Consider the following 61,884-nt stretch of genomic DNA (forward strand, 5'->3'; position numbering starts at 1 on the left):
ACTTAATACTCCCCCATATTTTTCCCAAACTTTACAATGATTAACAAAACGAAAATCAATCCTGAGCCATTTCATGTGAATCACATCTCCGTGTAAAGCAGATATCATCAATAATGGCCTTAGTGTATGTGGAAGGGGCGCAGTGGCGCTCTATGAAGTGTTTTGGGCAAGGAAAAAAGTTAAAAAGGCAGAAAATATCTTCAAATCAATCTTCCTAGCTAATGTCCATGTGTTCTTGATGATTAACGTCTACTTTTATTCATATTACTATTTCCAAGTTCTGCGCAAATCACTTTTTACTATCTTTAAAGCATGTGGCGGTCACTCAAGAGGAAAGATTTTTCGACAGTTATAAAGAGAGAGAATATAGAAAGAGATCTGTACCAGCTTAAATTTGAAAAAAGCCTCATGATATTACAAATATAATTTTATTTGATACGCACTGTATGCATATATAATCCATATATACATATATATATATATATATATATATATATATATATATATATATATATATATATATATATATATATATATTCTTATTTCTGGAATCTATTCCGAGTTGCGATCTCAGTATAACCTTCCGCATGGTGGCAGCATTTACCAGTTTTGAGGGGGTTTCTTTACATTTTTCTTGAGTAGCAGCGGTGGGATTGTCTGCATTTCCTGCACAAAGAAATATTTTTGGGGATAAAATACATTAACATTATGTATACATACAACATTATGTATACATACATAATGTATGTATACATACATACATTATGTATGTATATATACATTATATATATATATATATATATATACACTGTAAAAAATGATGTGCTAATTTAGAACTTACAGTGCTTGTATAGTGACTGCACTACGAGTGCTGGTTTTCTAGTTTGAATTTGAATTAGAAAATCAGCACTCGTATAGTGCAGTCACTATACACGCACTTTAAGTGCTAAATTAACACTTCATTTTTTACAGTGTATATATATATATATATATATGTGTGTGTGTGTGTGTATATGTATATATGTATATATATATATATTACTCCTTTAAACTTTCTGAGAGTAACATTAGTTGATCGTGATTCCTCATCAAATATTATAAATAGATTAATTCAGCAGATACCTGAATGAATAACTGAAGAAACGGATAATATAACAAAGATACATACATACACACATACAGTACATTAATGAATTAGTAAAACAGTCACGGAAATACGTATACTGCGGAAAAAAATCTTACTCCTCCAGCACTCAACGAATAGACCAATGAACAAATGAAATGATAAGTAGACATCTAATTAGAGAAAACAGAAAATAGGGGTATAAATCTACCCCCCCCCCCATGAATCTGTTGACAGACTTGAGTAACTAATCAATTCTTATCACCGTCCATTGAATACATTGATTGTAGCTATCACAACAAATAGCTCATGTCCTTGAACATTGTTAATCCATTCCAATGGGTTACGATTGTTCTTGAAAGTGGCATTGATTTTTTTATAACACCAAGGTAACAGTTTATCTGTCGGGTCCCTTTTGTGTTTCAGAAATGCTAACTTAATAAGATAGGTCTTTCAGTTACAATGTTCGATAAAATGGACATCATATCTCTTTGTGAGCATTTCTTTAATTTCCAACCTCTTCAAACAAGATTAGGAGCAAAACTATCAACTATCTACATCTATATTTCACAGTCGTGAAAAACACGTATGTTCATGGGCATACGGATAGTGCAACTCACCTTTCAAAGAAATCAATACATATATATATACATAAAATCATATATGTATATATCTTTTTCTTCTTCATTTGGTAGAATACTGAAATAAAGCAAGGTATTTTTTAAATCGATTCTTTAATATGACTTCAAAACAAATTCTTCCATATTTTATGGAAATGCTTTCACTGTGTGTTTGATTCATTTTCATTCAATGCATGTCTTTAATTTCCTTTAGCAATTGTCTAGACCGCTGACGAAGCCAATATGGGCAACAGATCAAATCGAATAATAAAAAAGAATAGGTGAATACATGTTCAAAATAAGTATTTCAAAGTGGTAGAAGTTTCTCAGCTCGTAATCTTATAAAACGCCGAGCCGCGCTGGTTTAAGGAGCTGCCAATAAAACTGTATATTTGCAAACAAACCGCAGTCTGTCGAAACATGTGCTTTAGGTCATTTACTCACTTGACAATCTGGTTATGACTGGTTCGGTGTAGGTAAAGTATTCATAATCTTCCTTGTTGGCTTCAAATGTTGCATACAACTGCCGTATCAAGTTATCAAATGTGTCAATATTATTTTGATATGATTGTCTCTATACGACTTCTACTAAAGCGTGTATGGTGTTGTTTTATGCCCAATAAAAGGTCTGTATACTAGCCCTCTGTAATATTTTTAAATGGTTCGAGGTTCTTGAACAATGAATAATGACACCAGACGGGAACTTCAGTTTTTAAAATGTTTTCATAATTGACAGATCAACATATTCTGATTTCGAATCATTTTTCTACCTGTAAAATCAATCAATATTTTGACCCTTTTATGCAATACTTCTGATGCTCAAGTATTATGATTGTTGCATTAAGTATTTTACATGTTTTGTGATATGACTTATAATTCCATGTGTTGTATTTCTATCTATTCAGGAGTACCGAATATAGATCTTGTATATCATTGCTAGATTCCTGTTACCCTCATTGAATATTTCACATGATTAAAATGAATGATAATTATATTTAAAAAAAATAGATTTAGATTTATTTATTTATTTCCGTTCAAACAAAAGATATAATCCAAGTACAGTGTAAATACATGTTCAAACTAATACATACAGTTTTATAACATTTCATAACAAATATTGAAGATAAAATTATCTGAACGGAGGGACTTGCCAAGAAAAGCAGAGCTTGTAAAAAAGTGGGAAAAGAGAAAATATTTATGGCAAAAGTATTTGTCCGAAATCGAAACCATATTATTACACGTATTATTTTTGAAATTAAATTCACTCTCGATTTGTATGAAAAATATCATTCGAATAGAATAAATGATTATTTGAAAATATACCCATGCAGGTGGAAAGAGTCGAAAGATTTCTGACCAAAATATTTGTTTGTTATTAAAACAATAAGAGTTATATTGCATTTTTTTTAACAATTTAATTAGATCTAAATTCATTTTCGATTTGTATTCAATACCCACAAAATAAACAGCTAATTTTAACCATTCCTGGTCTCAAATGCTGCAATCATCTGCATTCAACTAAACAACATAATGTTTTTACCTCTTTCATAATGTTTGTACCTTCTTTTCTTCTGACTTTCTGCTCCACTCCTTCCCTTCACTCTCCCTCTCTCTCTCTCTATCTGCATCCCCTCCTTCCCATCTCTCTCTCACAACACAAGTAGTTTTCAATACCTTACTTTATCCGTATTATTCATTTTGTAATTATCTGCGTTATTGTTTGAATATTTTTGTGTCTTTATTACCTTGTGAATTCATCGCAATTCGGCCTAAGCCGCGATTATGTATTGATTTTTATCAATAAACCATTTTATCTAAAACCTGTATTGTTTCTCTATTAAAGACATGTCAACTACGACTGATTAACCTAGACGTAAAATGCATCCTAAGTAATTAGTTATACGTGTTATATGCCAGCTTGGCGTTTACCAGCAAAATGCTGTCCTGCCGAGTTCCTAACGGGAGTTACCATAAACAGAAATAGAAACAGAAACCGGTTCGCATGTTAAACAAACATCAGGACATCGATTGGGGGTCACGTTGCAATGTCAATATTATTTACAATCCCTCGACGCTGATTGGTCCATCAGGACACACCCCTCCTTATCCAAAACTGCTGACGAAACAAAGGTTGGTTAATTTCGGGTTGGAGCAAATAATGAGATGGATAAACAATAAAAAAATGTCCTTTGTGAGCTAACTTAAAGCCAAGACCACGCCAGCCAAAAATAAGCCATTTCATTTTTTTTCCTTTTAGTAGTGGTCTTTATAAGTGGGGGTGTCGTGGGGCAGTGGTTATGACTTTCGTCTTTCAATCTGAGGGACGTGGGTTTGATTCCAATCCATGGCGTGTTTTCTTTCAGCAAGAAATTTACCCACATTGTGCTGCACTCAGCCCAGGTGAGGTGAATGAGAACCCTGTAGAAAGTAATTCCTCGAACGCTTGAGCGCGGCGTATAGTGGCAGCACAGCTAAAGCTAATATCTATCAAAATACCGGTAGACTCGCAGCTTAAAGTGGCCAATCGACCATATCTCAGCACTTCTTATATTTTACTGTTTGATTGTACTAAATCCTTTGGAATCTTTCCATCTTAAACATTTACAAGCAATAAATGAATTTGCAGTCCTATTTTGTTTTTCTTCAATATCAGTAAAAACAATCGTGTCAAATATGTAAAATGTAAAAGACATACCAGAGCCCTATTGTTTAGACTGTACCGACACCTTTCAAGTATTAGCATCTTATTTACTATCAATCCAGACATCCAGTTCAAATTACACAATCATGAGATTCCAAAATTCCGGAGTCTGTCTCTTTAAGCAAAAATAGAATTTCAGCCATCACGGCACGGGTGTTACCATGGTTTTGGCACATTTTGGTAAATTGCACATTTTAATAGCACACAGTTCTCCTTCTTCAACTTCTTTTGCTGAGCAAAATACAAACGTTCTCTTTAAGTAGGTCAACTGCGTTCACCGTGGCAAGGCGCCCTCGTCGATGAGATCGAGTGCATCTCCTTAAGAAAACTGCTGACGCCATAAACATGATTATCCACCTTAATGAGATGGTGTAAAATGTGTTTTGCTTTTCAAATATTGCGACATATTCTATAAAGGGCCCTGCAAAAATTATTCCGCTGGTTTTAGCAATTCGAGCGCCGAGCCGGAAAGACAAAAGTCTTTAGACGATTTTTCCAAATTTAAGCAAACTTGTCCGGTTTCACGAAAAGTTTAATCAGGTAATGTTTTATCTGATTTTCTTTTTTCATCTTGTTTTCCATTGGGTATTCTTTCATTATCATTATTCAAGTGTTATCTAATGAATAACTGTATTCTGTGCTTCACTTTGTGGTAAAACCACTCTCAAAATTTTCAGATCAGAGTGTTCTGGTTCATTCTTTTGTCATATTCTGTTATTATTGGGCTCATAGTTTGATTTCTTGTAATTAATACCTCAAAATTTATATAGGACTATATATCCAGATCATCTATACGAACTATAAATGGCATTTCCATACGTTCGTAGTTACCGTACGGATTGTTGTTGCTGCTTATACGTTTGGTTATTTCTGTTTGAAATTCCTGATCTATAACTATGTTCTGTATTAATGTCCGATACTTTTACCTCGTCATGTTGTGTTTTTTATATCTTTTTACACTGATACGAGAATGAATCAAATCTAAACGTGAAACTAAATCTTACCCTCACGGAAAATAATCACTTAATGATAGGTTTTGAGTATGATTGATATAATTTCATATGTTTTATTTATGTCATCCCTACTCTCCAGGCTCTACACTCCATTCAAAGTAATTTGCAGTGACGCCACCCGAGACCCGACTATCTTCAAGGACTTTTTTCGCAGCAACCAGCTTTTCGCTTCCCGCCGTTTCTTTTCCCGCGTGAAAGTTTCTCGAAGACCCGCTTAAAATTTCAATGGCACTTTCAACACTCCGTTCCGCCGCATCTCGCTTAACCCTCTCATCCTCGCTCCGAAGTGTATTACCGCGTGCACAGGTGACCGCATCGGCGGCAGTTGTCACGAGCACGCCGTTACAGCAACCTCGGTGGAAATGGTGAGTAAATCAGAAGACAGTAATACGAATCATTCGAAGATAGAGAGAGAAATTGATTCATTTCCAATCAATTCTCTGACAAATAATTACAATACACGTCAACGTAATCTTATCCTACGTCCTAATAATGTAATAAGTAATGTTTCCTTGAGTTCTTTTATAACAACTTGTATCAAGAAACTCAACCAGTAACCTGCTGATATTAGGAACTGTAATAATAATGATAATACTAGTAATAATAATAAAATAATGATAATAACGGCATATTTACCCAGGGTAGCGACTTCAGTTCCGAAAACTGCTCTCCCAGCGGGCCCTGCTATTATTATTACCCGGCTAAGCTAGGTTACCGATTCAAACTGCCAAACTCTTTACCAGTTTCAGTGACAATTTTTAAAACTATATCTCTTTGACAATGTGAGTTAATTCCAGTTCAAATTATGAGTTATTTCATAGTTGGCCAGCCTAGACAGGTGTATGTGTTTGTGGGTGTGTGAGAGGGTGGTTGGGGAGGGTGTGTGTGTTGTGTGCATGTTCGCTTTTCTTTGTTTGATGTACATATGGGTAGTTTGCCATCTTTGGTTATTATGCATAAGTCATTAAGTGTAGGGCGCCAGTCACAACCTTTACTTCTTGGGGGGTCTTAAAAAAAATTATAATGTGTTTTGATCTGATCATTGATCTTCGATTGTTCTCATCTATCTGTTTTTTTTTCTAAATTAAACTTGAAACTTGAACTTGAGGAAGATAGAGAGATACGGGCAGCGGCGTACCAAGGATTTCACAAAAGGGTGGCAACATTTTTGGAGGATATTTTGTCCGCGAAAAAAATTGACATGCCAAAAGGAAAAAAGTTCTTCAAGTTCAAAAGAGGGGGCACACGTCTGTTTTCATGCATTTTTACAATTCAAATGATTGATTTTGTTTCTCAGAAAGTGGGGGCACGTCCCCTGGATCAGTTGTGACTCGTCAGGGGGGGGGCAGTCTGTCCCCTGCCCCCCCCCCTTAGGTACGCAAGTAGATACGGGATGGTATGAGGGAGGGAATGTGGTAAGATGCAAAATAAAGAGGGGTAGATATGGAGAGTAAAATAGAGAGCGTCTGAGATAAAACAGTGATGACTGTCGTGAACGTTTTTAATGATATTCGAACTGCTGTACTTTTCCCACTTGAATGTAGAGTTATTGTTAAAGATAAAATGCATTATGTTGACAATGCTGCTCTCTTGTTTGTACTATTGAATGAATAAAAAAAATTCCTGCCTTCTTATATCATATCATTTTAACTTACCTCGCCTTATCTTACCCGATGTTATCTTAGCTTAGCTTATCTTATCTCATCTAAGGTACATTTTCAAGTCACAAACAAAATATTGCGACAACAATGGCGACACAGCTTGCTGAATAATGCTGTCGTATTGTCTAATTGCCAATTTTCAAATGTTTGAACATATTTTTGTTTCATGTCATTTCTTGCTACCTCCATTCCATTAATCCGATGTGATTTTATAAATAAATCCATCTGGTATTGCAGCACGGACTGTGGGAAGAACTGCGGCCTTTGCAATAAAGTATCCACCTTCAAGCCGGTCGTCAGACACGCCCACGCACAGCCGAAGACCGCCACCACGACCGCTGATGAGATATCCACCATAGCGCGCAACCCCGACAAGGATTGGTTCGAGATCACGTGGAAAGATGGCTTCAAAGGGAAGTACCCTTACGTGTGGCTACGGGACAACTGCCGCTGCCCGGATTGCTACTACCCGAGTTGCCACCAGAGGTCGATGCTGATGTACAACATGGATCCCAATGTCAAGCCGGTGACGGAAGAACTTAAGGATGGCGGAAGACTCTTCGAGGTAATAAGACTTTAACTCTTGTGATCAAGTTTGTGGAAGGTATTAGGGCGTGGTGTATGCACTGTTAAAAAAACCCTGATTTTACAGAAAAAAAAGAAGATTTTGCAGAAAGCAATACCAGAATCATTCTTTAAATTCATGAAACAGGAATTTTTCTGCATTTTAACAGAAAAGGGGAAAAGAGTGTTTTATTTAAGCAAATTTGTAAGATTACACACACCAAATACCAATTTCCTGTAAGATTACGCAATCTGGTAAGATTACAGGTGTTCTCGAGACTCTGCTGCAGGAACTTCTTTTAGTTTAGGGATAAATGTGGGTAACGATTCCGAACTATCAGAGAAGAGTTGGTATCATTGGGCGTGTAGATTGGGAAAAGGGCACGAAATAATGGTAAATGCTTGCTCGCTTCGCTCACACACAGCTTTCTTTTTAAGGCAATTTTATCTAACCGCCAGATTTCGCCCGTCAAAAATTTTAGCTCAATGCGCCACCGATTAGTATGTTTCAGAAAACATCGGTACACCAATAGAGAATGATCATTTACAACTCACCTTATTCTACTGATCACAACTGATTATTATTTTGAAAGACGTAGGTACCCCACCTTGGTCCTGTATTAAATTAGTTTTGCCAACCTTCTTTAATCTACAAATAGCTCTTGACATTTAACAATCAAATATATGTAAAGTGGCGCCTTTCTTAATTAAACGAAACACAGAGTAATTGACAAATCGAAGGCTTGGTGTCTTGTTTCAAGTTTGACAAAATAATAATTTAGGATCGAGAGCTGTAGACGGAATGAATAGTCAATATTCCACCATGAGAGCTCCACAATAAATGGATCATCATTTTTCTTACGAAGGAACATGCATGAATAAACAATAGATATACAGATTCTATTTCATAAGTGTAAAACATACTAAAACAAGACAAAACTCGGCCAAGCTAATAAAATTCTTTACATACTGGCGCAAAATTAGAAATAATTGAAATGAGTGGAGAGGTCTATTGAAATGCATAGCTTGTTGAAATGATATGACTCTGAATATCGTGTGTATCCATACATTCGTGATAATGCCTACACTGTTAGAAATTTTATAACCTTGCCTGTCACGTATTTGAAACCTTTTAAGGTTTTAAAGAAGTAGAAAAAGCTTCTTCACCGTTCTTTTTTTCTACGCCATTATCAAGACAATACTAATGATGGACTACCAGTCACAATGAAATAATGTTTAAGAGTTTTTTAAAATCATACTCATTTAGCGCGAGCTGCTGGCCATCAGGGCCGAATATCCCAATTCACAACAACAGCAAAAACAAACCTGTATATGCTACAAGTGGGCGGCATACAATATAACGCCATGGTGCTACCAGGATTCTTCAAAGGTTCTTTATACAACTAATGAGGTTCTTGACATCATCAAGAGCCCCATAGGTTGCATAAAGAACCTTTAAGCTTCTTGTTGTAGAACAAGGAAGGACATTTCAGAATCCTTTTCTGTTTTAAAGAACATTTCAAGGTTCAGTATCGGAAAATTTAATCTAAGAGTAATTTAGATATACCTTATTATGAAACTTCATTGAGCAGGTCAAGTGGACGGACGATCACGTGAGCCCCTACCCCGCAGAATGGCTAAAGATGCATAGATTCGACAAGACCGACTTTGACGTCGTCCGCAAGATCAAGAAAGTCTCGTGGGGGTCAGAGTTCACCGAGAAGATTCCTTCCTTTGACTACAAGGACGTCATCAACGAAGACCAGGCCCTGTATGGCTGGATGGAAAGCTTGGTCAAGTGGGGCCTGGTCCTGGTTAGGAACGCTCCACACGATGACATGAATGTCCAGAACATCTGCGACAGGGTTGGCTACGAGCGTTTCACCTGTTACGGGTGAGTACTGTCCTTTCATTTTCTTCCGCCGTTCCTTTGAATAAAATCCCAAATATCTTCGATAACATATGTAACCCCCGCTGTAAACATTGTTAATGAATTTAACAGTTTGGTGACAATACATTATTTTGTGAGTTTTAGGGTTTTGAACAGATACCACATCTATCCAGGATTAAAGATTATTCAACATTACACTATAAATGGATATCAGAAGTTTAGCCTACGTGGGAGGGGCGAGGATTAATTCATAGGTTGGCCGAGGGCAGGAAGACCTTTTAAGGTATCGTCATCCCCCTCCCTCACCCCGATTTTTATTCTTAAAAAAAAACTGTCAGTTGGATACCAAATGTCTCCCCCTTTCCGTCCATGTCTGTATATTATACTATAACTGTCCGTTTGGGATGACAGTTAACTCACATAGGGCATATTTTGTCCATTTCGAAAAGATTGGTGATTACAGGTCAAGTCTAACACAGTAGCAAGTTAAACTGGACAATATTACTGATATAAACCATAACTATTCAAAAAACCATCGTCTTATATTGTTCTCTGTTGTGTGAATATTATGATAGATCGGACTTCAGAGTGGAGAACATCTTTGAATCGAGTAGTCTGGGATTCACCACTGCTGCTCTTGGGCTCCATCTGGACTTGCCCTACTATGATTACCGCCCCGGAGTAAGTTAGCACTCCATACTCGTCTGTCCGTTGTAATCAGTTTATTTGAAATAGTCGCTGGTCGATATCAGTCCCTCTACATAAAAATCAGTTATGAATAAATTACCAAGAATGATAAAAAAAACATTCCCTTGTTCATATTTTAATTTTTTTACAATAGTTCCTTCAAAAGGAGGCAAACAATGAGGGAACATTTTCATAAAAAACGTAATCGATGTATAGTAATATTTGCTTTTGTAAAAAAAAAATCATGAATATTAACATTCATCCTTATAATAATCCCCATCTTTCATGTAATAAGCATTGAATATTCAGGCTATTGAATTAATAGATAAAGAAAAGATTGACTGAATGCTGAAATTGTTAGAGAAAGAAAGTGGATATTTGGATATAAATGAAGCTTCATCAATACAAGTTAGATTGCAGATTTATTAATGGCATATTATAGTAATTTATTCCTGACTATTTTGGATACGACCTAGGAACACTCAGTATCGATACCAATTTGACCATCTTAGTGTTTGGAACATTCCTTTAGCCTTAGCATATATATCAATCGTATATTATTTTTAACTTGTAATTGCTTTCTTTGTTTTTTTTATCAACCTTCAAATCACATCAGCGCAGAAGTTTTTTAACAGATACAGCCTTTTGACTAATAAAAGAAATCTCATTTCGAAAAAAAATGTTACCAGATTAGCCAAAATTCTTTCCAAACAGATGACGAATAAATCTCTTGATGCCAGGCTTCTTCTCTACTGGAATCATTGTGCTCTAAATGAAACCATGCTGAAACATGTTGTTGTAGCTCTAGATGTCACTTCAATTCCGTGCTTGGACATGCTGCAGAAAAAGTGAGGGCGCTGTTCATCCTCTAGGGATCCACGACCAGTCAGTCGGTTTACAGATCTACCAAGAGGATAAATATTCGATCGTAATTGAAAGTAGTAACCTTATTCCTCGGAGCCTACGGTTTTATCCCAATCACAGGTTCAATTCCTGCACTGCTTGCGCCAGTGCGAGGTAAAAGGCGGCGAAAGTCAGTTCGTTGATGCCAAACGAGTTGCAGAGACGCTCAAGGCGGAGGAACCGGAGTGGTACGAGTACATGACCAAGGTCAAACTTGACTTCCGTCTCCTCGGGATCGACTATATCGACTCGCATCTTCAACATGCAAGGAACTTGATAGAGTGAGAAAAACCTTTTCATATTGCCATTTCTTTCGATTTCTCCAAAAAAGGTCACAAAAGGGGAACACAGCAGCGACGGGCGAACGGTGCCTCGAAAAGCTGCCCTCCCTGGTTGTGACGCTGGCATGACATAAAACTGTGTAACCATATCGCTTATTCTCTTGAAATTCATGACGCATAAATGCTTTTCAGGTACAGATTCCGGAGAAACACTTAACTTGATCAATTTGTGAAATGGTTAGGAGGTGGGTATGTCTGGACTTAAAAAAAAACCCTCCACTTACCATAACGCTTGCTTGCATTCTTTCAAAAATAATGAAAATTAGGCATGGATCTTCTCAAGGACTACCTTGACCATCTTGCAATCAACAAGTTTTCGATGGGTCCATTTCATATGCAACAAACTAGCGTTTACTTACGTATTCCAGTATGAGCATCACGCATTTACTTTCAGGATCCTCCTCTGGAATACCGGCCAAGCCAGGTGGAAGTATGCCATGATTCATCGGACGGGTCTTGTTCTTCTGTTAGATGTGTCGTCAGGTTGGATGCTGATTAGCTACCGACATTTTTTTAAAGCTAGGCCATGCTTGGAATACGTTTGTAAAAACTGGTCACATTCTACCTTACGTCAATCAATCCCAAATGAAACTTTGACCAATCTGTTACCAGTCTTCCATTGAACATTCTTTTAATTATCTCAATAACCTTGAACAGTCAGTCCTTTTGTTCACAATCCAAAGATGAACCAGTTATGTTGTATATGAAATGGACCTACGAACACGGTCAACAAAGACATCGGAATCTGTCGGTTTGGGAAATTTGTTAAACATTATTTTCTTCATTTTACCATAGACTTGATGAAAACGGCGACTTCAGTACCCTGGCCTACAATGACCAAACTCGATCACCTTACATGAATGTCCCCGTGGAAGAAGTAAGCAAGATCTACAAAGCTTTGAAGAAGTTCAACGACTTCCTCTACAGAAAGGAGAATTTCATCGACTACAAACTCCAGCCAGGTAAGAAGATGATGTTATAGATTATTATTTTTCCCTAGAATAAATGGGCGTATAAAGGGGAGGCTCCACGGGGGAATAGGAGGCAACCACCATCTGTATTAAGTTTCGAGCAGTGAAAAGAAAAACAAGAGAAATGACGGAAAGGGGAGACAGAAGAGAATCAAATAGAGAGCTCTCGACTGAGTCATGCCACACTATCACACAAAGAGGACAAATTAATGATGTCGCATTTTGTCTGATCCAGCCCTCCCCCTCTCCCCCACCAGCCTCCAATCGAAATACCCTCCAGCTGGGACTCCATTGCGCCGCCACTGCATGTAGAGCGTTTAGTGTGTCGACCTGTACTTGACAGTCATCAGATGAATTTACACGGGATCTAGTGACTTTATGCAGTTGGTGGGTGGGGGTATGAGGTTGAGTTGTAACATGGGACTGGGTAGGAGTGCATGGTGTGTTTGTGAGTGGGTATGGTGTGAGTTTGGGTGTGTGTGTGTGTCTTAGAAGGATGAGTGGGTGCATACGTGGACATAGGGCGAACCGGTTTCATGTGAGAAGATTCTGTGAATCATGAGTGTGTTTATTGAGAAAGGTGGGTGAGTGTGTGTGGGAATGACTGAGAAATTGTTGAGGATGTGTGTATGTCGATGATGGGTAAGAATTAAAATGTGAGGTTTTGTACATGGATGTGTGCAAATGTGAAGAATGTGTAGTAGAAGCCTATTTGCGGTGGGATGATGCCGTCGTTGTGTGGTTGAGGGTGTGTTTGTGTATTTGGGTGTGTGTGTGTATAGTGGGTGGGTTGTAATGTATGTGAAGGATGGTCGAGTTGAGCGTTTTTTAGTTCCAGGACAAATACTAAATGAAAAAAAAATGCAGGTTGTTGACCGGAATGGGTTGACATTCGCGAAACGGTTTTAAAAGTTATTATATCTATTTTTCCTTTAATTAGGTGAAATCGTCGCCTTCGACAACAACCGCGTGATGCACGGACGCAGCGCGTACACTGTCAAGTTCGTCGACGGCGAGGACCATTCCAGACTTCTGATTGGTGGATTCCTAGACTGGGATGAAATCCATTCACGCATGCGCCTTGTCGATGAGCGCATGCACGGCACACCGAGGCTGTGAAGCTGTTGGTCATAACGATTTAGAAGTGTGAGAAGAAGTAATAACTACTGTCGACAAAATATTAATATATTTCTCCGTTCTTTCCTTTCATGGAAATCTTAATCCTGAAATCAACTTATCTATTTTTCGAATACTGACACGCACTTTGTACAACCCTTGCTGACTCGTACAATTAGACTTACTGCCGAAAGCATGTAACTAATGTATACATTGAATTAATTCAATCCAAATTTTGTTAGCCACCTTCTGAGTCTTTTCAAATCCTGGAATACATTGTGCATCCCTTGCTGACTCGTACAATATTAGGTTTGCTACCGAAAGCATAAATTTGAATTCAATCAAAATCATCCCAGATTCCGTAGCCACAATCTAGAAGCATTTATTGTTGATATTGTGTAAATTTAAGCTGATATCGTTTCAAATTCAAAAAAGTTGCATAAATGAACTGTATATATTTTGTTTTCTTTTTAATGTAAATATGCTTAATCGTGCTCAGTATATAAAAGTTGTTTGCATCCAATTACTCTCAATAATATTAATCATAAGAATAAAAGTAGCTATGTCAAATATCATTGTGTTTATAATAAATTTTGGTCAATATTGAATTAACATCAATGTTGTATGATATGTACATAGGTATGAATAAGCAGTATCGGGATAGTACGTTGTGTTATCATGTATATCGTGCCTTATCGTTCATTGATTTGAAATTGGTGGGGGATGGTCCCGGGGGGGCACTCGACCAAAAAAGTGGTAGGGGTGTGCCGCGGGCGAGACAAAAAACGGGGGCCTTGGAGCGGGCTTATTGTAAAAAGGAAGGTCCTCGGAACGGGCTTCGGAACTACAATTTTGTGAAAACGGGGGTCCTTGGAACGGATCGCCAGCGTGTGAGTACATGCGTATGCACCCCTATGGAACGGGCATGCGTGCATGATGCAGCTAGCGCGGCCTCCCCCGGGTGAGCTCGCGCAGAGACGATGGTCGGACAGCGCTCGGCGGTCGTTTTTCACCAAAATTGTAGCAGATCAATGCGACCGGAACGGTAGGAACAAAATGCTATGCCTTGGAGCGGCTTTCTTTGTTTTTTTCTTCTCAATAAGACAAAAATGCTATGCCTTGGAATGGAAATTTTGGTGTAAAAATGGGGTCCCCTCCGCGGCATATACCCACTATGCATTATATACTGTGTGCCCCCCCCCCCCGGGAGGGATGGTTCAGTTGGAATTTATAATCCCATCATGGAGGTGGCACATATGAGTATAGGCCTATATTATGCACTTCATATTTTTTTTTATTCGTTCGCCCTACAGCTATCAAAAAAAAAATATCCTGAATTAACCAAACAATAAGATCTAGACTAAGTCTGTGCCATGGGGGAATATGGTCACGGGGAAGGCATCCACCGTCACCTATGGGTTTGTTTTGTGTGTGGGGTGATTAAAAATGACGTAAATTGAAAGATAGGAGTAACCCCAAACCCCAAACCCCCCCCCAAAAAAAATAATAATAATAATAATAAAAAAAATAAATAAATAAATAAACTCCGAGAAAATAAAACAAAAAGAAACAATTTTTACACCTGGCACCCCTTCTCTACCAAAATACTTTGATCCCGTCCAGATAAAATCTCACCCGGGCTGATTTGCCCCACATTTTGACAGGAAGATCATGAATGAAAGGAAGAAATTATCCAATGTGCTTCGAAACATTTGACCTTAACAGGAAGTGACGGAAACCATATATTTCTTTAAAGGAGAATGAAACCTTTGGAACAAGATAGCTTGTGTGAAAACAGAAAAATCAAAGAAACAGGTCAACGAAAGTTTGAGAAAAATCGGACAAATAAGGAGAAAGTTACGAGCATTTGAATATTGCGATTACTACTGCTTTAGAGACCCTCAAATTGGCAATGCGACAAAGATGCGTGATGTCACTTTTGAACAACTCTCCCCATTACATATTTGACTTAAATCGCCTCTTTCATCACATCTATCAGTAGATCATGCGTTCTTTTTATAGGAGGGCATGTAATACAGATTTGTAAATAATACATCATGGATAAAGAGTTTGTATCACCATAAGAAATAGCAAAAAGAGGCATTTTGAGGGTATTTGATAGTCAATAAAAGGGAAAGCTGTTCACATGTGACATCACACACCCTTGTCGCATTGCAAATAGAAGAATCTCCATTGCAGTAATTGCAATAATCAAATGCTCATAACTTTCTCATTATTTGTCCGATTTTTCTCAAACTTTCTTTGTTCTGATGATTTTTTTTCTATTTCGACACAAGCCTACTGGTTCCAAAGGTTTCATTCCCCTTTAATCTAAAAAAAGTAATTTTATAACCTCGAATAGAGTTCATCTGCGGGGAATCCCAGGCATTGTTTAAGTTTTAAACTCAAAGCATGGGTTATTGTTATCATTCAATCAGTAACTGTCAAATCATCATTCAGTCAACTGTCAAATAATAGGTGAAAGTTAAATTATTCACATATTCCACATCGGAGAGAAGGTAAATATTTTTTTTCTTATGCCTTAATCATGTAAACACACTGCAGATCTGTAGAAAGTGATTTTTCAGAATGTGATTATTATTCGAAAAGTATTGTGTTTATGCCTCAATACAAACAATTATTTGTCAAGCTATTTTTTTTGCATGAATGTATTCAGAAATATTTGGTGTATGGTCTTTCTAAATGTTGTAAAACCTAAAACAAAAAATACGATTGTGTTCAATGAAAACTTAGCCACATTCTTGCAATGAATAGAAGTTTCATTTTCGTGATAGATAGACCTATTCCATTGCGCATTGCCTTAATAATAACATACTAGCAAATTTTATATTTATTTGTGTGTGTATTGGGATGTGAAAACTCCTTAATTTCTACTTCAATTTATTTTACTATGAAAATATTACGTCATCATGTTCAAAACTACATGTTAACAATGTGCTACTGTTATTATTTATGAATTGCATGCTTGTAAATAAAATAAAATGCAAAATGATTTCGTTCTCTTTCTATTTTCTCTTTTTTGTGATTTTAGTTAATAATTTGGTAAAAGGTTTCATTTAGGTCCTGCAATTGCGCTTTCTAATTAGGGATAAATTGAAATTTACAATGCGTCATAATGATCGAAATCGAATATATTTAGTCAGAATATCCGATTACCAATAATCCTCTGGTTATAAAACTGGAAATAAAACTTGATCATTTGAGTTGAATTAAATATTTCAACAGCCAAAAAAATACTTGGTTGTCGCCCAAAGAAAATTAACATGCAAAGAAAAAGAAAAGGTAATTACCAATGAGGATGATCAGATCTGATCTCTCTCCCTCTCTCTTTCTCTCCCTTACAAGTTAAAAACCTAAATCTCAAATCACTGATTAAAATGACCAAGGCGTGATCCTTTTTTTTATGCTAGATAAACATTTTCATTGTGGTAGAATCATCTGTTCGCGCGCGAAATCCAATTATTCAGTTAAATTAAACATGTTTGATAGTATAATCTAACTTTTTGAAAATATGGTCACTCCTCGGTGCTTTTTAACGTTTCGGCATGTGTGTGTGTTTGAGATTTCACCCTAGAGATGTAGTATATATTTCTATGGATTTCACAGACTTTTGTCAATCATATATTACGTCTGGGACCGACCTTTAACGTCACCAAACCGGAAGACGTGACCAGTGCTTGAACCTCTGAATCAATAGGCCTATGTGACTTCCCCCTCGGAGCTTGGATTACAGGCGCACGCCACATGCGCTCAGTGTTTAGAGTGCAGTCATAATGATTATAACAAATCCTGGAGGGGGGGGGGGTCCCCATCCCTGGATCCACCGCTGTTACTTCCCATTCCCCCCCCCCTACCCTTTGATACAGTCATGTGAAACCTTTTTATGAGCAAGTGGATAATGATTCTATAGGGTATTTTTCGTGCATATATCATGTAAGTTTGAGAACTCTTTTTTTTTCAATGCACCCACTCTGTCAAAGCTTGAAAAACTAAATTTTTATGGGGTAGTCTATTCCTAGATTAAATAAGGCAAAAAAAAGGGGGGGGGGGTGATTATCAACTTGATTTTGTGATTACCAGATCGGAAAAGATTAAATTTTGTAAAATCCATATTGTTCGGAAGTAACTCCGGGTAAGTTTGACTCTCAAATTAGTCCTAGAGCTACGGTCCTAGTCGAAATTACCCGGCATGAGGTCGATCCGTCGGTTTATTTCCAATTCGTCCAACTGCCAATTCGTCTACTATCATTTGGTCTACCATCAGTTTGTCCACTGACTCCATGGTCTACTTTCATTTAGTTTAATGCCATTCCGTCTTATAACCAGTTGGTCCAATAGCCATTCACTCCATATACCATTTGGTCTACTTAAACTGAAGTGTTAACTTTGCAAAATGAATTAAAAGAAAATGGGTATAGACCAACTGGTTATTATGCGAAATGGTAACAGACGAAGTGATGTTTGGACCATATGGTTGTTAGACGAAATGTTGATGGACGGAATGACATTAGATCAAATGAAGGTAGACCATGAGTTGAGTGGACGAGTTGTCAACTTACCGATCCGTCGTCACAGAAATTAAATCAGATCATATTTCGGTTCGATTTTTTACCCGGAACGTGGTGTGGTACTAACCGACTCGGGGTTTTATTCGTCGATCTGACCCAAAAATATATTCTACAGTGGCTGGGGGCGTGGAGGCGTGGGGTTGTATAATACATAATTATGATGTAAAAATGATATTCATTTATACAGTTAAATTCAAGAAATGTCTCGACAGCTTCTAAAGATCTACTTCGGACGCAGTATCAGGGGTGGGCAGAAGGAGGAGGATGCCAAGGTCTTCAGTTTGCTCGTTCGGGAACTCAAGAAATACGGTGAAGTCCTGACAGAGAAATTTGGAGACGATAAGGCAATCCAGAAGGAAGACGAAGGTAGGTCACAAAAAATGTTTTAATATTTGAAAATAGGAAGCTGTTATAAGAACAAACTTAAAATGTTGGGAAACATACTGTCCACTGTGTTGGGTAATGCATGTTGGTAAAAACATATATATTCTGGGCAATTATTATCCAATTGAGCAAATTCATTTCCCCATTATTAGTTTTTATTACCCAATTTGGGCAGATTTTAACCAATAGTTGTGTGGACAGTACTTCAAATTCAACTTGTTTTATTCTCTCAGTAAAACCTTTACATAAAAAAAAATAATAATACAAAGTTAAAATGCATGTTTTACAAATCGGTGTACAAGACAGTCTAAAAATTGCATTAATGTTCAGAATCATATATGATGCCCAAGGTTGGGCATTTTTGCCCAACTATTTTAAGAGTGAATAACAATGGGTTACGTTACAACAATGAGTCCACATGTTCAGGGGGAATCAATCACATTCTGAAGACACATAAATCATTTCATATTTCATTTCGTAAAAGCCCCCCCCCCCGCATTCGCATATCGACCATATTTTGTAAAACTAAATGAAACTTTTAAATATGGCATAACTTCATTTCACTTCAGATATTGTGTGCTTGTTTAATTTTTTTTCTTTATAATAATTATATTCCAATCAACTTTTCTATCGGATGTTACTGGGCCTTAAAGCCGCGAATAAGTTTAGTTTATTTTTTTATCATGAACTCATGCAATAAAAAATGGAACTTATTTTATCTGTGACGCGTTTATTTGACAGATTGGTATGCATGTAGGTGTGCGAAGAACAGTTATGAATTGTTTTGCGCATGCACCTCGCCGGGTTGATAGGAATTTTTTCTCTTATTTCTCTTTTTTTTCCAGTTACATCAGACGAAGCCATTTACCAAGCGGACATCAAACTTATCGACCAGGCAGATGGTAAATTAGGAATCGTCTTTATTTCCACAAATTAATTGTTTCGACAACATTGACAAAACGTGAAGGTTTTGTTGATACAGGCCAAAGTTAAGAATTTCCTTATCCCAGCTCATTAGACCACTAATAGTGTTGAAACGGGTGAAGACATGGTTTGCGATTATATATAATAATAGGGATATACAGGAGGGGGATCCGGGATTTACCAAAAGGGACCCACTAAAAAGTCGACAATTAAAACAATTTTTCATCACTTACAGGGTACATTTCGAGTTCAAATTTGATGGGTTTTTTTGGGGGGGGGGCTTTTGTAAAGGGTGTAGAGGGAAGGGAGCTACGCCCCTCCCGCATTAGCGGCCTGCGATACTAATCTGAAATACATTAGCTGCTGATTAAACTTTTCGAGTTTTTGAGAAAAACCTGTGAAGTTAATGGTAAAATCCCCATTCCACAGAGAACAAGACCGCTAATAGACCTTTGAAAGACCATGAATTCTGGTTCAGAGGTCTCTCAATGAACCTACAATGGTCTTTGATGTCTTACACGAGTCCTGACCAATTTTTCAGTGGACTTCGTGGGCTCCAAAACTTTTTGAAACGGTTCAAACAGTCTTACAACGGTCTTACAAGAAAATGGTCTTTCGGTGGCCGTTCAGCAGTCTTTCGATGAACTTTCAAAGGTCTTAATAGTCCTTCAATGATCTTTCGGCAGTCTCTCAAGATTTTTGTGGAGATCACTGTAAGACTCATGAGAGATCATTGAAAGATCATTCAAAGATCATTGAAAGACCAGGCAAAGTTCAAAGAATTCTGAAAGATCAGTTGTTGCATAAAAGATCTCTGAAAGACCAATGAAAGATCTCTAGGACTAGTCTAAGATAAGAAATATCCATCAGTCTTTCAGAGTTCTTTGAGGGGTCTTTCTGAGCCATTCTAGAGAGATGACAAATTTCGGTGATCTTGAAGACCGCTGTAAGACCTCACCAATTTTAAGTATTTCAGTGGTCTTTCAATAGTCTCCGTTCTGTGGAATGGGGGCCTAAGTGAGGTCAGTCAACAAAACATGGCCATACAAAACGGGGACGTGGCACGAGTTGCCCAACCTCCCCCCCCCCCCCCAGAAATTTTGACAACTTACATTCCCCACTGAAAATATTCATAAAATTCAAAAATGTGCATTAATCCTTCAATTTCACTTTAGAAAATGCAAAAGTGTCCCCATAACAAGCTTGTTCGCGATCGAATCATCGCTTTGGAGTTTCTTCAAAAAAATTTACTTGTCTTGCACCCCCGACCCCTACCCAACCCGAAAAATATGTGTATGCGCCGTGCAAGGAAATCAACCTATTCAGCCTATAGCTTTCATTTACGATAATTAGCTCTGGCATCAGTCAAATTGTCTCTTTAAACTGACCTTGGGTCTTTTAACACGTGAATCTTGAATCATCATTGTAATGATGTTTGCTATTGTAATTTTGACTGTGATTCGCGTTCGTGATTCTAATCATGTTTTCGTTTGGTTTCACACGTGCTAAATAGTATTTGTTATTAGCTTAATTTTTTTCTGGAATCATCATTCAAATTACGGGGTTTTTTACCGTGTGAAAGGGCGGTTGGCAAAACTTGGAGAATTGAATTGTGACCGCTTTAAACTATTGAGTCAAGTATGACGTGAACTAAGGAACAAATGATGATTATTATCAATGAATAATTTGAAATCAACCACTATTTATTCAAATGTAATGTCCTAGATATAAATTTCTATCCGCCCTCTAAATTCTGATTACAATTCTGAAGTGACAAAGTGAGAAATTATCCATTTCGGGTTGATGGAACCAAACTTGACACACAAATAGATAGTAACACATCAAATTCAGAATATGAGACATCTAAATTCTGCACATGTGGCCGTAGGACAATTTTTTTAACCCGTCATCGGGGCATTCCCCCCCCCCCCCCCGATTAACATTGCCTGAATAAAAAGTAACAGTAAGGTATAGTATCATTAATCTATTTTCGAATGATTGTCTCATTTCACGGAAACACAAGAAGCAGACACAACTCACTCAAAAGGGGGTTATTAACCCCGTCCCCTCCGCCCTCATAAAAAGCCAATAGCACACCAGAGTTCACAAGTCATGAAGATGAATGAAAAATGCTTGGATTGAGAAATAGCGCCACCTAAAAATGAATAGCCGCGATGGGGCTTTCTTTTTTCTTTCAAAATGGCTCAAGTTAAACGTAAATAATAATGTAATTCTTGACACTCTTTATAGATTTCAATTCGTATTGAAAATACTTAAGGGTCAAACACAGTTTGAAACACATTACTCATTACTTTTTTATAACCAACTCAGCTAAAAACAATACCAAGGATATATTATCATAAAATACTGAAGAATTTAAAAACTTGCCATACATTGTGAAAACACTATCATCAGATCATGGGGGCTCTATTTTGAATTTAATAATATAGGGTACTACCAGAAATGGATAGGCTCCTATATTACCCGGCTAAGCTAGACGTTCATAGCGCACACAGCTTTTTAAGGAATTACTTCCTACCGGTACCCATTTACCTCACCTGGGTTGAGTGCAGCACACTGTGGATCAGTTTCTTGCTGAAGGAAATTACGCCACGGCTGGGATTCGAACCCACGACCCTCTGTTTCAAAGTCCGAAGACTAATCCACTGGGCCACAACGCTCCACATTTAAGGAACTGTCCGATCATACCTTTTTGCGGAGTGAGGATATTATGAAAATAACGTGCCCTATCTTGAAAAATATATACCTTTTTACGTGTTTGGGGGTCGCGCATGGTATCCACTCGTCAATGGAAGTCACCATATTGTTGTCAAAACTCTTATTTAGAACGAAATAGATATGTATTGTGTAATTTTTTGTGGCCCCCCACCCCTAACATTTTTGGCTTCCGCCGCCAATGAATGACGTCACAATGGATGAACAGATGAATCGTGATGAATCTGTTGTACGAAACAGCTTGGCTGCATGCAAGTTCTGACTGCCCGTTTTAAATCAAATGCCCCTATACATCATCTTTTTTCAAATTATGTTCCTTTTTGAATTCACAAGCACCTAAAATATTTAACCGTTGATATATTAAAATTAAGCGTCCTGATGATTGTTAGAAAATGTACCCTTAAAATAAAAGAAGTTCCTGCAGCAGGCAGAGTCTCGAGAACACCTGTAATCTTACCAGATTGAGTAATCTTACATTATATCATGTAAAATTACAGGAAATTTGTATTTGGTGTATGGAACCTTACAGATTTCCTCGAATAAAACACCCTTTCCCCTTTTTAAACAGACCTGTTCTATTGAATTGCAGAAAAATTTCCGTTTTATGAATTTTTTCAACAGTGTAGCCCCACGTCAAAGTAAGATTTTGAGATATCTCCTATTCTGAATTTGTTTATATATCTACCTTTTGTATCAAATGTTGTTTCATCAACCCAACTGAAATCCTTCGATTTGCCGCTCCACCATTACATTTTTATACACAATGTATTATCCTAAAGTAAATGTTAATCAATAGGGCCAAGTTCTACGCAACAAGAACTGTTTCAAACTGCGCACACATTTCATGACCTATCGTCACACATCTACCATGTCAACCTTTAAAGGGGAAGTTCACCCTGAGGAAAACTTTGTTGTAAAAATCGCCGAAAAAATAATAAAAAATATTGGTGAAGGTTTGAGGAAAATCCGTTAAAGAGTAAGAAAGTTATTAGAGTTCAAAGTTTTGGATTTGTGACGTCATAAACGAGCAGCTGCCCCATGTGTTATGTAATATAAAATGCATGAATTTCAAATTTTGTATGGTTCCTGATGACTTAATTTTGTTTTCTATTCATGATTGGGTGTGAAATGATTTGTCTATTGATATACAAAAGGTACAGAGAAAACCATTTTCAATTTTCTGAGAAAATGACATTTCATTGACTTTTTACCATTCACTATGTAGGAATACTGCTCGCATATGACGTCACAAATCAAATAATTGAAATTCTAATAACTTTCTAATTATTTGATGAATTTTTCTCAAACCTTCGGCAATATTTATTATTATTTTTTCTGCTATTTTTACAATAAACTTTTTGTCAGGGTGAACTTCCCCTTTAAAGGTCTTGACTGTGAACGAATGGCTTTTATTTCCAGGGGTTTATGTTTTGGTTTTGTTTTATTCGCGATTAAAAAAACATAAAACACTATTTTTTAAAAAAAGTGTTAATTTAGCACTTACAGCTAGTGCTTGTATACTGACTGCACTAAGAGTACTGATCTAGTTTAGATTTGAACTAGAAAATCAGCACTCGTAGTGCAGTCACTATACAAGCACTGTAACTGCTAAATTAGCACTTCATTTTTACAGTGAACATACACAAAATATTCATTGCATGATCAAATGATTATATACATCAATATTTCAACATAACAACGAATGTGATACAAAATATAGTAATCATATCGTAGGGATAAACCCGTTTCAGTTTGGCTTTGAAAAGCCAATATGTTCTTCCCAGGATGGGATAATGGGGCCCCCCCCCCTCCCTACACGAGTTGTATTTAATTGCCACATTAAGTTAGGATCAGTGGCGCAAAGAATCGAACGTTTTGAGGTGGGGAACATCGAGTAGGCCTACGGGAGGGGGTCGAAAAAAAATTGTGCCTGAGTACAAAAAATTACCATTTTTGAAATAAGATTCTAATTGTGTAACCGACTTGAAAATAATATCCATAAAATAATTTAGTATTTTACACTTCACCTTTCATTTTTTTCTCTGTCATCTTTGGACCTTTTTTCTTGATTTTGGAACCATATTTTTTTCGGGAATAACTCAAAAGCTTTGCTCCAAAGCCCTCCCCGTACGTCAGTGTTTCTAATTATTGATTCATAAACTGTTATAATTTCACAGTAATGGTAGCAGAAGTTAGCAATCCTTCGATTGGTGTCGGTTACGAGATAGGAAGGGCGCACGATGGGAAAAAGAAGATACTCTGTCTATATAGACCCGAAGGGGCTCCAAAAAGTAAGTGCAGGGTGCCCTGTGAGCACAATTACACACTTCAATTCAATTTGCAAGTTTATTGATATAGACCATGATATAAATGGATCATCAGTCAAAGTAAGGCATGGCTCCAATATGGCTCCAATATGAATCCAGATGTCAATGATATCATAATTCTATATACAAAGGTCCATTTCAGAATACCTTTTCAATAATAATCGCAGTCGTGCCTCACTTTCGCGTAAGTCAAAATTTACATATGCAAAGAATACCTCCTGATTATACCAGCGTTAACAAATATACCACATAAATATGGTATTAGATTATTTGGGAGAAGATACTCTTTCCACCCATATATAATGATTATGTGTCCATGCCATATTTTGTTCCTTAAATTGTGAATTTGTGAGGTGTCAAGTTCTTCTTTATGGTCCATTTCCCTTTTAAAATTTTGGCCTAAGCTATCAATGCTTTAGATAAGCCAAAATCCATCCATCAAAAGCATGTATGGCGGTTTCTGACACCCCCCCCCCTGTTTGTATGCATTCATTATATATGTGTAATATTAAATTTACCTTTCGGTATATGTTTTACTCTAGAGCTTTCTGCGATGATCCGTGGAGCAGATGGCGTCGATAATCTCACCGTCAAGGATTATGATATATCAGACATATCGAACATCCTGACAGACTACTTCAAATAAAACTTTCACTTTTCAAGCCTGGACTTGGCTTGTAAATTTCATCTTTTAATATATAATGTCCAGTCCCTTTTTAAAGGGAAAGTTCACCCTGAAGAAAAAAAATGTAGTAAATATAGCATAAAAATAATATAAATATTGGTGAAGGTTGAAGAAAATCCATCAAAGATTAAGAAAGTTACTAGAATTTCAAGTTTTGGATTTGTGACGTCATAAACGAGCAGCTGCCCCATATTATGTTCTGTAATATAAAATGCAAAAAAAAATATTTTTTTTAATATGGTTCGTGATGACTATTTTTGTTTTCTTATTAGAAACGGGGTGAAATGAATTGTCCATTGATATACGTAAGATACAGTAAAAACCATTTTCAGTTTTCTGAGAAAATAACATATCATTGAATTTTTACCAGACGATATGTAGGAATCCTCCTTGCATACGACGTCACTGATCAAATAATTATAATTATAACTTTTTTTATTCTTGATTGTTTTTTCTCAAACCTTCAGCATTATTTCTTACTTATTTTTTCTGCTATTTTTACAATAAACTTTTTCTCAGGGTGAACTTTCCCTTTAATGTTGTACGTAGATTTGAATTAGGAAAAGTTGAGTCTTAACGTATCTTCTCATTACATTTTGTTCAATTGATATTCTGTACTATGTTTAACTAAGTCTATATTTGATTTTTGCGGTCCCAAATTATGGAACAGTTTACTAATTCATCTTCGATCTTGTACGTCTGTAGAATCATGTAAAAGACATAACAACTATTTTTTTTAATATTGGAGAGCTTCATATGTAAAGGGCATAGAGCAATTTTAATTAATATAAGCACTTTATTATTATCATCATTAAATCAGTGTTTAAAGTCTGTATTTAAACAATGGAAGTTCAAAAAATATCAAATTCACCTGGCAAATTCATAGGTTCTAGCTGTTAAACTGGGTTGTAACCAGTGGGGTACCTAGGATTTTCCAAGGGGGGGGGGGCAAATTCGTCCGCCCAAAAATTTGACAAGCAAAAAAAAGGGTCTTTGGCATTTCGCACCAGAAAAAAAATTGACAAGCAAAAAAAAAGTCTTCAAGTTCAAAAGAGGGCGCCACTTGTGGCTCGTCAGGGATCAGGTTTGACTCTTCAGGGGGGGGGGGCAGTCTGCCCCCCCCCCTTAGGTACGCTAATTGTTGTAAAATGCAAGGATATGTCAAAATTCCATTACGTGAATCCTGTGTTTAAAAAATACCCCACCAGCTTATAACACAGGAACTCCATTGCCTTGCGTGTTGTGTCAATGGGAGATCAGGTGGGGTATTTGAAACCCCAATTTCAGATTTTGGGAGAGCTCTCGTTTAAACTGGGGTGGGGTTCATCTGACTGCTGATAATGCCTTGCGTGTTAGTCAATGGGATCACAAGTGGGGTATTGACACCCCAATTTCAGTTTTTTGGGAAAGTTGCATTTCTCGCGTTTAAACTGGGGTGGGGTGACTGCTGCTGCTGATAAGAGCAGATAAGACTGATGCCTGCCACCACAACAGGCTGATGAACAGCATGGAGTGGGATTGCAGCTGTCCTTGTTACGTAATAGTATAAACAAACTCTTCAGAGCTTCCTGGCTGACATTAATCTTGATAGAATGAATTTGTATTCTATTTGTTTTAGGACATTAGCATATCTAAAAACGATTCGGAATTTAGATGAAGATCGACATGAAATTTTGAACGATGCAAAATGACCCACAATTGCCGAAATAACAATAAGTTTTAAAAAATCACCCTCTCTCTCTCTTGCTCTCTCTCTCTGCCAGGCCTTATGAAGGTCACTTCTCCTTGGGGAAGGTGGATTATCTGGGAGAGTGGTGGTTGTTTACTTAAGGATAAACATTCCTTGTTGATATCGGGATGGGGGGGGGGCGAGTGAAAGTAGCTTGGAATTTGAAATTGGGGTGTCAGATGAGATCCATTTTTAAACACAAATTTTCGTAATGTCTAATCCTAATGATTATCAGACATGCCCTAGTATGTTTGAATAGTAACAGAAATTATGGTTTATCATCAAAAGACAATTAGTAAATAGTTTCAGTACCAACATTCGATATCAAGTATTTATTTATTATGATAAGTGTCATATTTGGCTTCCATGAGTTCATTCACAGGTTCTAATAATTGTATAATTTTGTACATCTTATCATTGTTGGACTGTTAAAAGCTTGTATCACAACTTCTTTTTTCTTTTAATTGGATGGCCCAGAAAAAGGTCAGTTTTAGAGTTGGGACATAAACAGAAATAATTATCTACATAAAGACTGACTACTTACAGAGAGCTGCCATCATTGCCATCATTCTGAAATGCTGCTTTTTCTGAGCCAGCCTCATTATTTTCCCAATTTGGAGATACGAGGTTTTGACACCCAGGCAGGGATATAATAACAATGATAGATTGGTAATGCGCCAAATCCACTCTGCAGAGTGCTCAAGGCGCACCTTTTTTTTTTTATCTCGATGTATATTAGTGATAAAATTATCAAATGTCTTCTGCTTGGTTTTTTATTCCAAAGTTAAATTTATTAGTACTGTGTAATACATTGCCTTATGTTTAACAATCATTCATCCTTTTAAATGTTTTTTAATAATAATCACAGAGCCCTGACGAAGACCAGCTTTTAATGTTTGTCTTTTGCATATTTATATCGTGTGTCTTGCCATTTGTATCTCGTAGCATAGAGCTATTACTAGCTCCATGCTCGTAGCATGTTCTTGTATTTTTACTTTTTATTTGTTCCTTTTTTTTCTGTATGTCATTATGTCCTGTTACTATGTTTTTCACGCACACACTGTACATTCATAATTCGGAAACTTCGTTATTCCGAAGGTTTGGTTATTCCGAAGATTCGTTATTCCGAAGGTTCGTATTTCCAAAGGTTCGTAATTCCGTAGGTTCGTTAGTCCGATAACAAAGGTTCGTTAGTCCGAAAACGAGATGAGGTTCATAATTCCGAAGGTTCGTTAGTCCGAAAACGAAATTATTAACAAACCTTATTTCGTTTTTCGGATTAATGAACCTTCGGAACATCGAACCTTTTTACGTTTTCGGATTAACGAACATCGACATATAGGCAATTTATGTGTTTCGGAATTACGAACCTTCAGAATTACAAAGTGTAACCGTTTTTCGTATACTGTATGTTTTTTATGCTGATCAGGCCACCCTGTTCAAATATTTGAGAATAAATAAACAATGAAAAGAGAGAGAAAAGTACATATACAATAATAAAGGACAAGTCCACTTCAACAAAAATTTGTTTTGAATAAAAAGAGAAAAATCAACCAAGCATAACACTGAAAATTTCATCAAAATCAAATGCAAAATAAGAAAGTTATGACCTTTTAAACTTTCATTTAATATCACAAAATAGTTATATTCACATCCTGGCCGGTATGGAGATGAGGAGACTGATGACATGATCGACTCACTCTTTTGTATTTCCTTATATGGAATGTGAAATGTTTTAATTTTCTCCTCATTGTCTTAAGAAACAAAGTTTTATTCCTCCGTGAACATGTGTAAATGTCATTGTCATAACATTCTGTGGTTTAAACAAGAGTCTGTGTTGTCGAATCTGTAATATTGTATAATTGAAACAATAAAAACAAAACAAATAGTGAGTGGGGGACATCATCGACTCTCATTTGCATGTCACAGAGATGTGCATAATAAATACAGTACATGTAAGTGTTTTGTGAAAAATAAGCGAAACTTTAAAATGTCATAACTAACTTATTCTACACACCGATTTTGATGAAATTTTCAGTGTTGTGCTTGTTTGATTTTTCTCTGTTTATTCAAATCAACTTTTTCGTTGGGGTGGACTTGTCCATTAAAGGAACTGACAATGAAGAGTAGGAAGTATTGAATGTCACATTATTGTTCAACCAGAGATTACAATCAAAGTTCTGCCTTGTAAATGTAGGTTACGGAATCAACAGAAACACAATAAATGCAAGAGAGAAGTGTATTTTATATAAACAAACCTGTTTATTGTATTCAAATTCTTTTACTCATGACAGGCATCGATGACATGCTACATAATTACAGTACAAGGGTACTTTCTTATGTCTACATGAAGTCTTTGATAATATTACAAATATTTAGGACTCTGGATTAACAAAGTACTTACTAATTTACAAAGTCGTTAGGATATATACAATTTTAACTGTGCAAGTCAACACTACTCAGTGAGCCAGTCGCAGGGGTTGTTGCAATCAAATTTTAATGTTATTTGATTTTTCACAAGCGTTGATTGGTAATGTCACTATATTCAAAGGGAGTCAGTCGGCCCCCTCCCCCTCCCCCCCCCCCCCCCCGAAGAATAGATTTACTGCTCAAATCTTCGCCAGTGATATGACAAAAGGAATGAATAAATCAGCTTTAGATAGAGAAAATCGATTAATACGTTGATAGAGTTTGTTGAATTTCCAATTATTCAAGTGAACAGCAGAAATTAATTTCATGCTGTACTATTTCGAGAAAGCAGGTCTCCATCAAAACGCTTTGATTCAAAAGCTAGAAAACATCTAAGCTACATGAAACAAAGCCTTGCAAATATTCCTGAACATACTGCATCAATTTATAAATCAAGCAAAAGTACATACGACACAAAGGAGTTAGGTAGATCCCGAACTAAAAGCAATATTTCAAGAGTTTGCAAACAAAAAGCCTGTCTCAAAAAAACCTATTGGGAAAACGTGATGTTCAATAATTTTATATAGAGTAATATTTTGAGATGAGATGCAGTTTCATTTGCTTTATGAGCAGTTGAGTACTTGAATCAAGTGTAAAATCATGATGGCATTCAGGATCTAGAAAGAAATTTTAAATAGTTTGGTACCAAAATCTCAAAATGGCCAAAATGTAAGATACGTACTTCAACCTTCAATAAAAAATTACCACTGTAGAAAAATAGCAAAGATTTAGAAAGATATATACATTGAAAAGAAAAAGAGAAGTTCTGGGCCTGAATATATTCATGTATACTGTTGCAATCATCAATCACAAAATGTCAATGTTCAAGCAAGATCAACGCTGTGAGTAAACATTGTTCAACATACCCTAGATCTTAGTGTCAATGGGCCCAGACATCTATAATATTATATCAACAGTATGACCACAGAGTTGCAATTGATCACAAAATGTCCAAGTCCAAGCAAGATCAATCAGTGGATTAGTCTTCGGACTTTGAAACAGAGGGTCGTGGGTTTGAATCCCAGCCATGACGTAGTTTCCTTCAGCAAGAAACTGATCCACAATGTGCTGCACTCAACCCAGGTGAAGTAAATGGGTACCGGTAGGAAGTAATTCCTTAAAAAGCTGTGTGCGCTATGAACGCCTAGCTTAGCCAGGTAATATAGGAGCGCCTTGAGCACCTAACAAGATGGACATGTGCGTATTATAAATACCCTATATTATTATTATTATTATCAATGCTGCAAGTGCATATTGTTCAATATACCCAAGATCAGCCACTCTGAGTCAAATGAAGTTTGCAGTTGATCATAAATCTTAGTGGTTCTGGGGGGCCAGGCATGTGCTGTAGGACCAAGATGAATTATCTTGAAATTGTTTGTAGAGGTTGATCATGTACACAGCACGTGACAAATATTGACAATGTAATATTGTAAAGGTGAGAATGTTAAATTACTTGAATATCAAAATAATCAGAATTATGCAATCCTGCGAAGTTGATGTCATAATACACACTATGAACTGATGGGACTATGTCAATACACAAACACTTCTTGTACTGAATTCAAATTATTCCTCTGCAAAAGAGATGATGATAGACCAATTACGTCATACTCATGATGACTCCCGACATCATCATGAAGAGATGACATATATCCCATCATCAAGTAACCCGGGCATTGGCGTAAAGGATTATCTTTTGTGTTTGGGGGGACGCCACAATAGATGTCCCCCTCCCCCAACCCCCATGAAGAATGGATAATCCTCTGCATTGAGCTCACAACCTGTTTACTAACACTTTTAATCCAAGGTGTTCTTGACAACCTGAAACCTTGCCAGAGTCTTGCCAGACATAGCAACAATGTAATGTAAGCAAACGATTCCAGGTATTAGAAGATTAGTTACCACTAACAGGTGAAAGAAACACCCTGTTACTTGGTGCTCAGGAAAGAAACATTCATAATTCTGAATCACTTTAGTAAATGAGCTTATTGTTCCCTCCACTTCCTAAAAAGACAATCTAGGCCCCCGTCTTACAAAGAGTTACGATTGATCCAATCGATGGTAACTCTACGCGACTCTTTGTAAGACGGGCCCCAGTACTGCATACAATTCCGTAATGATCAATATTTGTCTAATCCTTGTTTTGTTTAGTCTCATCCCATATGGTCTCATCCTAACATCTTAGCTAATCTACAACCAGTAGTTCATCGGCAGCCAATTTGTCTAACAACCATTTGTTCTAATCGCCACTAAGCCCTTTTACCGTTTTGTCTACTTTCCTGTATCGGCCACACAGACACATTAACAGCGCAAACAATGCACTAACAGAGGCCCTGTTTAAACCAGTAATATCACAGCGATGCCGCATATCACAACAACCGTTTATTCACATCTCGGATCAACGTTTGACCTCACATTCCGAAAGACATAACCGGGCCTACTGTTAGCGTTCTGTTAGCGGTAACGTTTCTGTATGGCCAGCACAGGGGCTTTTCCTGAGAGGACTTGTTAGACCTTTTATCCGACAGTTACAGTAGTAACAGTGCTTCTCATCCAATCAAAATCAAGGTAAATTGTCAAATCTGAGAACTCGTCAGATGAAAATGTTGATGAAATGCCTCCCGGATACGATTTACTAATTTTGTTTGATATCTAGTCGGTCTACCATCACTCATTCTCTAAGGTTAGATGAAGTGCTTGTCAATAACCCAATTTTCATTTTGAAAATATAAAAAGAATATCAAGTTGACGAAGTGGAGATTAGTCAAACTGGGTATTAGACTAAATGGCCCATATTCTGAAGTCGGGTTTAACTTAAACTCAGGTTTAAAGTTGTGGTTTAAGTATAGGGAGCCAAAAGTATCAAAATTTTTATTAAGTTTTATGCTTCTTATGTTTACTGTGCTATTTCCTGATTCATGGATGGTGAAGATAATCATCTATTTGTACTTTCTAGATAATCATGAATGATTTGAGAGCCAAATGAACTAAAGTATATCACTACTGGTAGTGATTTATGTAACAATTGGCTTTCCATACTTTAAGCCACATCTTCAAACCTGAGTTTAAGTTAAACGCGACTTCAGAATAAGGGCCAATGAGTATTAGACAAGTGGGTACTAGATGAAATTGATAGCTGATGAAATGGGTTTAGCCGATGTGATGGCTGGATATTCGAGAAGACACTCTGCTAGCAGAACAAATGAATATAAAACTCTCCAGCTTGAAATGTAGAATAAGGAAATGTGTGAGGATGTGAATGTTCAGTGCAAAACTCAATCTTATTGACTAAAGATGGGTCCATGTATGATGAGTTATTAAATGATAAAACTGCTTTAATCACTGTCCTCTTGCTCTGACACCGGAGCTGACCCCTGACCTGACTCTTGACCCGACCCTTGACCTGACCCCTGACCTCCATCCGACTCGGACCTTGCTTCTTCCATTTCCTCTTCCTCCTCTTCGGCCGGTGAGGCTCCGCCCCCTTCCGATCCCGACTGATCGCTGTCGGAGTCGGAGACCATCCTTCGCTTGATGCGTCCTTGTTTGGGTTTCCTCTCTTCTTCTTCTTCTTCGTCGCTCCCTTGGGTACCACTGCCACTGAAATGGGAAACAAACACGGAATTCAATAGGTGGGTCTACATGGTGTAATATACATGTTTAGTTCTATTTCATCAGTTACTAATGAATCAATCAATCTTTATATCAAATCTTACAGAGATTTTCATAAAGATGCAACTTTTATTGGTCTACCTGATGCATCAGTTGGCAGGAAGGAAAAAGGGGGAAAAGAGCTTTAACCCTTTGAACCCGGAATACCAGCCTAGAAGTAAACACGCATATAGGGGAAGGCGGGGTAAGTTGAGCATAGGGGCAAGTTGAGCCACCAGCCCCAGGCCAATAATGAATGAGTCAGACATTGTGGTGGTGTCATGTATTGATGACCCATAGCATAACCCCTAACCCTACCATATTGTTTTCAACTTTGAAACAAAAAGTAGTTTTTTAGAGGGAAAAATATGAATTTCAGCCAAAAAAGTAAAAAAAGAGTGTGAAATAGATAAGTGCTTTATAAACACACACGTCTTGAAATATAATAAAGACATGATAACAACATTATTAGTCCAGGTACGGATCTTCATTCTTGTCATAGTCTTTTATATGATGGATGCAAAATAAATGTGTGGATACAAAATTATCGCACTAAGTTCAAACTGGGGTAAGTTGAGCCAAACAGCATGGGGCAAGTTGAGCCATGGTAATTCCTATGGTAATGTATCTTAAAAACCAAACAAACCATAAAAATCGATTGAAATGCTGGCTGAAAGGAGCAAATTTACATGACTGCTTTTTTCCTTTTAAAGGATGTTAGTATTTATAGAGAATTAGCAAGTGAAAAGACTTTAAACAAAAAATTGACATGCTGGTTCTCCCCTCATACATTTTGTACATAGTTTTTGTGGCTCAACTTACCCCAGAAGGTGGCTCAAACTTACCCCATATATGGGGCAAGTTGAGCCATTTGACATCGTTTTTTTCAAAGGTCACAATGACTTTCAGTGTGGGGATAGAAAGTTATATATAGATGGAAAATATTTCAGAAGAATTAAATTTCAAGGCAAGGTACTTATTTCGACAAGATTATTAATCATATCAATTCTAACATGCAAAAAGCAAAAACTGTCACAACTTACCCCGCCTTCCCCTACCTATATTCCGGCCTACAGCCATGTGACTTCAAAAACTGTCAGGTGATCTTTTAAGAATGATGTCATCTTTCTAGTACGTGTAGGAATATTTAGTCGATAATTTCAGTCAAGGTTGGCAATGATTTCGGAAGGATTTAGCATAAAAAATGGCCAAAATATGCCACTTTTTTGTGCTTGCTCGTGTCTTATGTGCGGTAATACACGGTGTAATATGCGGCGAGTCACATGCTTACTATTGGGAAGCAATTGGTATATCTGACTTTGGTAAAAACAATGATTTTGAGCCCAAAACAGACACAAAATTTGATATTTCCGTTTGTAGACTAGGTCAACGAGAAGATAAACAACTTCAGCCGGCTCGGTCCGGGTACTTGCGGGGGGAAGATGCCGTTGGGTCTCGAATCATGGGTGTTTGTGAATGTGGTCGATATGTGCAAATAATTCAGGGTATAGGTCACCGCCGCCCCTAATAATTCAGGGTTCAAAGGGTTAGTAACTGTAATGATGGTGGTCTCTTCATCCAACCAACTGATGCACTTAGAAGGCTGAAGATTAATTAATCAAATGACAATTATAAATAACAATATTGAAGATAAAGGCCAAGAAACATATGTTTCTATCCAACAATCCATCTGTTACCTACCTATCAATCGGCACGTCCGTAATCTTCAGCCTTTCTCCATCCGAGTCTGAGTCTGTCGACGACAGAATAGCCTTTGATTTGAACTTTCCTGGAACCTCTCTCTCCATCGACTTCAGTTCCTTCATCTTCTTTGACTTTCCACTCTTCTCCTTCCTCTTTCGTTTTCTTGGTCGATCCTCTCCTCCTTCCTCATCATCCGAGCCTAGTCTGTCCTTCTTTCGCGGTCTGAAATAAGACGGAGATTGCAAAATATCAAACTGAATTCAGACAAGGCATAGCGATGTGAACATCAGTCACAGTGTAAATTTTTAATAGCATTATTTTAAGTAAAATATGCAAATTTTCATGTGTAAACAGCGATTTGTCATGTTTCATTGCATTTTCAACTTAGTGGATGTTGCAAGAAAATATTTTTATAATCAATTGCAAATATTCCCATTGCAAATTTATAATTGATAGATTGATTTTAGCTGTAGTAAATCAGGGGTCTGCCTTACTAAGACTTGCTATCGATCCAATCACTCGCAACTATGAAAAACCCGCAAAGTCAACATATAAATGCATGTTTGTTCAAAAGAAAATTCTAGATATGATGTATATTCATACATTCAATGACTTCTTGACAATTTGGTGAGTACTCCATTGTTCACAACGGATGTTTTGCAAATTTCCTGTAGAAAAAAATTATGACACTGATGGATTTCCATAGAGTTACGATTGATTGGATCGATCATTATTCTTTGTAAGACAGGGCCCTGACTACACTCCTTGATGCAAGAATCAGATCAACAATCAATCGCAATTTGCGAGGAGATACAAGACATATGATTGATTCATGGGCAATAAATAGACTTACAATTGATCGCAAGTTTCGCACAATGCCCCATTAGAGTATATGATAATTAGTTGACGACAAATAACTGTGATTCAGAAACAGCACCATTTATTGCACAGGGGCAATTCGACAGGTTGGTCCAAATCATGTAACGTGAGTAACCGACACATTCCAAAGATTTGCCAGGAGCATAATAGAATTTCCCAAGTTTTGTTTTTATACAAAGGATAGTCAGACTGTGTACTTTGTTGTGATAAGGGGATGTTTAGTTCCTATCAATAATAATGGAGTTACAGCTCCAAGTATGGGTCAAGGTGTCTCCAAATGTAACGTGAGTAACCGTGGAATAGCCCACAGGAAACGGGCTGAAGAAACCACACCCTGAACTTTTGGAATCCTCCAACCTCTCTCTCTCTCTCGTTATCTTACCTTCTCTTTTTCTTTGGTCTTTCGGCTCCGTCTCCTTCCTCGTCACTTCCTCTCTGCTTTCTCCTCTTCTTCTTCTGCCTCGGTTCTTCGTCCTCTTCGCTTCCGCTTCCTTCGCTGTAGATCTCTCCCGTGTTCTTCCCTCGCTGTTTACAAATCAAACAAAGCACATTCATATTTTCAATGGAGGTAAAAAACACTGGAGCAGTGCACCTTCACTTAAAATAATGGATCGTTGGCGGGCTGTTAACCCTTTATCTCAAAATTTAGAACTTTTGAGGACAGCTACAAAAAATAGGCACACGCAAAAATGATCAATTCATGTGCTTTATTCAGAGCTGCCAACCTGAAAAGGAACATTTCAGTATTTTTGAAGCTGGAAATCAGAATTTTGGTGAGGAAATCAAAAAATACCATAGGACCACACATACAACTAAAACTTTAGAAATCAGTATTTTACATGAAACTATCAGTATTCTTCTCACTTTTCAGTACTAAATACTGAAAATCAGTACTACTTGGCAGCTCTGTACATGTGCAAACAATGTTCCTCATCACAAAAATTTCTCCTTTTATTACCCTATCATAAACCCAACGCTGAATTTGGTTATTTGATTTGTGTGTGGAGCACATGCCAAGGAACCACTTTGTCAGCCCAATTATAATGAGTAGGTCAATCATGACTTTATTCAAGTTCATAGACACTGATCTACTATATATACATAAAGAGACCAGGTGGGTGTTTCATAAAGCTGTTTGTAAAGTTACGAACGACTTTACGAACGACTGGAACATGTTCTTAGGTCATCAATCAATTACATAGGGATATCACATAGCACAAGAAAGGATCACCAGTCCTGCGTAAAGTCATTCGTATCTCACGAACAGCTTTATAAAACACCCACCAGGTCCATTGTTTCCATTCCAAACAAATGGCAGGTCAGTACATGGATTACAAGACAAGTAATACGTATACCAATATAGAAAATTATTTAGAGTAACATCAATGCAGGAAACTAATTAGATACAGCTGTCATTGATATCACGTTGAAAAAAAAACACTTAATCAATTTTCTAAATTAGAGTTGGATATGTAAATGGAATTAATTAATTATTGCAATATTATGAGAGATGTTACGTACCCAATTTCCACTACAGTATCATCTTAATTTTTATTATTATATACGGATGTGATTATTATATGTTTTTGTGTATTCAGATCAAGTTAATTAGCTATTGAAATCACAAAGTTATGAAAGTAATATTAGTAAATTACATTTGCCTTACGCAAAAAAATCAAGGGAGAAAAAACGATTGGGGGGAGGCCTAGGGGAGGGCTTACCCTTCCTTTGCGGCCTGCTTTGGGCTTGGTCTCAACAATGTCCGGTAACGTCAGGATGTTCTTAGTTTTCTCAATGAACTCGGTTCTCTTCTCAATGAGAGCTTTCATCCTTTCCTCTTCTTCGTGTCTCTTGGCCATCTGGGAAGAAAAAAAACACAGTGAATTATTGGCTGGTATTCATTTATTAATTATTAAAGATAAATGCCAGTTGTGGTAACGATCTCAAAATGATTTTTTTACTGAATCCAATATAATGACCACCAAAGTGTCTGTTTGTATGAATAAAAAATATGTGAAAGGATTCTGGAAGAAATTGTGTAATTGCTGAGAAATAAGCAAAATAAGCGCGGATTCCGTCACTTCCGTCGGGTCTTTATTCCAGCAATAATAATACACTGTCCCACGTGTGCCTATCTGTGTTTGCGATCATCAGCGTTTTTCAGCTTAGATTTTATGATTTCACAAAGTTCAGTTTACATGTATGTAACTGTACCAGATCTAGATCCATGATGATATAGTAATACTTAACCTTGGTTTTACAGACTTTCTCACGAGATCAGTGTTTTACTGCAACTACTATCATTTAGCTTTAACCCGGAGCCACCAACATGAACAGGAACATTTCAGTATTTCTAAAGCCATTTAAAAAGATCAGTACGTTGGTGAGGAAATTAGTATTTTCAAAAACTACCATAAGACAACATATAAAACTGAAACTTTGGAAATCAGTATTTTGTATGAAACCATCAGTATTTCTAATTTCTTTGCACTAAATACCGATTGACAGCTTTGTTACCCTGCAAGGATACATACGTTACGGGTGGTCCAAAACTTTACACTCTTACGTTGTTTGAAAAAAAAATATAAATATAAATATGAACCATAATGATTTATGAGAGCAAAATGTAAGTGAAAACTGCCTATTTGTACATAGAATACATCTCTTTCTTATAGTTCTTTTTAATTTGATTGTGCATGATTATCTTGATTTTGCTGATTATTGTGTAGATCGTTTTAAAATTATTGAAAAATCAATACATACACTTAAAAAAGACTGCAAACATATGCTACATTCAAACAACTCTGAAACTAAAAAAAACATTACATTGTGTAAAAAAGACACAATGACTCAAGTCCCATTTGATTTTGTTTTTCTGTTATTATCACTACCACAACCAGAATGGCTACACTTACTTGTATCTCCATGTGTTTCTGTCTAAGAGCCTCTCTTTCTTCTTCCTGTTTCTGTCTCAGGGCTCTCTCCTCCTCGTCCTGTCTTCTTGCTCTCTGTACGTGATATTGAGCCTGGCTTAGAAGATCAGCACATTGCCTGCATTGAAACATACATGAATAAGACGATAAAGCGCCGTGGTGTAGCGGTTCTGACTCTCGCCTTGTAATCAGAGGGTCGTGTTTGTTCTAATTCCACCATGGCCTAGCGCCCTTTGGCAAGGCGTCAATCCACAATTTGCCACTCTCCACCCAGGTGTTAAATGGGTACCTGGTAGGATGCGAAAGCCTATGTAGTATACCTAGCAATCGAGTCTTGGAACTCTTGTTGAAATGCTCCCCAGGGAGTGGAGAAGGTGCATATATTGTATGCAGGCATGCAAGAATCCGATGACCGGGGTGATAATATATCTGTAAAGCACTTAGAGACGTCGTTCTGATGTGTTAAGCGCTACATAAATGCGGATTATTATCATAAAGTGGACAGTGTTCTCATCATGATAATGATGTTAATAGTGATGACGATGATGATGGTAATGATGGTGATGATGATAACGATGGTGATGATGATGATGACGCTGGAGATTTCAATGAAAATGATGATGACAATAGTGATGAAGTCATGATTGTGATGATGGTGATGATATGAGCAGAATGATATGATGATGCCTTTCATTGCACCAAATTTCTTCACTACATGTACATGTATAACATTTGACCAAATTAGCATAAATCAAACAAGATTTAGCATTCCATATCATCTTTTATCTGAAGCAATTACTGCTGGAGCCAATAAGATAAGTTAACAAAATGACACCCAATCCCAAACTCAGGTAGCCTCCACTCCAGCCTAATTGCACACTCACCTAGCCTCCACTCCAGCCTGCGTGAGATCAAACCTCATTCGATCCCCCGACTTACTGAGGTACGTGAAGTACCTCTGGGCGGTCTTGAGTTCTGAAACCGCACCCAACACAGTCTTGAGGTTAGACTTCTCATCACGCAGGACGTACATGGCGATACGCTGTAGCACCAGCGATAGGTTGTATGTTATGAGAGTGTCATGGGGAGAAACACGCTTTGCCTGTTCAAAGGTAAATAGAAAGGGAAGGTTATGATTAAGAAAATTAAATTCAAGTAAGTATACAGTCATCAAACTCGTACAGAAATATTTAAAATATATGTTAAAACAGTTTTAGTTTAAACATTGTCTGTCGAGTGCTTATAACAAAGATGACTCATTTTATTGTCTAGGCCGTAGAAGAACATTATGAATGATGGATACATGTTTTGTATGTCATCAGAACAAATCATGAAAGATATGGACAATCCTTAAAGGGATGCTCCGGGGTGGAAATTATATATAAAGTAAAATTCACAGAGCAAAATGCTGAAAATTTGATCAAAATCTGATAGCAAATAGCGAAGTTATTGAATTATAAATTTTAGCAATATATTGTGAAAACAGTTATATGCACGTCATCATGAATATTCATTACATGGGCTGATGATGTTACATCCCCACTTTTTTCTTATTATATTACATGAGTCATAATTAATATTTTTTTCATACATGTTTGAATGATGTCTCCCTTATGATGAAATAAGTTGCAGCAATGAATATCTAATGCACTTAAAGAGAAATGCCAGTAGTTGCAGTAAACACTGATTTCATGAGAAAAAGACTGTAAAACCAGGCTTAATTGTCAGTATATTGAGGATCTAGATCTGGTACAGTTACATTAACTGAACTTGTGAAATCTTGAAATCTACGCTGAAAATGTTCACACTGAAGATCACCAACACAGATAGGCACAAGTGAGACAGTGTATTATTATTGCTGGAATAAAGACCCGATGGAAGTGACCGAATCCGCGCTTATTTTGCTTATTTCTCAGCAATTACACAACTTCTTCCAGAATCCTTTGGCACATATTTTTTATTCATACAAACAGACACTTGGGTGGTCATTATATTAGATTCTGTAAAAAGTCATTTTGATATTGTTACCAGAACTTGAATTTATCTTTAATCAGTCATTATTCCAATATTATTGGTTCTTGAAGGAAAAAAATTGAAAAAAAACCTTACTTCATATAATAAAATACAAAAGAACAAATGGGATATGACACCATCAGCTTGCTCATTGAATATTCATGAAGACATGCCAAGAACTGTTTCACCAGAATTGTGCAAATCTTTAAAATGCCATAACTTTGTTATTCCTTATCTGATTTTGATCAGATTTTCAATGTCTTGTTTGTCATATTTTTCTAAATCTGTTCAATCATATTTTCTTCAGCCTGGAGTACCCATTTTATATAAAACTATTGATAATTACATATTTCTATTAAAAAGAACAAGTCATACAATACACAATTTGTGACCGTCTGCCTCAAAACTAATAACAAAGCATCAGGCAAGGTACTTTGTTATTACCTTAAACAGTAATTATGTCTCTCTTATTTCAAATTTAGTGAATAACCTTATTATCTTGGAAAGAGAAATTTTTTTTCTCCATACTGTCAAAAACATAAATTGCAAATTTTTAGAACCTGGCAAATTCTTACCAAATTTTAGCAGAGGATGTGTCACATCATGCTTGTCTGAGATAATATAATATAAAACCAAAATGAAATGCAATATCTGGGGGTTTTTAAGGCACACTTCATTATGCAGATACAAATTTTAGTAGGGGTGATGGGGGTGTGGGGTTACTGGAGGCTTGAGGCTTGAGGGGTGTTACCTTGAGCAAAGTCTGTCTGCACTCCTTGAGCTTTCCCGTTTTGAAGTATGCCCTCGCTAGGTAGCTCAGGACAGTCGTGTTGTGGTACTTGAAGAACTTCTTGATGCAGTTTTCGTACTGGATAAGGAAGTAAAAAGAAATGTTAACTAAGATATATTTTTTTGAAAGTGGAACATTTTCTAAGACATGATCAGGTCATTAAAGTGGTTCGGTTATTTAATATGCAATTATGGATTCATGAAAAGGGGTGAAGATAGCAAGCAATTCATGTGTTGCCAATTTGACAACTTACCATCTGTATAGCACTGATGTACTGCTTCTGTTCTACATAGATGTGTGCTAGGTTCAGCCAAACATCGGAGACATCGGCTGTGGCTTCCCTCACCTACGCAAGATTAACAAAAACATTCATGACTGTAAATGGCAAAGAATCATAAATTCCATACAGAAAGTTTAAATAATCTAGTGCATATTCAAGGCAGTATTTTGTAGTTGTAGTCATGGTCAGAGTCGTAGTCAGAGTCACAGAGTCAGTTGTACTCATAGTTGTAGTACCGGGTAGTTGAAGTAGTAGAAGCAGTACAATAATATACAAGAACACTAAAGTAATTTCATCTCTCACTCCTGAAGACGGACAGTCAACCTGCCCGAAACGTTGAGTAACCTCTCTTCACTTCATCCTGCTACTACTCAAACCATCGCTAGTCAAGCCATATTCAGCTCATCTCATCTGGTTTACAGTCCTTTTTAGCACTTCACTCACTTTCAAGAAAAGAATACTTCAAATTTCCTCTTTTCATCCTTTCTCGTCTTTCCATTTCAATCTTTCTGCCTGTATTTCCTTTCCCTTCTTCATATTGCACATGGTGAACCGTAAACCTTCTCCAGGTTAATTTCACCTGTATTGAATCCATGTTAGTTTGAATTTTGAATATCAGTATAAGAAGATGCAGAGTTGGTAGTAGCAGAAATACATGTTGCTGTCACAATTTTGTAACAAATATCCTACAGGAGATACCAAAGGGCGATTCCATGCTAGAAAAATCAGCCATTTTCACAACATTTTTTTCAACCTGGTGTCCGAACAAACGAAGAACTTCAATTTGTTTTGTGGTAATATTAAAGATAAATTCCAGTATTGGTAATGATCTCAAAATGAATTTTTACAGAATCTAATATAATGACCACCCAAGTGTCTGTTTGTATGAATAAAAAATATGTGCCAAAGGATTCTGGAAGAAATTGTGTAATTGCTGAGAAATAAGCAAAATAAGCGCGGATTCGGTCACTTCCGTCGGGTCCTTATTCCAGCAATAATAATACACTGTCCCACGTGTGCCTATCTGTGTTGGTGATCTTCAGTGTGAACGTTTTTCAGTGTAGATTTCAACATTTCACAAAGTTCAGTTTATGTAACTGTACCAGATCTAGATCCTCGATGATATTCTGACAATTAAGCCTGGTTTTACAGACTTTCTCATGAAATCAGCGTTTACTGCAACTACTGGAATTTCTCTTTAAAGTACTACTGGGTAGACATGCAAAAAACTGACACCCAACAAAAATGTATTGTCCATGGGTGAATTAGAGCTTAAAATGTTGCATGTCGTACGGGACATTTCTGCGTCCTGTACGACACAACATTTTCACCTATAATTTACTCATAATAATTTTTTTGGTGTTGGTTATTAGTTTTTCACATGACTACCCACTACAGCTTTATCATTGACAAAAAGGAATATTTTATTGCTCAAGCATTCGGCTAGGAAACTAGAAATTGTTGTCAAAATGTCCTGTACGACACGTATGGAATCGCCCCAAAGAATAATAATGCAGAAATGCTGAAAGCTACCAACCTTAGTACACTTGATCAGGGGAGCATATCATGAAACAAAAAAGTCAGTGATTTTCACTTGCTCTTGTTATAAGCTACCAAAATCGCAGCACCGGATTGGCTAAGAGCAAATTTGTCAGTAAAAATTACTGACTGATTGCTTACATGAAACACTCCCAAAACTAACCTGAGAGAAAACATCCCTAGCTTCTCTGATGTACCCCTTCATGGCCAGGATGCATCCTATTCCATTGGCTGCGTAGATGTTACGGCTATCGCTCCTAAGCACCTGTTTGTACCGAGCCAAGGCCCTCTCCTGATGACGCTTCTCCTGCATAACATGGGAATATTGAATATTGTACAATGTTGCTGAATACATCCAATGAGTTTTATGGATTTATACAAATGGTAGAGCCTACAAAAGGTTTGATGAAGAACTTTAATGATCAATACATAATAATTTGCTTATTTCATATAGAGCATACAGTGTCATCCCCTCAAACTGTTCACAACTCACTGTCGGCTGAATGCCCGCAATAGCTTTTTCAGTAAAAGAGTGATCCAATCTTGGAATAGTTAGCCTGCAACACTAGTAATGTCCTCCAGTATCAATGCATTTAAACACGGATTAGATTCCTTTTGGTCAAAGCAAACATTTTGAAATTGTATGACATCTATGCCCGCACTGTACTCGTTAGACTTTTAATTATGCATCAAGTGTTTATGATGATGGTGTTATGAGGATGATGATGTATCACATAAGAAAAATGTATCCAAGCATATTACAGATATATTAATTATTACCCTAGTCGTTAGATTTGCCTTGCCTGCATACAGTGTATGTATAATCGCCACTCCCTGAGGAGAATTACCCATTCATGCATAGTCACTGCACTCTTATTGCTATAAACGGCATTACCGTTCGGATTCTTTCAGGTACCCCTACCACACCTGGGTGGAGATTGGCTAAGTGTGGGTTGATGCCTTGCCTAAGGATTCACCCTCTGATGGCATGGTGGCACTCAGAACCAGCACACCACAACCATTCCAGACAACTTTGATACCTCTCTTCACCTTATCCTGAAAACTAACTTGCCCAACATCCCTAGCGTTATTTCAAAGCAATTCTTCCTCAAAGGTTCCAAGACATTTGCTCCGGCGACAAAATCTCCACTGGAAAATCAGCACGTTAAGCCAAACCTAAAACTTAACCTCCAAAACTAAACAAACCCTAATCCTTATCAGTACATTATTCTGATCCAAAAACTCTACTACAATCCTAACTCTAAACCTATGCCCTCTGAGATATTAAGACCGGAGCAAAAGTCGCAGGAGCATATGTCGTTGTCACATCTTAAATACATAGCTAGAAAGATATCCATTATTTCAAAGCTAAGAATTTGACTTATTCTCAACACAGCTAAACCTGACAAAAAAAAATCAAATTTACTTTCGATGTGGAAGGTCACAAAAACAGTAACGCACAAATAAGCCCACAACATTGGAGATAAGTCTTTTTGCAAACCTTTTCTTTGTCCCTGGTGGGTTGGTAGAGGGTCTGTAGCCAGACATTGCCAAGAGCAAGAAGGGAGTATGTGTCATTCTGGGTTGATGGTTGTTTTAGGATCCTCTCAAATTTCTTCTGTCCAGGACCCCACTCTTGTTTACCAAGATGGAGATTTCCAATGAGTGACCATGCATCAGGATGGTCCTATATAGCAACAAAAGGATTCATATCACATATCAATTAGTTAGACAGCAGGCAAGCATCACTTTGAAATGGTACGAGGATCGTCTCAAACTTCTTCTGTCCTCCCCCTCCCCAATTCTTATCTACTAAGACGGAGGTTGTCAATAAGACAAAATGGAATGCAACGAATGATTCATTCATAAAATCAGTCACAATGAGAAAGCAAGGGTCAAGATGAGAAGTGTGTTTTTGGATCCTTTCAATCCTCTCTTGGCCTAGACCCCATTTTTGTTTACCCTGAAGGAGGTTCCTTTGAAAGCAACAATGCATAAGGGTGATCCGACATAGCAACAAAATTCATTTTAGACATCAATTGGAAAGCGAATGTCATTTTGAAATGGTATGGGTTATTTTCAAACTACTTTGGACCCAAGCCCTATTGTTGTTTCCCCAGGTGGAGGTTGCCAATGATGACCAAGTATTAGGATGAACTGACATAGCGACAAAGAATTCAATTAAAACATCAATCAGTTTGAAAGCAACCAAGCGTCATTTTGAGATAGTTGTTTTGTGATATTTTCAAGCTTCTTTTCTGCTAGATGTCATTCTTGCATATCAAGTTTAGACTGCCAAACAGGGAGAACCGTAAAGAAAAAAAAGAAGGGAATTAATATGAGGTATTAATCATATAAAAAAGAACATGATCCTCAGAACCGATACTCCTTATACTAACTTGAAACTGAATAAATTAAAGACATCATCCTCTTGTAATATTCCTCATTCGCATGGAATTAAATTAAAACTTAAAAGATATCAGCAATTTAACACTTAATTCCTATCACATAACATATACATATCTCATTAAATTTTTTGGGGGTTATAATGTGAGCATTGCTTTACTACAGAAATGAGGACACACACCCGATTGGTTGATTACTAACCTGATTGATCTGAAGAGCTTCTTTGAACCAATCAGAAGCCTCGTAGATTTGACCTCTTTCTCTTGCCATACAGCCCAGTCTAAGGTAGCCTGTATACAGAGAGGAATGTAAAATACTTTCTATTGGTAATTGTGCCCGAGTCATCTGTTTTGCGATCATAAAAGTCTGTTCAATTTGGGAGAAATTCTAAGAGGAGATTAATAATAACGCAGGTTTTGCATAATCTGATTTGAATAAATGCTCCACTCTAGGTAATAAATCATTTACTAATAAAAGTTCAACAAAGCAGACTTAACATAAATTTTGGTCCTTTTGCGAAAAAAAAGCTTGAATTGATTACTGAATCTTATTTTGTATATATAAAAAATCTGCAGAGAACATGGACTTTTGTGTATTTGGACTGAAGTGTCACACCCATAATGACAAACATTAGCAAGATCCTTACCCAAATTCCCAAAATATAACATTTTGCATTTGTATTATCGTTGCAGACGTGGAAAAAGTGTTAAAAGTGACTTTGACATCGTGACTTTAAACCATTGTGAAACATCCCATGATTTAGCTTCAAGAACTTACAATCAACATAGTTAGGATGTTCTTTCAAGATTTCCTTGTAAAGCTTGACGGCGCTCTCCATGTTGAATTGAGCTTCATGGAGACGGGCAAGGTTAAAGGTCGTTGTCACGGAGATGGAGTTGTAGTACATTTCGTCATGTTCCCTCTCTCTCCTAGAGTGTTCCAACGATGCTTCATAATAACGCTACAGGGTAAACAAAAAAAAAGAACTGGATGTTGAATCCTGACGTATTAGAAGCAACGTTCCCAAGACTTGGGTTGTCATGAGAAATGTTTTTTTTTATTCAAAATTTTCGAAATCGTTAAAGGAGAATGAAACTTTTGGAACAAGAAAGCTTGTAAGAAAACAGAAAAATCAAAGAAACAGATCAACGAAAGTTTGAGAAAAATCTGACAAATAATGAGAAAGTTATGACCATTTGAATATTGGAGATCCTCACATTGGCAATGCAAGAAAGATGTGTGATGTCACTTGTGAACAACTCTCTCCATTACTTTAGTATATATTTCACATTAACTGCCTCTTTTATCACATCTATTAGTAGATCATGTGTTCTTTCTATAGGAGGGCAAGTAATACAGATTTTCAAAGAAAAAATCATGGATAAAGAGTTTGTATCACCATAAGAAAAAGCAAAGAGACATTTTGGGGGTATTTTATAGTCCATCAAAGGGAAAGTTGTTCACATGTGACATCACACATCCTTGTCGCATTGCCAATGGGAGGATCTCTATGGCATTAGTGATTGCATTATTCAAATGCTCATAACTTTCTCATTGTTTGTCCGATTTTTCTCAAACTTTCTTTGTTCTTATTCTTTGATTTTTCTGTTTCGACACAAACCTACTTGTTCTAAAGGTTTCATTCCCCTTTAAAACATACTTTTCAAGTTGATATAAAATATGTTACATGGGAACGAGCTGAACAACACTGAGTATGGTCTGTCACTGACTGTGTGTTATACATAACTACATGTAGTCTTAAAATATATTTTGAGACAACTGTTAAAAGTACAGAGAACAAAGTAGCCTAGAATTCTACTTATATTGAGAATGTTAAGTGTTTAGAAATGAAATATATTTGTTTATCTACTTGGTAACATGATTATTGCAGCATGCATGTAATGAGTAGTGAATTGAATTGTTATCATTTAAGTGGGTCTATATGACAAGACTACACTCCACAGAATGAAGCAATATAGGTTAGGAACTTGGCTAGATTTAAGTCGTTGAGGACTTGAGATGCTATATGCTTTAAAAAGGTTTTAAAACAAAACTTTTTTATTGTACCAACACTTATTGGAGGCAGTAGGAATAAATGATAAGGAATAGGTAGCAAAGAAATGAATTTTTAAGAAATGCAAGGTGGGATTATGAAAAGGACACGAGTTGGCAAACCTTGGCTTCTTGAATGTTACCGAGCCGATAATGAAGGGCGCCCACGTTGTTGAGGATCTCTGGAGGGACGTCGGCTTGGACTTTGTCCTTGAGGATTCGGGTGGCTGTACCGTAGGCAGAGAGAGCAGCCTGCATGGTAAGGAGAAAGAAGAGTAGGAGGAGATATTATTAAGAATCTCAACATGGTTTTGGTCTTGTCTTGCAGATCCTGGTGTCAGTTCTGTGTGCACAGAGAAGGGCCTACGTGGGAAATCAATGGAAAGGAGAGAGGGATAGTCTTGAAGAACTCAATAGAATGGACCTGGTCCTTGATGATTCGGGAGGCTGTTCAGTATGCAGAGAGAGAGAGCAGCCCGAGTTGTTGATAGAAAGAGAATAGAAAGTAGACAATATGGGCCCCATCTTGTCCTCGCAGACTTCAGGGAAGGGTTTCATGAACATTCTCGTCCGACAACTTGTCAGATCTGACATCTTTCCCCAATTTGATTGGCTAGGAAGCATTGGTACTGTGGTAACTGTCGGATAAAAGAGGATTTGTCAGATAAAAATGTCTGACAATTCCTTCCATGAAACGCTCCCCTGGTGGCTCTATCGTAAGCAGAGAGAGAGCAGGGTACATGTTGTTAAAGCTTGTGTATAGTTTTGGTAAATCCACCAAAATGCACCTATCACTATTCCAATTCATTGCTAGCTAATATGAATGGATATGCCCTATAACAGTAATGATGTGGAGGATATGAAATGAAAATGTGTTTTACAGGATAAATTTTGCGATTTTACATGGAAATTTAACTTGATCGGGTCACCCGATCAAATTAAAATATCTGTGTGATTTTGTCTTTCAATTAATTCCTATTCCAAATCATGGAATGGGCTGAAACTTTCAAGATATGTTCTTTGTCTGTAACTACTGGATATCTAATCACTAAATTTATAAGATAAGTGATTGAATGCACTTTTTTAAATTCAAAACAAGTATCGCCGAGAGAGGGCGCTATATATCCAAGATTTGAATATTTGAAATTTTCTCAGAGAAGTGCAGTTGGAAAAATATCTAACGGTCTCTACGCTTCAGTAAGACTGTCATATTAGATGATATTCGATTATCAATCACATTATTGACCCTTTACCAAATCTATACACAGGCTTTAAAAGAGGCAGGCAAAAGAGAGAGATAAATGTATATTATCAATGTCAGGAAAGGTTTCAAAAGTGTCTGTGGAGATTAGTACGGCTGTTCCATTTCATCAGGGATCTAAAGATTGTTCATACCTTATGTTTTTATGATCTATTAGAGAACCATGAAGTACACATGTCTGACCCTAACACGTGTCCTTGTTTTCTACTTCATACGAAAAGTTGCGTCCTCTAAAAATTTTTATGACTGGAGCAGGTTGTGAACTGAATTGAAAAAATGAGGTTACATGAACAGAGATTTATTCTTTCAAAAAAGAAGAAAAATCATTCTATATCTAACAGTATTTTGTGACCAACATCTTATATCTGGGCCCCGTCTTTCAAAGAGTTATGATTGATCCAATCAATTGTGACACTATGGAAATCCATCAGTGTCATTATTTGTTCTACAGGAAATTTGCAGGATGTCCTTTGTAACCAAAGAGAAGCACAGTGAATTTTCAAGACAACGATGAATGCATGAATATATATCATAGCTCGAAAATAGTTTGAACAAACATGCATAATAGATGTTGATGTTGCTGGCCGTCCATAGTTGCAATTGATCACATCAATCGCAACTCTTTGTAAGACGGGGCCCTGATCTCCCTTTGATTTACGATAAATTATTGGTCACACTAAAATTGTTGTATCCTTACAAACCGATCTGTTAACAAGATGTTTACTGACCTGTACATCTGTGATCTCGAGAATCTGAGCAAGCTCGATCCAAGCCTCAACGTCGTCGGGAAGCTGCTCGACTACCTTTTGAAGGTGACCTTTGGCAATTTCTCTCTTCTCTTCATCTCTGGAGTTTGAGTAGAGGGACCCAAGGATTTTCATGGTCTCATAATTGCCGGGCTGAGCCTTCAACACCTTCTCAAAACACTGAGAAGCCTGGGGAAAGAGAAATTGATATCCAGTGGGTGTTCAGTTTAGTGTAAATGTTGGTATTTGGTGTTGAGAGCATGGTTTAGTCTGCCTGACCTAGCTTCAAGGACCCAAGGATCTTCATGGTCTCATAATTGCCCGGATTAGCCTTCAAAACCTTCTCAAAACACTGAGAAGCCTGGGGAAAGAGAAATTGATATCCAGTGGGTGTTCAGTTTAGTGTAAATGTTGGTATTTGGTGTTGAGAGCATGGTTTAGTCTGCCTGAACTAGCTTCAAGGACCCAAGGATCTTCATGGTCTCATAATTGCCCGGATTAGCCTTCACAACCTTCTCAAAACACTGAGAAGCCTGGGGAAAGAGGAATGGATATCCAGTGGGTGCTCAGTTTAGCGTAAATGTTGGTGTTTAGTGTTGAATTGGGCTGCCTGACCTATCTCCAAGGACACAAGGATCCCCATGATTTCAAGATTTTCATGGTGAGAAGCCTGGACTATCACCAATAGAATTTACCATTCAGTGACTGATTGTGAGTTCTGTGTTAGTGTTGAGAAAATGATAAAGGCTGCCAAGCCTATCTCCATTGGCCTAAGGATTTTCATGGTCTCATAATTGCCTGGACATTCGCCTACAAAAGAATATATGGTGTATTCTGAAGCCTCCATACTGATTTAATGACTCTTTGGAATAAACCTAAAGTTATGTCTCCTTGATTTTGCAAATCATACTTTAGCCACTTGCTTTTATGGTGACACGACATTTGCTCCTGCGACATTTACTCCGATCTTAATATCTCAGAGGGCACAGGGTTAGAGTACGGATTGTAACAAAGTTTTTGTTTAAGAATAATGTAAAGATACGAAATAGGGTTTATTCAGGCTTGGGGAATAGGTTTTTTGTGTGGCTTAGCATGTAGATTTTCCACCAGAGCAATTGTTGCCAGAGCGAATGTCATGGAACCGCTATCATCTCATGTACGCACTCGTAAAACTCATAAATTGCATTTACGCCATAAGCATACACATATCTGAATGCAAGAAAATAGAAGGAGGTCTTACGTTCTCCGTGTCTCGTCTGTGAATGTACATCTGACCAAGACCAAAGTGGGGCAGAACAAAGTTAGGGGTGGCGTAGGTTGTCGCTTGGTAGTAGTACTGAAATGCCTGGTCGTAATCACCCTATCAAAAAAAAAATAAAAGAAAGTCAACTTACATGTATTCTTAATCACTATATGAAACCAAAAGAAAAAAAACTTTGATTTGTCATAATAACCCTGGAATGAAAATGAAAGAGAATAATAAGATTGGTCATAATAACCCTGTGAAAGATAATGAAAGAAACTTAAGTTGATAATAATCACCGACACTCCGACAGTATAAAATGAAAGAAAGATAGGTTGATCATAATCATATGATAATAGAAAACAAAAGAAATTTATAGATGGCAAAAACTCAATAATTGATCTAATTAAACTCATGGATGAAAACAAAAAAAATATCATTAGGGTTTAATGTGTAATTTGTGAGAAAGTACAAACATATATATCTTTCTTATTCAAGGTCTGATTTTTTTCAAACCTTTGCCATATATGCTTTTTCTTATTTAAGAAAATCATTTATGGCTAAGGTTTGAAAGAAATCAGACCTTGAATAAGAAAGATATGTATGTTTATGTATGTAAGTTCATGTTCCTCACAGTCACATACCTGAACATGGAATGATCTAGCTAGCTGGTAGCAACTCTCGGCTTGTATGGCTTCATTCTCTGTACCATGTAGAGCATGTAAAGCGAGATGTTGTACCTTGGTGTAGTCCTGTAAATCAAACAATAAATTGGTGGTGAATTCAAAGCCATATGATTATGTGATTATCATCAAATGTTATATCAAGAGTTGTCTCCTTTGGTTGATTCTCAATCATCTAATCAATGTAACAATAAAATTGCTGGGGGCCATTTCATAAAGCTGTTCGTAATCTGGTGATCTTTTCTTGTGGTAAATGGTATACACCAAACAAGATTGACCTGTTGCATAACTGACTTTTAATTTGTATATAGCATTTCGGTCTTTGAACTGTGATGATAATCCTTCAATCAATTTAATTCATTTTTATTTCCATTTTTGAGTGATACTGACCTTCTTGAAGAAGAAATGATTAGCAAGGTGATTAAGGACCATGGGGTTGCCCGAGTCGATGGTGTAGGCTCTGCTTAGGAGTTGGACACCCTTCTTAATGGAGTCTGTAGCCTTCCCATTCGCTTCAAGGATGGCTAGGCCAACGATGGCTCCAACGCAACGGGGGTCCAGCTGCAAGGCTCGTTCAAAGGCTAGCTTCGCCTTGTCAGGTTTGCCAAGACGCACAAAGCAGTGCCCCATTCCCAGTCGTACAGCAGCTGGAAGAGACAAATATAGAATGGAAAAATAAACTAAGTTAACATTGCATACTTTCTATAATTCAAAGAGGATCCAGTTGCAACGCTCTCTCTCTCTCACTCTCTCAATGGATTTTACACTTAATGCAAAATGTTATTGTTATTTTTTATCACTTTTCAAATGGAGATCTACCTATATATTTTTAATTTTTTGGACTCTAATCTTCTTTTTGACCTACATACCTGGGCAGTTTGGATTTGTTCTTAGAGCTTTCTTGTAGTAGGCCAACGCTCCTCGCCAGTCCTTCTTGTTAAAAGAGATGCATGCTTTACCTGCAATTGAAACAAAATAAGAGAATGAAAAAAAGGAAAAATTAGAATGAATTCAATGGAACGAATAAATATAACTCACACTGCCATACCCGATTCAATAAATTGTTGGATATTTACATCTTCGGTACATAATCAGATTTGAATATTTTCATCATCTTGAACTTTAATAAAATCAAAAACTGTGTAATTAAAATTAAATGACACACTGAGAAGCTGGTTGGAAATCACAATATCAACACTTTCAAAATTCTAAATTCTTTTCTTCTTTGCTAGAATTTCATCAAACCTTCACTCACTGCATATTCTTTGGAGCCTTCAACCAACAAGCTCTGCTTTTACTTTTAGCTCCTCATATCCACATCTCTCGTTTTCTTTCTTTGTCATTATTTTAGAACCAATTACAAGAATACATTGTAGTACTTTTTCTATTGTTTTATTAGGTATACATTTCATATTTTACGATATTTATGTTAATCTATGATAATTCATATTGTATAACATTGTTTGTATTGAGTTGTTGATTTTGTTGAAAATGTGAAATGTTGATATGAATAAACCTTGAACCTTGACATGTGTTTTCTAGTTTATTTAACCCTAGCTTGTCGTCAGTGTACATTTCTGCTTAAATTGCAAATGGTCCCCCAAAATAAAGAAAAATATAAAAAAGATAGTTTCAGTTTCTTTTGCTGACTTTAATTGCTTTTATTGCCCACCACAACATAATTCATGAGAGCAATTTCTCAATTTTGGATCGAGAGCCATTTTTGATGATGCCAGAGCCACTTTTATGATTTACTAAAGAGGAGAAAATATCATTTGCATCAGTTTGATATATTTTTTTACTGCTCATGTCGGACCAGTAAATCTGGCTGTTTCTGAAAAACTACTGGACCGACAGCAAGCTTTACTGGTCTGGGACCGTCGCAGCGGTGCCAGTGTCACGCTCTGGCTTACCTAGTAAAGCTGGAATGTTATTAGGAGCTTGGTTGAGAACAAAGTTAAACTGAGCATCGGCCTGGTCCATTTTATCACCTTCAAGAAGACAGAAACAAGCACGGCCAAGCAGATGGTTCTAGAATGGAAAGAGAAACAGATGACTTTCAAAAATACTATTAACTGACCACATCCACTAAATATAAAGAGTTCAAATAGATTCGACTCAAAGTAAAATCAAACTAAATTGTGACCGATCTGAAATTCTCTTGACTACACAAAGTAAGACCAATCACATTTTGAGTTCGATTAGAATTTATCACTCCTCTTGGTGGAAAAATGTCAAGGACTACCGTAAAAATCAATAAGAGTAAATACAGTAAAATATTAGAAAGCATAATACCTTCTATTCCTTTGTCATGTAATATCAAAAAAGCTATAAGATTCTAAATAATAACGGATTCTTATGCAGTATTCATATTTGTCAAATACAACACTCGACAACTACCCTGATTTTACCATATAGCTGCCAGTGTTCACCAAGCATTGTAAAACATTGATTGTGTAATACAATAACCCTGTTCACACTGACCTGATCGTACATAACAACCCTATCTGCCATGGTGTAGAGAAGCGTGGCCTGTGTGAACAGCTCCTTCTCAGAGCCTGGTATATTGGGATATTATATGTATTGTACAACTGCCTGTTCATACTCACCTGATCGTACATAACAATCCTATCGGCCATGGTGTAGAGAAGTGTGGCTTGTGTGAACAGCTCCTTCTTGGAGTCCTTGTTCTTCTCCTTACGAGCCTGCTGGACATAGTAAGCTGCCAGGGTGTCCAGGGCGGTCATCTGGTCTTTCTCGTTGCCAGAGTAATCCAGGTTGGCGTCGGCTTGCCATGATGCAAAGATCTTCACAAAGTCGTCCACGCTGTCTTTCTTGTAGTACTCCAACTAAGAATAATCATATAAACAAGTATAAAGAGATGTTGTGGGTCCTGTTCAAAAATATTTGTTTCACTAACAAACGCACAATTTCTATAACACGTTTACTAACAGCCAATCAAATTGAGTGATATGAATTTGTTATTCTAACAAGTTTTATGAAACAGTACCCTGAGGTGTTCAATAAAGTCCCACATGTGACTGGAAGCCTTCCTTAAATGCTAGAAGCACAGATATTAAGAATTAATAAATGTGTTGTAAAGCTCATCCTTTGAGCATTTAGCTGAATAAGGCTGTAATATCAGACAAAAATTTATTGCTTCTTTTTTGGGGGGGAGGGGAGGGGACTTTTTTCAGCTTACTGTGTAAATCTGCAACATTGGATATGCTTTAACGTTACAGTGAATAAGGTTTTTCCAAGGGCTCTTTTATTCATATTTTCCAGGGTTCTTTTGAGCATTTCTGGGGTGAAATCACCCAAAGCCCCCGTGTAATTTTGTTTTCAGCTTGACAAAGCATGCACAACTAGCATATTTCCCAAGCGGCTAACGAGAAATATTTATCTGTTTGAAATAGTCCCTGAATTTTTCCCAAAAGAGACTGAAAATGCACTGCAGACAGATATATGTATGGGAGAACACACAAATATTTGTTTTGGTTATAATGTCATTGATGACTATAGATAGAGGAAAGGTTAATTGCTACACATTTTCACCATTCTTCTGAAATATCCTGAAAGGAATATATGAAATCTCACTATTATTTTTAATTCCAAATCAAATTAAAAAGGCTTTGATAATTTTACACTCAAGGCTAACACTGGCAAATAAAACTTTCATTTCTGACAAGGTTACCAGGTTCAAATAAATATAACAAATTAAATTTACATGTAATTTATGAAATGATCAATATCTTACCCCAAGTTCTAGCCATGTTTTAAGAGGGGCATTCTCTGATTTCAAGATGGTGAGGACCTCCTCGCCATCAGGTAGCTGCTCCAAGTCTAATTCAATCACCTGTATGAGAAAGGGATATTCAGAGGTAATTAAGGCTAATACAAGTATACTTAGAATAAATGGCAGGAAAAGTGTGTACTGAGTGCTGTTTGCAACGTTCACCGGTTTATTTTCAAATGGTCTACTGCCAATTCATCCAATTACCAACTCTTCTACTTTCATTTGGTCTAACATCACTTCGTGCACTATCCAAATGGTCTAACTGCCATCTCATCCATTCACCAATTCATCTAATAACCAGTTAGTCCAATAGCCATTTAGTCCATATACCATTTGGTCTAATTGGACTAAGTGTTAATTGGGCAAAATGAATGAACATAAAATGGCTATTTATAGATCAACTGGTTATGAGAAATGATCAGAGACGAACTGGTGATTAGACGAAGTGATAATTGGACCAAATGGTTAAAGGAACAAACGGTTGTTAGACAAAATGCTGATAGAGGAAATAGCATTAAACAAAATGAAGGTAGCCCAAGTGGTGAGCGGACGAGTCGGCAGTAGACGAATTGGCAATTTACCCATTCATCCTTTTCCCCTTACACTCCCTGCCCTCCTCTGTTTCCTCTCTGACAAGTCACTACTTGAGATACATCTCAAAGATTCACTTATTTCGACAGCACTATCTCCAGGACCTAAATTATTCAACACTCTGCAGGTTGCTACCAATCTCTGAATGACGGAGGAAGGCAATCTAAATTTAGGCCTGCACATCATATTTATCGTCATCTTGTAGATCGTTCAGTAATAAATGGTGTTTCCAAACCAAATTATCTTGTGGTACATGTATGCAAAAGCATTGCAGCAATCATCCAAACACCAGTTGCTGGTTTCACTGCTTATTTTTTTATTCCGGCATCAGGTACCCGATAGTATAAAAGCAAAATTGCACCTATTTTTTTCATTCTCCCAGCCAGATTTAGTAAACAGATTCACACAAAAATATGCTGGAAATAAAGTGGAATAAATAAATAAGGGGAAGCGCCGTGGTGTAGCGGTTCTGACTCTCGCCTTGTTATCAGAGGATCATGTGTTCGAATCCCACCATGGCCTAGCACCCTTTGGCAAGGCGTCAATCCACACTTTGCCACTCTCACCCAGGTGCTAATTGGGTACCGGTAGGAAACAACAGTCATTGTGGTTTGTTTAGCAAGTTTGCGCCTAATAGGCTGCTTGGAATGCTATGAATAAAGTGACCGGGTAATAATTGTGAAGCGCTTTGAACAGTCGTAGATTGACAAAGCGCTATATAAATGCCAATTATTATTATTAAAGAAATCTGCAGTTTAGTTCTGAGATTCTGAATCTTCAAAATGACATATAAAAAAAAACACACCTTGATTCAACAGTAAATTCAAGTGTGGTATTGATGCCAATTGCTGCTGCAACTTTTGAGTTGCATCACATTCATGCATACACATTGGCTTGTGATGTCATGAACATGCAAAGTTAAATCACAGCTGTAAACCATGGTGATAAAATATAATTTGAGCTAGATATATATTGAAATTCAACATTGCAAAGGTAATGCTTTTTAGTAGAAATGCTGTTTCCTTTTTTATTTTTGTTTTCCTAACTTCATGACCTTTCCAATGTGGAAATATTTTTATCAAAGGTCAAGTCAGAGCTGCCAAGTTGTATTTTGCATTTTCAGTATTCTTATCCCCCAAAATCAGTATTTTGACCCCAAAATCCGTATTTTTACCATGAGATAAATATGCATGCATAATGGCAAAGTTCGATCACTTCTTACATTATTTTGCGCCCCACACCGTCGCACACGAGATCGAAAGCTTCACTCTAGATTTTGGTTGTTCCACTGAACTGCGTTGGCTCACTCACCAATACATAGACTGAAGAATTTGGAGGCCCGTACTACAGACAACGTATACTATTAGCAATAATGTTAGATCTAACATTTGACGGAAACCTGATTTTTTTCCAATCTTTTTTGCACATAAAATCATAAAATGTCACATTATGAAAAAGAAATTGCATCCATATTTACGGAAAAATGTATGAAATTCAGAAATATCGTACCTTAGACCGCAGTTACCGCTAATTCGTTTCAAATTATGATCGAAACATCGTCATCTTCGATCCTTCCGTCGGTCAACGTAAGTTGCCATCTTGAATGACGTCATCATCCTTACAGACGTATTTATCAGTCGCAAAATACTGTATCGTGATTTAAGCTGCTACTTTGCGCTAGTAAACTATGTGCGTGGGCTCAGAACTTGTCACCCACATTGATTCGCCAGGATATCGAAAATTCTAATCGGAAAGCCTTGATGAAAGCATAACTCATTGAACGTAGAGGGCAGCAACACACGGCTGCCATTTTTTCATCTCCGCCCGGAAGCTCCCAGATGCTATAGTGAGGCGAATACTTTTTCTTCTCTAATTTGCTTTTTCCCGTATTTTATCATGAAAAAGCGTAGGGGAAGGCGGGGTAAGTTGAGCATAGGGGCAAGTTGAGCCACCACCCCCAGGCCGATAATGAATGAGTCAGACATTGTGGTGTTGTCATGTATTGATGACCCATAGCATAACCCCTAACCCCACCACATTGTTTCCAACTTTGAAACAAAAAGTAGTTTTTTAGAGGGAAAAATATGAATTTCAGCCAAAAAAGTAAAAAAGAGTGTGAAATAGATAAGTACTTTATAAACACACACGTCTTTAAATATAATAAAGACATGATAACAACATTATTAGTCCAGGTATGGATCTTCATTCTTGTCATAGTCTTTGTATGATGGATGCATAATAAATGTGTGGATACAAAATTATCGCACTAAGTTCGGACTGGGGTAAGTTGAGCCAAACAGCATGGGGCAAGTTGAGCCATGGTAATTCCTATGGTAATGTATCTTAAAAAACAAACAAACCATAAAAATTGATTGAAATGCTGGCTGAAAGGAGCAAATTTACATGACTGCTCTTTTCCATTTAAAGGATTTTAGTATTGATAGAGAATTAGCAAGTGAAAAGACTTTGAACAAAAAATTGACATGCTGGTTCTCCCCTCATACATTTTGTACATAGTTTTTGTGGCTCAACTTACCCCAGAAGGTGGCTCAAACTTACCCCATATATGGGGCAAGTTGAGCCATTTGACATCGTTTTTTTTCAAAGGTCACGATGACTTTCAGTGTGGGGATAGAAAGTTATATATAGGTGGAAAATATTTCAGAAGAATTAAATTTCAAGGCAAGGTACTTATTTCGACAAGATTATTAATCATATCAATTCTAACATGCAAAAAGCAAAAACTGTCACAACTTACCCCGCCTTCCCCTACTGCCGTATTTTAAATTGATTTCTGTATAAAATACGGAAAAATCATACTACTTGGCAGCTCTGTCAAGTCCACCCCAGGAAAATGCTGACTTGAATAGAGAAAAATCACACTAGCATAATGCTGAAATTTCATCAAAATCGGATGTGAATAAAAAAAGTTATGACATTTTAAAGTTTCGCTTATTTAAAAAAAAACAGTGATATGCACAACTAGTTGAGTCAGTCAATGACGTCTATCACTCACTATTTCTTTTGTTTTTTACTTTTTGAATTATACAATATTTCATTTTTTTAATTTGACTATAAGGACCAACTTGACTTAACCATATAGTATAAAACAACGCTAATTCCACTTGTCAATCTTTGTATCACTTGACAATGAGAAAATTAGAATATTCCATATTTCATATCATATACAAAAGAAATAAAATCCGTGGTGAGTGAGAGGATGACATCATAGTTTCCTCACGAAGGTTTGCATACCAGCCAGGATAACTGAAATTGTGAAAGTAAGCAAAATTCTAAGATGTCATTACTTTCTTGTTTTACATCCCATATTGATTAAATTTTCAGTGTTGTGCTTGCTGGATTTTTCTCTTTTGATTCAAGTCAAATTTTTGTTGGGGTGGACTTGTCGTTTAAGTGAAATTTAATTTTAAATTAAATTTAAGAGAACAAAAAATGTTATAAAAACGCAATACGATAATGTTCTAAAATCGAATATTTGGCAGTTTATTCTTATCTAAGGCTGAACACACATTCAATACCCTCCTTTCTTCTTCATAACAGCTGCCAAGCGATTCATGAAAACATTAAAAACAGCGCAACATGCAATTTGCATACATACACGAATTCTAATGAGTGGGCACACATGGTAAAAATGACATTGGAAACGCAATCTGTTCCAACGAAATAACTCTCATTCTCTTCACCTCCTCACAAATTATTGTACTTTTTTAAATCTAGAAATCATAATTTTTCAAAAAAATATTTCAGAAACATTTAAAACTTACCTCATCCGTGTCCCGGAGAGGGATTTCTACGAATCTTGGGCCAGAAGACAGCACCATTCTGTGTGAGGTTTTGATCTCAATGGCACGGATTTACCGCTAGATGGCGCACTCGTAGCAAAATCGATAGAGATGCATATATATCGATATATCGGGAAGGTAATATATTTATTTTTTCTTCTTCTTTTCTTTTCTTTCTTTTTTTTATTAAAGATACATAGTAATATGTTTTACACTTAAAATGTAAAATCTAAACTAAAGAATGTCTAGGAAGAGATAACTCATACTTTTATTTTCTGCAACGGAAGAGGAAGATAAAACATTGGCCTATTTTGGACCTAATCAGTAAAAATTAAAAAAATAAAATAAAAAGATTATCATAGCAAACCAGATGATGTCAGATTTGTTTTGGTTTGTTTTCTTATGTTGTTTTTCTTTTATCACTCAAATGACTTATATGGGTATATTTATTTTCATCATCTTAAAATTTAACATGTTGTACACCAACCTAATCCCCCCCCCCCACCCAGAAACGTAATGAGCCCCCAAAACTGAGGAGTCTAGATATGGCAATATTGAGTAAAATCTCTTTTTTTAAGTTGCGAATGAGCAAAAATTTCAACATTTTTACTTTAAAATCAAATTTTGTGATGGATTTTGACATAATGTTCATAAAATATTTTTCTCTTTTTTTCCGCTTGCTCGTGAATGCATGGGGGCAAGAGACTAATGATGTCACATCCCACTTTCCTTTTTCTTATATTATTACATGAAATCATAAATTTTTCATTTTTTCATAAAGCATGTGTAAATGATGTGTCTCCATTATGTTGAAATAAGTTGCGGCAATAAATAACTCGTACACTTAATCAGTTGTCAATCCAATTGTTTTAGTTCTTGGTAGAAATTTTTTGAATTAACCTAATTTCATATAATAAAATACAAAAGAACAAGTGGGGATGTGACACCATCAGCCCATCTAATGAATATTCATAAAGACATGCCTAGAACTGTATCACCAGAATAATGCAAATCTTTAAAATTCAATAACTTTGTTATGTGTTGTCCGATTTTGATCAAATTTTCAGCATTTTGCACAGTGAATTTCATCGTATATTAATTGAGATATAAATATTTCCAGCCTGGACCACACCTTTAACATATTATGTTGGACAATAGGGATTTGTTGATATGGATGGTAATTTTCCTAATATTTCTTTGAAAATATCGGTTAAAAGGGGGGTAGCAAGAATGTGTAGTCGTTTGATACCAAATAAATTTATCTCCAACTTGAAAACGGGCATGGGTTAAAATGATTTCGCGTTACAAGCAAGCAGCCACCATCACCACATTCAAGACAAATTAGAGTATTATACCTCCCAATTTCTCCATCATAATATGGGACAGCCGCTTATTGTATGGTTTTGGAAGGGGGGGGGGGGCGTGGACCACCAGATCCGTAACTTGACAACATTGAACTCTTCAAATCGTCTCTCAAAACTCACTTATTTCAGCAGATGTGTGATGAGCCTACGCCTATATGAAGGTGTTTCAGAAATATGGCAATATATAAATGCTATTGATCATCATCATATTATTATTTATCATCCATGGACATGATGGAATGACATCACATTGATGTAATAAGCCAAAACTATTTGAGGAGCTAAACTGAGGTGGGGGGGGGGGGTGGATTGGGGCCGTCGATCACTTTATGGAATGATCAGGATAGACCTTTTGGGGGTACAATGAGCCAAAAATTTGGAGGAGGCGAAATGAGGCATTTTTCTTTTGAATGGCGAATGAGTGAAATCTTTGAACATTTTAAAATGAGATTCATTATTATTTTTTGATAGATTTTCAATGCAATATTCAGAAAATAATTATCTTTTTTCATTTCCTTTTAAAAATTATTTTATTTTGACCGTCAAATTTGTCGGGAGTCAGTGCCCCAAGCCCCACTAGCATACCTACGGGGGGGGGGGGCAGTCTGCCCCCCTGACGAGCCACAAGCCATGCAAAAGACGTATACCTGCCCCCTGACGACCTTGAAATACCTTTTTTGCCCCCCCCTACGATTTTTTTTGTTTTGTTTTTT

At 36.9% G+C, this 61,884-nt stretch overlaps 3 protein-coding genes across 4 annotated transcripts; 2 read left to right on the plus strand and 1 right to left on the minus strand.

The window, feature by feature from the left end:
- Positions 1 to 5,541: 5,541 nt before the first annotated feature.
- LOC121421726 (gamma-butyrobetaine dioxygenase-like) lies at positions 5,542 to 13,688 on the plus strand. The gene is made up of 7 exons (XM_041616509.1): positions 5,542 to 5,822; positions 7,356 to 7,683; positions 9,275 to 9,576; positions 10,149 to 10,254; positions 11,245 to 11,444; positions 12,300 to 12,466; positions 13,416 to 13,688. Exons 1-7 carry the CDS (start codon positions 5,683 to 5,685, stop codon positions 13,592 to 13,594), a joined length of 1,422 nt encoding a protein of 473 aa, XP_041472443.1. The 5' UTR covers positions 5,542 to 5,682; the 3' UTR covers positions 13,595 to 13,688.
- Positions 13,689 to 15,869: 2,181 nt separating this feature from the next.
- On the plus strand, positions 15,870 to 25,268 carry LOC121421727 (putative 2'-deoxynucleoside 5'-phosphate N-hydrolase 1). Its single transcript, XM_041616510.1, has 5 exons — positions 15,870 to 16,110; positions 18,368 to 18,546; positions 19,410 to 19,466; positions 24,402 to 24,515; positions 25,094 to 25,268. The coding sequence occupies exons 2-5, from the start codon at positions 18,381 to 18,383 to the stop codon at positions 25,195 to 25,197; spliced, it is 441 nt and encodes a 146-aa protein (XP_041472444.1). The 5' UTR covers positions 15,870 to 16,110; positions 18,368 to 18,380; the 3' UTR covers positions 25,198 to 25,268.
- A 6,412-nt stretch (positions 25,269 to 31,680) lies between these two features.
- LOC121421510 (RNA polymerase-associated protein CTR9 homolog) lies at positions 31,681 to 59,877 on the minus strand. Of its 2 annotated transcripts, XM_041616242.1 has the most exons (23): positions 59,790 to 59,877; positions 55,375 to 55,473; positions 54,275 to 54,466; positions 54,102 to 54,149; positions 53,531 to 53,648; positions 52,487 to 52,576; positions 52,008 to 52,264; positions 51,579 to 51,686; positions 50,932 to 51,051; positions 49,674 to 49,880; positions 47,808 to 47,936; positions 46,410 to 46,593; positions 45,834 to 45,922; positions 44,728 to 44,913; positions 43,390 to 43,533; positions 41,661 to 41,753; positions 41,369 to 41,485; positions 39,489 to 39,706; positions 38,587 to 38,722; positions 37,393 to 37,530; positions 36,054 to 36,196; positions 34,790 to 35,014; positions 31,681 to 33,037 (listed from the first exon to the last, which is right to left on the minus strand). In XM_041616242.1, exons 1-23 carry the CDS (start codon positions 59,844 to 59,846, stop codon positions 32,773 to 32,775), a joined length of 3,363 nt encoding a protein of 1,120 aa, XP_041472176.1. In that variant the 5' UTR covers positions 59,847 to 59,877; the 3' UTR covers positions 31,681 to 32,772. The 2 variants fall into 2 exon arrangements, with proteins under 2 accessions (XP_041472176.1, XP_041472175.1); XM_041616241.1 differs by lacking the exon at positions 54,102 to 54,149 and having other exon boundaries at positions 54,227 to 54,466.
- Positions 59,878 to 61,884: the final 2,007 nt, after the last annotated feature.

Source organism: Lytechinus variegatus, chromosome 9 (genome assembly GCF_018143015.1).
Source record: "Lytechinus variegatus isolate NC3 chromosome 9, Lvar_3.0, whole genome shotgun sequence".
NCBI classification, from domain to species: domain Eukaryota; kingdom Metazoa; phylum Echinodermata; class Echinoidea; order Temnopleuroida; family Toxopneustidae; genus Lytechinus; species Lytechinus variegatus.

What these genes read in the sequence shown, in the direction of transcription:
- LOC121421726 (XM_041616509.1), top strand. Translation starts at nt 5,683, where the DNA reads ATGGCACTTTCAACACTCCGTTCCGCCGCATCTCGCTTAACCCTCTCA. An exon ending in ATGGCGGAAGACTCTTCGAG is followed by an intron (nt 7,684 to 9,274) that starts GTAATAAGACTT and finishes TTCATTGAGCAG; the next exon opens with GTCAAGTGGACGGACGATCA. An exon ending in CATGCAAGGAACTTGATAGA is followed by an intron (nt 11,445 to 12,299) that starts GTGAGAAAAACC and finishes ATTTTACCATAG; the next exon opens with ACTTGATGAAAACGGCGACT.
- LOC121421727 (XM_041616510.1), top strand. Translation starts at nt 18,381, where the DNA reads ATGTCTCGACAGCTTCTAAAGATCTACTTCGGACGCAGTATCAGGGGT. An exon ending in AATCCAGAAGGAAGACGAAG is followed by an intron (nt 18,547 to 19,409) that starts GTAGGTCACAAA and finishes TTTTTTTTCCAG; the next exon opens with TTACATCAGACGAAGCCATT. An exon ending in ACCCGAAGGGGCTCCAAAAA is followed by an intron (nt 24,516 to 25,093) that starts GTAAGTGCAGGG and finishes GTTTTACTCTAG; the next exon opens with AGCTTTCTGCGATGATCCGT.
- LOC121421510 (XM_041616242.1), bottom strand. Translation starts at nt 59,846, where the DNA reads ATGGTGCTGTCTTCTGGCCCAAGATTCGTAGAAATCCCTCTCCGGGAC. An exon ending in GTAACATTCAAGAAGCCAAG is followed by an intron (nt 46,594 to 47,807) that starts GTTTGCCAACTC and finishes TTTACCCTGTAG; the next exon opens with CGTTATTATGAAGCATCGTT. An exon ending in ACATCCTAACTATGTTGATT is followed by an intron (nt 45,923 to 46,409) that starts GTAAGTTCTTGA and finishes CTCTGTATACAG; the next exon opens with GCTACCTTAGACTGGGCTGT.